At 37.1% G+C, this 66,453-nt stretch overlaps 2 protein-coding genes across 3 annotated transcripts; both read right to left on the bottom strand.

Moving 5' to 3' along the window:
• Positions 1–5,825: 5,825 nt before the first annotated feature.
• LOC125816810 (brefeldin A-inhibited guanine nucleotide-exchange protein 1) lies at positions 5,826–41,070 on the bottom strand. The gene is made up of 11 exons (XM_049496429.1): positions 39,826–41,070; positions 16,646–16,963; positions 12,683–13,007; positions 12,149–12,571; positions 10,945–11,234; positions 10,400–10,673; positions 9,576–10,078; positions 9,160–9,481; positions 8,341–8,701; positions 7,253–7,932; positions 5,826–6,472 (listed from the first exon to the last, which is right to left on the bottom strand). The coding sequence occupies exons 1-11, from the start codon at positions 40,878–40,880 to the stop codon at positions 5,861–5,863; spliced, it is 5,163 nt and encodes a 1,720-aa protein (XP_049352386.1). The 5' UTR covers positions 40,881–41,070; the 3' UTR covers positions 5,826–5,860.
• A 2,132-nt stretch (positions 41,071–43,202) lies between these two features.
• On the bottom strand, positions 43,203–57,581 carry LOC125815711 (AT-rich interactive domain-containing protein 6-like). Of its 2 annotated transcripts, none has more exons than XM_049495255.1 (12): positions 56,604–57,581; positions 56,474–56,513; positions 54,900–54,952; positions 49,335–49,380; positions 47,170–47,262; positions 45,683–45,814; positions 45,531–45,582; positions 45,372–45,444; positions 44,930–44,996; positions 44,781–44,831; positions 44,023–44,115; positions 43,203–43,429 (listed from the first exon to the last, which is right to left on the bottom strand). In XM_049495255.1, exons 1-12 carry the CDS (start codon positions 57,515–57,517, stop codon positions 43,325–43,327), a joined length of 1,719 nt encoding a protein of 572 aa, XP_049351212.1. In that variant the 5' UTR covers positions 57,518–57,581; the 3' UTR covers positions 43,203–43,324. The 2 variants fall into 2 exon arrangements, with proteins under 2 accessions (XP_049351212.1, XP_049351213.1); XM_049495256.1 differs by having other exon boundaries at positions 45,683–45,799.
• Between the last annotated feature and the right edge of the window lie 8,872 nt (positions 57,582–66,453).

Here is a 66,453-nt window from a genome sequence, read left to right as displayed (position 1 = left end):
TTCCTTTTTTTTCCGTCATATTTCTACACGTATAAGAATCAGTAGAAGGCATTTTTGGAAAAATCGGCTCGCGCAATCCGCCATTAGGCAGTTTGGTTGCGTATATCTCAAAAAAATACTCGGATTCAAAAAAAATTGCCTGAAACGGACACCCGAAGCGCGAGTTATGGCAGTTTGAAGTTTCATAAATTCAAAGCCACCTTCAACCTTTAAGATGCTGAATTTCAAACGATCGTAACTTTCGGCTCGAACGTCCGTTTGACGCAAAAAAAAATTTGATTCCTCGTATTTTTTCGAGATCTTTTTGTAAAACTCATCCCCTTTATTTGAATTTCCTTTTATTTTTTTCATCATATTTCTACTCGTGTAAGACTGAGTAAAAGACATTTTTGGGAAAATCGGCACGCGCAAACCGCCTTTAGGCAGTTTGGTTGCATAGATCTCAAAAAAATACGCGGATTCAAAATAAAAATCGCCAGAAACGGACAACCGAGGCCCGAGTTATGGCTGTTTGAAGTTTCATAAATTCAAAGCCACCTTCAACCTTTAAGATACTGAATTTCAAACGGTCGTAACTTTTGGCTCGAACGTCCGTTTGATGCAATTTTTTTGTTGAATCCTCGTATTTTTTCGAGTTCTTTTTGAAAAACCCATCCCCTTTATTTGAATTTCCTTTTATTTTTTTCATCATATTTCTACCCGTGTAAGAATCAGTAAAAGGTGTTTTTCGGAAAATTGGCACGTGCAAACCGCCTTTAGGCAGTTTAGTTGCGTAGATATCGAAAAAATACGCGGATTCAAAAAAAAAATCGTCTGAAACGGTGTCACGACCCGATTTCTCGAGTCATGATGGCACCTACTATACCCTACCAGTAGGTAAGCCAACCCGTAACCCAGAACATCAAGCAATGAGCAAAAGGGCAGAAACTAGCGAAAACAATAATCTAAACAAGGATAACAAAGCGGAAGCAACCCAAAATAAATATATACAGAAATCCCTCCCAGAACCTGGAAGTCACTAGTACAGAGCTATCTAATAAAAAGTACAAGTCCCAAAAGTGGACCACAACAGAGCGTGTCTCAAAGACAACAAGACTAGCTAAAACAAAAGAAGGAGACAGAACAAACCCCAAAACGCCAAGTGCTCGCCCTCGTCTCCGAATCACAACTGCAAAAGAAGGCTGGAACTAATCACCGCTGGTAACTGGTACTGGGACCTGCATCACGAAATAGATACAGAGCGTAGCATGAGTACCAACACAACAGGTACTCAGTAGGCATCATAGGCCGACTGAGCAAAAAGGGTAAAAACAATAAGAAAGGATAGAATCTAGACACGGAAAGGTCAAAGCGGATAAGAAAAGAAAGCACACGAGCATACCAGAAACAAACTAAGTACACTAAACTAAACCTAACTGGACCCCCATATGCCTAGAAGGTACACTCGCGCGCAAGCTCAAATGAAACCTGAACGGACCCCCCATAAGCCCGACAGGTGCACAGAAAAGTTAAGTCTACTGAGAAAGAAGAAAATCGGGCTCACAGCCCAAAGTAACTAAGATAATCCATCAGACTCCACCCAGCCAGCAATGCACTCCCAGCCCAGCTAGAAAGAGTGACCCTAGGGGGCACCCAACCAAACAGTCCACTCCCAGCCCAGCTAGAAAGAGGGACCCGTGAGTGAGGTAGATATCGCGAGTCGTCCTACCATGCAGTCAACTCCCAGCCCAGCTAGAAAGAGCGACCCGGGGACACCCAGCCAGCAGCACACTCCCAGCCTAGCTAGAAAGAGAGGCCCGGGGGCGATCGTCGATATCACCGAGTCTACCCAGCCAGCGATACGTTCCCAGCCCAGCTAGAAAGAACGACCCCGGGGGTGATGGTATCTCCAATAGGATCCAATCCCACAACAACCACCGTGGAACGCCGTCCACTCTAAGAAATCACAGAAAAGGCTCCAAGCCTATACTACCTCAATCCCACGCCTCTAGTGATGCACTAAACCTTCGAGAATGCGTCGGAACCGCAGAATAAGAGGGAGAAGATACAGAAGTGCAGCAAGCAGCGATAACGCCTAATCTAAGGCTCAAACTATCAGACTCAAGTCTGCTACTCCAGTCTACAAGGAGCTAAGTCATCCGAACGACGTCGGCAGAAAGTCAAGGCTATCCAGCCCACACGGGTCATAAGTCTAAGGCAATGCTAGCCTAACCTAGACTAAGGCATACAATACAAAGCATACAAGCATACAATAGCATTTAGCACATAGACATGCAACTCTACTAAACCGGATAACATGATACTATACCCGAAATATGGCCAATCGATCCTAACATGAGGTATCTAATCAAAGTAAGGTAGTAAACTGGTACCCACCCCTAATTCACTCCAATCAACGTGTTTTTACACAATTAAGCTCAATCTAAAAGAAGGAAAGCCGTAGCCTACCTTAAGGCCAACCGTGCGCTCTCCAATCACTTTACCGGAGCTTTCCCTTTCTGAACAGTCTCGAAACGCTGCCCCGCTATCAAAAATAGAGTCACAACGTTACTACGGTCATTTAGACACCAAAATCACAACAAACGGAGACGGGTCAATTTTGGAGTCAAAACGGGAATCGTGGGACCCACACCGAACTGTCCGAATTTGACTCCGTCAAGAGACCCTAAACAGCACTCCAAACTTGTGTTCCAAAATGGAACACAATCCGAGGCTCAAAACATAGCAAGAACCAACAAGCAAGAAACTACACTTTAAACAACTAATAGAAACCCTACTGCAGCAGTCCAAAAATCGAAATAAACGAAAATCAAAAGGTGCCCAGCACTCTTTGAACACTCTACGATGAATCCACGAAAATTCTCAACACGTGGGACTTCGAATCACCCAAAACCGAGCTAAAATGAGTGAGATATGACCAAAACAAAAATTCCAAAAACAAGGACTCGAAAAAGGTACAGCAGTCAGGTTTTTCGCGAAATTACCTCAAACGGGAACCCCAAACCACTATCCGAGCTCACCAACGCTTTGCCCTCGAAAAATCTCACAACTTTGCCTTTTGAATCGCCCAAATCGGATGAAAGATGAGAGAGTAAAGAGAGTTTGAAGTTTGGGAATATGTTGCTGATTTTCTGCATTTATTGCAGAAAATCTGCAACAATTTCCAAAACTTTAACTCCGACGGGGTGCTCCGATCTCGTTCGGAACCCCGTGCACGTTAACGAGATATGCAACCATACCAAATTCGATATTCCAGACTCAACGGCGCAGTCGAAATTTCCATCAGAGGTCATTTCGATAAAAAGTGGGTCCCACTTCCAAAGGTCATTTTAAGTCAAAACCCACAAAAGGGCTCGGAAAGATATCGAAAACCTTGGGACACAAAAGAAGGGTCAATCTAGACCAAACTCGACATTTCGGAGCTAACCGCACTGACGGAATTCTCATCCGAGCGCGTTTACTCAAAATGTTGACCAAAGTCAAACTTAAGCCAAAATTCAAAGGCTAAAACGCCTAATCACACCGACTCACACTGAAAACCTCGGGAGTCATGTCGACCGTGCTACTAGCCTAAAATGACCCTTCCGGAGCTGATGAAATCGTCAGAATTGGATTCCGATGTCATCTTCTTGAACTTTTGATCGAAAATGATCATTCAAGGTTCATAAGCTCCAAAACACAAAAACTCACACCAAGACCAAACGAACGACCAGGTGACCGAACTGTCAGTCCCAACAAGTCATAAAAGACTTGGGGTCGCTACAGGAACGCTCTAAACGACACACAGAAGACAAGACACAAAAATGACCAAGAGGGTCATTACAAACGGACACCCGAGGCCCAAGTTATGGTCGTTTGAAGTTTCATAAATTCAAAGCTACTTTCAATCTTTAAGATGCTGAATTTTTAAATGGTCGTAACTTTGGGCTCGAACGTCCTTTTGACGCAATTTTTTTTGAATCATCGTATTTTTTTGAGATCTATTTGAAAAACTCATCCCCTTTATTTGGATTTCCTTTTTTTTCTCGTCATATTTCTACACGTATAAGAATCAGTTAAAGGCGTTTTTGAAAAAATTCGCTAATGCAAACCGCCTTTAGGCAGTTTGGTTGCGTAGATATCAAAAAAATATGCGGATTCAAAAAAAAATCGCCTGAAACGGACACTCGAGCCCCGAGTTATGGCCGTTTGAAGTATCATAAATTCAAAGCCACCTTCAACTTTTAAGATGCTGAATTTCAAACGGTCGTAACTTTCGGCTCGAACGTCCGTTTGACGCAAAAAAAAATTTGAATCCTCGTATTTTTTCAAGATATTTTTGAAAAACCCATCCCCTTTATTTGAATTTTCTTTTATTTTTTTCATCATATTTCTACTCTTGTAAGAATCAGTAAAAGACGTTTTTGGGAAAATCGGCACGCGCAAACCGTCTTTTGGCAGTTTGGTTGCATAGATCTCGAAAAAATACTCGGATACAAAAAAAAATCGCCTGAAACGGACATCCGCCGAAACCCCTTGCCAGCGAAAGCAAGGGGTTTGCCTTCTGGGTCGAGCTCATCGCACCGGGCTTGCCTAGTGCGGATTACCTTCTATGTGGTTTGCGAGTTATTGCATAGGAACGTGAGTTTTACCTTGTGCGCACCCAAAGGGTAGCGGCTGGGGGTTTCCCTTGTCATCAAATTTTTTTTTTATCTATTTTTACATAGATATGAAGTTTCGCACTTATCAATTGAAGAAATTCATCATGCAAGTTCAAAAGTTATAATTGTTTTCATGTTCAAGTGTAATTTCTTTTTTGAATCTGCTAACAATTTTTTGAATTTTTTCCTGAGACATATATCACAATTGTATAATCTATGCAACTTAAATGTATTCTTTTTCTTACGAAATGCCTTTGTATAAATATTTTTATTTTCTTCTTTATTTTCCTTTTAATGTTGATTAAACAACCAATGATTATTTCCTAAACAATTCATTCATTAGAGGTTCTAGAGTAATGTGATAATGACAAATAATCAAATTCTGCTAGAGTATTGCAAATATTTTTTAAGAACCTATTTTTTCCATTATTTTTAATGTATGAATATTAGTAAAGAATTATTTGCAAGTTCAATGTAATTATTATTTATGACCGCGCGAAGGGCAGACAAATTACCTAGTATTCTATATAATTAAATCAATTTAATGCGATTACCAATTTCAACTAGTAATGGTTATATTATTTTTAAATGTATTTATAATAAATATTAAAGAGCCAGCACGTTTCAGCTTCATACTTTTTAACTCCAGCTCAAGTTCAAGCCTAGCTATAATTTGATTAGATACAAGAACTGAAAACCCAAAGAGGAAAACTAAAGCTGATACAAGCTTCAATGGCAAGTAGAAAGCAATTTTCCATTTGCTTCATGAAAAAACATATATAAGTAAAAACTTTAACATTAAATCAAAGGCTCTGAAATGCTACGTATAACATCTGAGAGGTCCACTTAATTTCATGTATCTACGAACCAGGTGAAGCACACTGTTTGGAGATCCACTTAGTATCTCAACTGGTGTGGACTCGAGAGATGATAAAAATAACAAAATAGCTAATAAAGAAAAGAGAAAAATGTGTTTGGAGGAACAGCAATTGGGCGAAGAGATTAATATGCACAAATACCAAAAACAGTACCTTGTACGCATTGATGAAGAAAATGCCCGCCGATCTATTAACCATTAGGTGAAAATGAGGTATCTAGTTATGTTAAAGTATGAAGGAGGTTCATGTAAGTAACCTTGAAAACAAAGCTTCCAAGTAGAAGGATCTATGCTTACCATATTTTAAATTCTGACCCAAAAACAGTTCACTAAATGGCATAGATCACAATTTCATAATAATGGGGCCGATACAGGATTGGAAAAAATGGCTTAGTTCAATCTGGACTTCTCCAGAGCTATGCTCACTCCGAACAAGATCTATCATTAATGGGAACAACTGAGAAATGTACTTCCTAAAAGAATCCGTTTGCCAACTGCACAGAATGCGTAGTACTGACAGAACCAAGGGAGTCCTTGCTACCAGTTCTTCCTTCTTGGCAGATCCCAAGGGAAGATTCCACTGGTATATTGCCTTATCATCTGGTTTCTTCTTGACAGAGTTCAACCCAGCACATTCCAAGTATACACGTAGAATTTCTTCACATACACCCACAAGTTCTGGTTCTATATTCTTCTCTTCGACGAATGATGGATTGCTCACAAGCAGCCCATGCAAGAAATTGAGGTAATTCTGGTAGGACTCATTTTCAAAAAATACCAGCGGAGGTTCTGGTATCTCAAGGATAGAACATGCTTTTTGCAGCTCCACTTGTACAACTTTCTCAGATTTCAATTGCTGAGCATGAGAAGTGATAGCTGAATAGATTCCAAGGAGGACATTGACAGTATCAGCTGATATCGATTGCCGACACATCTTGTAGAGATCAGATGAAACCTGTACATCGAAAATTAGCAGCATAATGAATAAGAAGCAAGGTGAATCATGTTGTTCTCTAATTTGATGATGCCAACAGTGTATTTAACATACTCTTCTGTAAACAGTTAGTTCATCCTACTTTAATTTGTTAACTGCTCTATTGTTCAAGAACTTATAGAAAGTACCAGAACATGGAAACTCTTAAAATACCTGTCCAAATAGTTCATAGATAAAGAAAGGAAGCTAAGAATTAGCCCAAGGTTAATGAACTATGTTTATTCCTATTTTATAACTTTCAATCATGACATTGTCACACTACTGGCTGGCAATGTAGAGGGAATGGATTGTGGTGTCCTTATATTGACTTTGGCAATTAAGGGTCAATGTCCATTTATTCACTTGGTATCAAAACACAGACCCATCGATCCCATTAGTGACTCAACCCCGAACTAGATTATCTTTTATACTCGTCTTCTCATCTTTCCATATTTAATAAGCGCATTAAGACTGGTAGTTCTCATTCTGCATGTTTTTGCTATGTAAGTCAAAGAGTTTCTGAAGAAACAAGGACAGGCTACCTAGAAACTGCAGAGCAGAGAATAAGAATTATCACAGCACAAAGAAACATGCCCATGTGCATCCATTTTTTCAACCCTTCAAAGGATCAACGTGCATCTTATCTTAATGAATAATATTCTATCCATAATAATTGACCATGGAAACAACACCAAATAAGGTGACAAACAAGTATACACAGAGCCACTATATGCAGTGAGTAGGGAAAGGTGCACGAAGAACCTGTATGATGCGCAACTGAGCTGCTATATGGTCCTTCATCCTTGAAACAACATATCCCGCAGTATGCAGGTTGTCATCCTCTGATTCATCATATACCAATCCAGCCCCAGAAGATGTTTCCATATCATTTTCGGACTGACCAGTAGATATCTCAATGTTGTCCATTGTTCTCAAAAGCTTCAGAAAATTGGGTAGAGTGGAATATGAAGCTTCTTTCAGAGCTAGAAAGATAACTTCCCATTCCTCTTCACAGAATTTGCCTCTCAAATCACCTGCCAACCGCATTACAGAAGCTACCCCAGTGGCTGCAGGATCCTTGCCAGAACCTTGTATGAATCCTACCATTATAGAGACTACACTAGGCAATTCAGACCTCACGATATCAAAGAAATTAACAAATAAATCCACCAAACATTGAGCTGCCACCACAGAAGTTTCAGAGTCCCATAAGCATCCATCTGGTGGTGGTAAGTATCTGGATTTAAATGACTGGTCATATTTCACTTCAGCTTCTGGGCTATCATTTACTGGACTGAATATTGGGTAGATTACAGACTTGAAGACATTAATCCAGAATAGGCGTGGGAAGAGATGGCCGTGGTCCTTCAAGATGTTGAACAAAACTTCCAATGCACTCTTTCTAATAGCTGATCGAGGATCTGAAGTCAGTCTTGATAACCCTGAAACAGTTTGGAACTCCCCAGTAAATATAAATGGGGATAATTACTATAACAGAAAACTGCCACTTCTGATATTCCAGTCAGAAGGTTATTATATCTAGACGTCCATATAACTTAGAATTTACATGTGCAGTCCACAATTTTTTAAACTCTGAAATTCATTTACAGTTCAGAATATTCTCATAATCAAATTTCCTTGGGTCCTCCAGTCTTAAAGGTGTGAGGATTATGCAGAAAGGAGGTGAACTAATTTGACTTAGAAAATTGCTCATTCCACAAAAGTGTAAGGACACCCTGCTGTATTAGCCACTTGTTACTGCATGATACAACTCGTCAGGATTCACTGATAAGAATGGTTTAATGTTTCCAGAAAGGTAGAAGTATGGAAAAAGAAAAGCAACAACATACCTGTGAGCAGAGGCTCCCAGAAAGACATATAGTCATCCTTATCTGTGAAGATTAGCCCATCTGAAGCTTCTTTTTCGGCCACTGGAATGGATGAATCATTATTTTTGTTTTTCTCGTTGCTAACAAGGCCCCCTTCTGCAAGTTTGACAGCACAGAAACGGAGAAAAGCAATAGCGTTGAGGCTGACATCACTGTTGAATCTGCTGTTTGTGAAGGTGATGAGGCATCTAACACAATCCGTAAAAGTCAATGCTTCAGTCTCGGTGATATAACGAAAATATTCCCGTACGATCTTTTCCATGGTTTCAAAGGCCAGCAACACAATATTCTTCCTTTCATCTGCAGCAGCAGCTGTAAAAACCTGCAAAGGTGCGTATAAAGGCCTATCACATCCCAGGTTCCGTTTCAGTACCAACCAAAAGACAACTATACGGTTAAATATTACTCCCTCTGTCCCAATTTATGTCGCACCCTTCCTTTTTGGTCTATCCCAAAAAGAATGTCACCTTTCCACAATTAGAAGCAAGTCAACTTAAAAAACCCCTTTTACCTTTAATGAAATGATATATAGCCACACAAATATCTAAGATTTATTTTAGACCACAAGCCTCTAAAGTCTCTTTTTCTTAGGATGAGAGTGGTGTGTGTGTGCAAACCTTACCCCTACCTTGGGAGGTAGAGAGGTGCTCAAGAAAAAACATTTTAAAGCAGTTTGAAAAGAAGAGGAAATTCTATTGGTACCAATACTCTAGTTATCAGCAGCTGCTAATGATAAAGAAAAAAGAGTGTAAGAACTTGAACTAAGGATGTGATAATTACCATAAAAACACTCTTCCACCCAGATTTTACATTATTGACACGACTCAGAACCATTTGAGAAATACAACGAACTATCAACTCCCTGATTTCAGCAGAATTACTTTTCTGCATAACAATAACAAATGGTCTCAAAAATTCGTTCTGAAAGTTGTAGTTCGCCAGTTCCTCTCGTTCTAAAAACTTCATAGCAAGTTGTCGTAATGAGTCCATAACAAAAATTGCAACTGAAAGATTTTCTGACAAACCAACAGCCACAAAGAACTCTGAAAGAACACTCCATATGTGGGACCACACTAATCTGATACGGTTCATGTTATAGTGCCTGCAAAATCAAGATCATACTTTCATCATATTCAAATTCTAAATTTTCCGTCTTTGTGAGGTATAATTTGATGAGTTCACAGACAGAATCTTACGCGACTTCAACAATTTTTGTAAGGCTAAATACACGGGGATCTGTTGGAGACTGTAGTTCTGACATTGAAACTTTGCAAAGGGCCTTGACAAAAGCTACTATTGCTTCACTGTTCAGCCTTTGGCTATGAGCAAATATGTGATTTAGTTCAAAGTTGCCGATCTGATCAAGTAAGTTTAAGTTTGAAATGAAGTTATTTATCTGTTCTGGAGTCACCAATGCTGGAGAGTTAGCTCCAACAGCTGCACTGTCATATGAACCCCCTCGAACAACAGCAGCAACAGTTGGATTCTGGAGTGTCCCTTTTTTCTTCAGAGATGGAAATCCAGCTGACTTCAATGTTTTTTCCTCAGATTCAGAGCCCGAGGTAGTAAAAAAGGAGGAATCAGATGGCGCTCCCTCCCCCAGCAACTGCAGATGCTCAAATCGAGATAGACATGTCAATATATGCTCCCACGCTTCATGAAGATGATTCCCATCTTCAATGGCAATCGACATTATTGTCTGCATGCAAATTAAAAGGATGTTATTCGGCATGGTTTCAGATTAGTAGAAAAGCTTTTGATTGAGTTGACCATGACTTTTATAGTTGAGGAATAGTTTCTTGTTTCTGGTTTCTTTGTAGTGCACCAAAGAGTCTCTCTACCTTTTGGAGTATGTTTGTACATGGGAGTTCTTCCCACATCAATAAAAAAAATTATTTATTAAAAAAAGGTAAAAGGTGTGCATTTATTTTCATGAAGACTTTTCATCTGCAGCAGGTTTATCACTGTCTGGGAATAAGATTGTAAATGACATGACAGAAATCAAGGAAATGGAAATTACTTTCATTGTATCAACATTTTTTTGTTTCATATCAGCCGCACAATGAAGATTAGTGAACTTTGCCATAGAGGTGACAAAAGCATCTCTCTGCGTCTGCATACCCATCACAGCTGTAATATGCACAGCATGCCTGAACCCTAGCAAACATTGAGAAGTGGCATTCTTATCATCACTCTGGTCTAGGGTGACACTGAAAGCAGCAAGCATGGGACCCCAGCAGACTTCTACCATAAATCTCAATATAGCTGGATCTGCAATGACATAATAGACAGACCTGCAACAGGATAAGATATAAGTTTATCTGTATTTATTCACCTAAAAGAGAAAATCCGTGATATGAACACACATGAGGCCAGCTTGACATTATGTATAACTAAACCCTATCTATGCACACAATTTTCACAGTTCTACACACTGCAGCAATTCATTGAAATGAAAAACTAATTTGTCAGCAGATGATAAAGAAAGAATCAGAATCCTATCATCATACAATCAGTACATATGAAAAGTAGATTCATAAGCCAATATGTAGAACTGAATCATACTCAGATTTTCCAGATTTTACTTTAAACTGCTCTTGAATATGCCTCACGAGAACTCCATTTGCACCCAGTGGTTTTTCCTCTCTCTGCTTCCATACTAGATTCAGTATACCATCCAAGCCCAACAGCTTATTAAGACTGTTCCCCTGCTTGTTTTGTGGCACGGAAGAATCTGCTTTCATCTTTATCTCATTTCTCACAATTTGGTCATAAAGAGCACCCAAATAATCTTCAGGTAAATCCTTCCCGTCGTCGATCCCCCGATTGTTCCGGATAAAATCAGCTTTTGTCATCTAAATGGAGAAGTACAATAGTTAAAAGTCAAAAACGAAGCAAATACCAATCCCACTATTTTACAAGTATCATCTACGTGCATAACAAAGTTAAGATGACTTGGTGCATAGACTTAATATGAACGCTAAGACAGACAAAAAATTACACTCTCCAACCAGTAATACTGGACAGGGTTGGTCATCTGTGTTTACACAGCAGAATCACTGACCAACTATGGAAGATTTTCATCAGTCTCAGGCATACACAGGACAATGCCTAGCAAAATTGTTGACACTCTTTCTAGCTGGGAGGAAGCTAGGATTGGGGCAAGGTATAGAAGCTACTCGAGGACCATTCCAGCTTGCATTTGGTGGACCTCTTAGAAACAATGGAACTCCAAATGTTTTGAAGACAGAAGTAGGACCTTACATAAGATTAAAACAGATTGTATTTTGCTTCTCTGTTCCTGGTGTTCAAAGAGTTCCCCTGTAGATGCAGAATCAATCCTAGAAGTTTTATACTTTTGTTAGGATTGTTCACTTTCTTAGCTGTCAGTTTTTACATTTTCTTCGTAAAGGGCATTTTCAGTACTACCGAAGCATTGGTCTATAATACAAAGTTGTTACCTATTAAAAAAAACATTTTATCATTTTATTTAAAAAGTAAAACACATTTTAAATTATACATTGTATAATATGTAACATATCAAACTAACATCTAACAAGAAATAATCCCTATATTACTGTTCCTGCATTGAGATCCATTCATTAATAATCCATGCATAACCTTCTAAACAAAAACACCCTTAAGGGTAAGAAATGAATGAACGTAGTAGTTTAAAAAAATAATAATTAGTTTTTAGAAACGAATGGTAGTAGACAACAATGGTAGAATTCAAGAATACATGCAGTGTTCAGAGAGATTCCCAGGATACCTTATCTTTCACCATGCTATTATGTGCATCTGTATTGAGCATTATCACAGAGTAAGCAAGCACATAAGCTGTATCTGCACTGGTAAAAGAGTTAGGATTGCATTTACAAAAGCGCTCCGCAAACTTCTCCATTATACGGTCAATCTTCTGAGCTTCACCAGGTAATCTGAACCCTCGAAGGAAATATCTGATTGATTCACCAAAGTCCATACCTTCAAAATTAAAAGAATCGACATATGCATGCATAACCTTCAGAGGAAACTCCTCTCTTTCACCCAGATAATCACCAATGATGGTTGGATTCAACCCAGTGGTATTTTTCAGAAAAGAAGCTACATCTTCTGGGGAATTCCCAATCTTTTTGGTGCTCATTAAGAAATCAATACCCTTTGAAGGCTTTCTGTTGAACAGTGAAACGCCTTTCTGCATTTGATCCATTTAGAGTTGTCAGTACTTAAACATACCTCAAGTAACACAAAGTGTATGAAAGCAGCAAATGAAGATAAGGGAATGTGCTAATGCAAGATGATAAACCTGTATTTCTAATTTATGAGCACGGCGTTGCTCCAAGGCAGCAGCACCAGAAAATTCAGAATTTGCTTCCGGATGCAGCTCATAGTCTATGTTACCCTCTTCACTGACGCTGATAGCCGCTTCTGAAACTTCATGATCAGACATCTTATCTTGATTAGGGTCCCCTACCTTCAGTTGTTGGTCCATCCACATCCCCATTGACTTAATAATTGTGACCAAGCATTTCACAGATTCAGAACGAAATGTAATATCTTGGACTGGGGACAGCGTAGTAGTGGAACCGGGAGGCGGACCAAGAGCAGTTTTAAGAAGACCATTAACAGTCCTGCAAATATCTGATGGAATTAAAGCTGTTTTAATTCAATTTAGGTGATATCAACATACAAAAGAGAAAAACCATGCATGTGTATTTCTGCAAAAGAGAAAAGGCATGCATGTACATTGATGCAAAAGAGAAAAGACATGCATGTGCATTGATGCAAAAGAGAAAACTGAAAAAGTATTGACTTGTAGCCAAGCAAGGGATAAGGAGGCAGGCTTCCAGTCTTATTCAAAGTGACTGCTTATAAAGTTGTGTTTGCAAGCTCTAGCCATACCAACAATACCACAGTAATTTGTTCAAAATTGCCAATGAGCTAAGGACACAATCTTACTCTTGAACTCACTGGTTTGAGTTCATATTCTTTATTGAACTATGTGAGAATAACATAATCATCCTATTTCTGATCTCTGACACAGAATTTTTTTATTTTTTTTTAAAATTGGCAACTTTCTCTGACACAGAAATATGAGAGGCGATGCATTGATGGTTTGATAAAGAAATGCCTATTATAGGTGTCAAACACAATACATATGATATTCCTTCCAAGTGGGACAATATCTAACTTATGAACTTATACACCTAATGTTCTAACCATCAACACTATATTTTATAATCGAGAAATCCCAGGGTCAGTGACGCTTCTGAAACTAGATGAATAATGGGTCTGCCCCTCAAACTTTCTTTATCCATTTGACTATTAGACTTCATCTGCAACAGGGTTCAACCTAATGGCATGCACACGACTCACACATTGCACGTCACTAGACCAAAGCCCTAGGGACAAATTAAAAGTGTGTTTTTTTAAAAAAATGTCCTAAACAGATATAATTCCTAGCCAAAGAATAATACAGAAATAAGTTAGAATGCCCTACCTGCACATGAGGCACTAATCCATACTTTTTATTTAAGATTTTTTTAATTATACCATCTTAGAGGCAGCATTAGGACACAAAAGCCTCTATTTTAAATAGAACCTTAGATTTCCCAATAGAAGGAGCAGTAGGAAAATTCATCAGAGATCATGAACTACTCAGATAAGAGAGAGGAAATACAAATGAAGTGTCTGACGATTCCAGATTGTAATTGTGAGTCTCAAAAGTTCGTAGTGTGATTGATAGAAGCTCGGAGATTGGGGAGATGTTTTCTCTAACACAATACAAACACAATACAAGATAAGGTCCAGTATTGACTATTGCCAAAGATATTAGGCTAACCGATGAAACAAACAAGGATGTCAACCAAAACTTTTAACTATGGAGAAGCACTCTAGAGAGTAGGGTTTTAGGACAAGTAGAAGTAAGACTGAATATATGCACCACAAGTTTAGCAATATAAGAAGAGTGAAGTTGAGGTGAGATTAGACAGGATTGTGGTAGTCAAAATGCAAACAATTCAATATCTAGGCTTGTAACGGGAGAACAGAGTGATACATTGAAATGATTTTTTTGATGAAGTAAGAAGAATGTCATTAACAAAGCATCAAGCAGATGCACAGGTTACAAAAGAAAGAAAATATCAGCTCCCAAAAAGGAAAAAAAGCTATCTAAACAGCTAACAACAGAGATCTATGGAACTGATAAATTCCAGGAAAGAATAGACACTAAGTACAGGAGAGAGATTAACCCAACCAAAAAGAGTAATCAAACATCTTGCTTTAAGGGTAGAGATGGGAGTTGGGATGCCATTAAAACAACCTTTGTTATAAGCACCACAAAATACTGGAACCAAAAATCAGATCTGCTTGATGAACTTCCCAACTTTCCAAGAACTCCAACACACAAAAGCCTCTCTCAATGATCTTGGCATGACCCAAGTGAGTCCAAAAACCGAGAAGAACATGTCCATAGTCCTGTTGCAACTGTGCAATGAAGGAACAGGTGATTAATAGATTATAAGTTGCATAAGCACATGTAGCATCTGTGACTATTTGGAATTTCCTCCTCATGAGATTATTCTGAATCAAGCAAGAGTCTTTTCGAGTAATCCAACTGAAACAAATAATTTTAGGTAGCAACTTAGTTCTCCAGATTAATTTCCAATGGCCATTGATCAATTAAGGTCTTTTTGGAGCTTTGTTGAAGGTAGCATGCTTTAACTGAGTAGGATCCATCCCTGCTATTTCTCCAGATAAGTTTGTCCCTACTTTGACGGTTGATTGCACTAGTCTGAATGGTGGCCATGAGACTAAAAACCTCTTTCCACTCCCAGTCATTAAGATTTCTCCTTAGGGAAGATTCCACACATTGTCTTCCCTGTACTGTGAGATGGTTGAGTCTGGATTAGATGCAATCTGGAAAATGCTTGGAAAAGCATTCATTAGAGGAATGTTCCCTAGCCAAATATCTTCCCAAAAGAGAATATGTTCCCCATTTCCCACCATAAGTGAGGCATCACTGAAGAATATTTCCCACAATTTCCTTTTATCTCTCCAGACCCCGTACCATAAGAGGTACTGACTTTATTAGAGCACCAATGACTATCACTTCCATACTTTGCTTGGAGCACTTCCTTCCACAAGTCAGCCGCCTCTTGATTGTCTCTCCAGTGCCATTTCAATAGCATATACTTGTTATGTAAAGCCAAGTCTTTGATCCCCAATCCTCCATATTGTTTTGGCAAAGTGACTTTGGCCCATTTAACAAGGTGAATTTTGTGGTCCTTGTTGCCTTCCCAGAGAAAATCTCTCCTGATTTTGTCCAGTCACTGTTTCACCCAGCTGGCATAAGGAGTAGAGACATAAAATAGGTGGGAATGTTGTCCAATACACTATTGATGAGTGTTCAATAGTGTTATGTCAAAGAAAATTTGTACCATAATGAAGGGTAAATGTTATAGAACTAACCAACGAGAGGATATCTACAGCTTCCCTTATAGAATGGAGTGACCAGCAATGTTTTTCTTCTAGATCACTCTCTTCCCTTATTTACTCTCTAATTCCTCAAACTCGGGGAAATTAGCTCCCTTATTTTACCCTTCACCCTCCCATAAACCGCTTTGTTTAGCCTTCAATTATTCCTTCTTAGGTGTAATCTTGCTAGACAATGTTCCTTTTGACAGCTACCTCAGCACTACACCACCCTACCCCGAAGTCCATCGCCCTTAGCGTATGATCTAAAGGTGTGTCCCATCCTCCTTCGCATACCATTACAGCAAAAACTATAGACATATGGTCTGAACTTAATATGGAAAGCGTGATTTTTCTATATCCAGCATGTAATACTAAATGAAGTTATCACTATTCATGTAATGAGAACAACAAGACTCGGAGAGTCAGAGAAGAACTTTGGAACTAAGTAAACCTTGGGAGCCAAATCGATAGACCGAGTAAAAAACTATTGAAGACTCGGAAATCAAGTTGTATCTTGAACTTGATATTCCAGTACATACCTGACAACAAAGAGAAACATTTTATTGTAACCAAAAACATAATATGACTCAAGGACCATGAGTTCGACTTTATGTGGTGAATATCAAAATCAACTAAGAAGCTTGAAAAATTAATGCAATGTCAAAATAAATGTTGATAACCAACTTAGAAGCTTGAAAAATGAATGCAACAGTAGTTATGACTGATGAACTAAATCAATACTCAATATGATCTAACTAAACAATTAGTTGAAATATAGAATTGACAGAAATACCTCTCAAATATGTTAGGAGCATCGACATCACAATCATAGTTGACAAATACATCAATGATAATCTGAGGATCCTTAGATATCTCCTCCAGCAATCCCAAAACAGTCATCTTCTGCAAGAAACTAGGCTGAAGCACATTCTCCAGCACACGCAAGATGAGCATGGGGAAGAAGATTCCAATTTCTGATTTCAACCCAGATCTATATTTTGATAATAAGTTCTTGAATATTGAACAAAGAAGTTGAAAGATCGTCATCACAGATAGTGCACTGTTCTTCAACAACGACAAGCACAAAAATTGCTTGATAACATTAAGAAACCTGTACTTAAAAAACAAAGTTAAACCATGAGTAAACCTGATATCTCAGCATTTTCTTTTTCTTTTTTTTGGGGAAGAAAAAAGATACGTTAACATATTTCAAAAAAAAAAAAAAAAGATACATCAACATATTATTATCGTCAGTTCTTTAGAACCCAGATTAGCCAAATGTCTTCTACACAAGAAAAGGGTAAAACCGCAACTCGGCATCTAGGATCGACAGATTTCTTTTTTCCTCTCAATGGGAGGAACAGTTTGTTAACATCAAACAAGAAATTATTCCAAAATTGGTCTCAGATCATAATCCAGTTCTGTTGACTTGTGGTGACATAAATTACAAGAGATCTTATTTTAAGTTTGAAAATTGGTGGATGGGGGTTGAGGGGTTCAAGGAGAAAGTGAAAATATGGTGGATCCCTTTCAAAGTCAGTGGCAGACCTGGCTACATTCTAGCTGAAAGTTAAAATGCTCAAAGGAAAATTGAAACAGTGGAGTAGAACTAACAAGGGCAACTGGAAACAGCAAAAGGAGGAGCTCCTACCAAATTGCCAATTTGGAGACTATCCAAGAACAAAGAAGTCCTACAGATGATGAATTGTTACAGAAAACCAATTTAGCTTTGGACTTTGAAGAGGTGGCTAAAAGAGAGTGAGAAATATAAGAGAAGAATATTATTGAATTGTTGTGTCTACATTATTACGAAAGACCCTATTTATCTAAGTTGCTCGGACTAGGGTGCAGGTGTCCGATACGGGTGCGGATTTAGAGGTCGGATCTTTTATGATTTACTTTTTGAGATTTGGGGATATGGATCCATGTATGGATATGGGTGCAGGGATTCACCTAAAAATAATTAAGAGGGAAGAAAGTTTGTGGAGACAAAAATCAAGAGCCTTGTGGCGCAAAGAAGGGGACAAGAACACCAAGTTTTTTCACAGAATAGCAAATGCATATAGAAGATATAATAACATAGATCAGCTCATGGTACAGAGAGAAATCACTCAAGAGCCACACAAAATTGAAGGGGAAATCATTGATTTCTATAAAAAATTGTACACTGAAACTGCTCAATGGAGGCCTACTCTTCAAGATGCCCAATGTCCAGTTATAACAGAGGAGGAAAAGGAAGCTTTACAAGCCAACTTTGAAGAGAGTGAAGTGTTGAGATGTCTGAAGATGTGTGCAGTGGATAACCTGGTCCTGATGGATTCACTATGGGATTCTTCATCAAGTGTTATGAAATTGTTAAAGAAGACATAATGGATACTTTTCAAAACTTGCATGAACAAGAAGCTTTTGAGAAAAGCTTTAATGCAACATTCATTGCACTCATACCAAAGAAGAAAGAAGCAAATGAGCTAAGGGACTTCAAACCTATAAGCCTGATAGGTAGCATGTATAAACAACTCTCCAAAGTACTGACTGAGAGAGGCTGAAAGGAGTGATTGGTAAATTGGTTGATTCCCCACAGATGGCATTTATTAAAGGTAGACAGATCATGGATGCTGTGTTGATTGCTAATGAAGCTATAGATTCCAGAATCAAACAGAAGAAGCCTGGTATACTATGCAAGTTGGACATAGAGAAAGCATATGATAATGTCAACTGGAGGTATTTACTGAAGATACTGGAAAGAATGGGCTTCGGATAGAAATGGTTGAGATGGATAAAGTATTGTATCTCAACTGTCAAGTTTTCCGTGCTTATTAATGGAGCCCCTACAGGATTTTTCAATACTCAGAAAGGTCTCAGGCAAGGTGACCCTTTATCACCTTTTTTTGTTTTTAATCACTATGAAGGGGTTGAATAGTATGATCAAAACAGCAAACAACCGAGCCTGGTTGAAAGGCTTTGATGTTGCCAGAGAAGGTGGTGACAGTTTGGAGGTAACACACCTACAGTATGCATGCAGATGATACCCTAATTTTTTGTGATGCTGAGGAACAACAACTGAAATATCTAAGGGTTATACTGATTCTATTTGAAGGGATGACTGGATTACATATCAACTGGAGGAAGAGCTTAATGTATCCAGTCAATGAAGTCACAAATATGAACTGCCTAGCAGCAATCCTTAGTGGGGAAATTGGTAATCTGCCAACAAATTACTTTGGCATGCCTCTAGGTGAAAACTCCAACTCTGTTGATGTATGGAATGATGTGCTGGAGAAGTGTGAAAAGAAATTGGCTAGATGGAAAACTCAATATCTGTCCTTAGGAGGTAGACTGACTCTCATCAATTCAGTCTTAGATTCCTTGCCAACTTACATGATAACCTTGTTCCCAATACCTGCAAGAGTCATCAAGAGATTGGACAGTATCAGGAGAAAATTCCTATGGCATGGCAACAAGGAAAGGAAAGGCTTCAATTTGGTGAAGAGGAAAGTAGTGACAACTGTCAAGAAGGTTGGGGGTATGGGGATAAAGAACTTGAAGGTACAGAAGTAAAGCTCTCAGAACGAAATGTTGTGGAAGTTTGCCAATGAAAATCAGATACTATGGAAAAGGGTAATAAGTGCAAAATATGAAGGTGAAGATATGTGGATGACCAAAGAAGTGACTACACCTTATGGAGTGAGTTTGTGGAGATCAATAAGAGACATGTGGGATGAAGTTAAGAGTAATGCAAGGATCAAAGTTGTAGATGGAAGCAAGACAGGATTCTGGAAAGATGAGTGGCATGAAAAGGGAAACCTGGAAGTACTTTTCCCTGACATATACAATATAGTTTTGGGACAGCACAATACTATAGCAGAGTTATGGACAAATCAGGGGTGGAGCTTCAATTTCAGAAGACAATTTAATGACTGGGAAATAGCAAGAGTGGCGGAATTTCTCAACACTGTGGAAGTTTTTAATGGGCTACAAACAGGGGAAGATGTTATGTGGTGGAAGGGAAATAGAAGAGAGGAATTCAAAATTAACTTAGCCTACAAGTTGATGGATCAGACAAACCAACAAACATACAATTGGCCATGGAAACAAATATGGAGAAGCAAAATACCTCATGAAATCTCATGCTTCATATGGTATTGGCCAAAGAAGCTGCTCTGACTCAAGATAACTTGAAGAAAAGAGGGATAACCTTATGCTCTAGTTGTTTTCTTTGTGGGAAGGCATTAGAGACAGTGAACAATTTGTTACACTACAAGTATACCCAACAACTATGGAGGATTTTTTTGAACCTCAAAGGCATCTACTGGACCATGCCCAGGAAGGACTCAGAGGCTTTGAAGAGTTGAGGCAGCAGGGTGAATGCAAAGGACAGAAACGGATGGAGAATTATCCCTGCTAGTATATGGTGGACTATTTGAAAAGAAAGGAATTCTAGGTGTTTTGAGAGCATAGAGAATGATGTCCAAACAGTCAAGTTAAATTGCATTTTATTGTTATGGTTTTGGTGTAATCAAGTATACTCCAATGACACTGTATCAGTAATTGATGTTTTAGACTCAATATAGACTGAAACAAGTGGAAAAGGAGACATTTGTTTATAATGGTTTCAGTACAACCCATGTATTGTTTTGTGATATAATACAAAGTTACCTATTTCAAAAAAAAAAAATAACCTTAGAAATTAGAAGAAAGAAGATTGCTAGAGATGAAATCAAGATGGAAGGTTAAAAGAATGAGTTATGAGATCTTATCAAGAAAAAAAGTGAGGGGAGTCAGAGGGGCAGCATGAGAAAAGGACTTGCACCAAGGGAGAAAAATGACAAAGAGGAAGTAAAATTAGAGTTAACCACAAGAATATCCAAAAAAAAATAGCTGGAAGTAGTGGTTGCAAATGGGCGGGTTAGGTAAAATTTGGGCGGGTTAAAAATGAGTCGACATAAAATGGGTACTAATTCAACCCGTCAATATTTCATATGGGTAAAATTGGGTTGGGTACAAGTTTACCCATATTTACATGAGTAAATAGTACTTTACTTTAGAATTAAACATGGATAAAATATTTTAATCTTCTTTTAGATGAAAATTATTGAAAATACTTTATTTAGTTTTTTTTTTTTTTTTGAAACGAGTAACTTCGTGTCTATTGATAGAAACAGATCAGTACATGGGCTGTACTAGGGCCATATTTACAAGTAAATCTAGATCATATGATCCCATGTCTATAATGAATCTAACACATCAATAAAAGATAGAGGATCATTAGACCGAATCTGATTACACCAAAAACATAGAATCAAGATACAATTCAATTTGATCTGTTCTATACTATTTTCTATGTTCTCAAAACACCTAGCATTTCTCTCCTTCCAGATTGTCCAATATATGTTGGCTAGTGTGATTCTCCACCTAATTTTGCTTCTTGCCAGAACCCCAGCTTCTTTTTTTTGGTGAAGTAATTAAATTGCTTAGAAAGGAATCAAGAAGATGCAATGGTTACAACTAAAAACAAAGTTGCTTCAAACATGAAAATAACATGAAGCTAACTGTGCAAAAACCTGTAAAGCAGCCGAACCCCAGCTTCTTCCCAACTATGAAGGGCCTCTGTAACCTTTCCTGGCATAGTCCAGGAGAAACCTTTAAGGTTTATGAATAGCCTCCAAAGTTGACATGTGGTCTTGCAGTGAAGGAACAAATGTCGAATAGTTTCTGCTTGTTCTCCGAAAAAACGCATCTCGAACATAAAATTATTCCCTTTTTCAGCAGATTGTCTTGTGTAAGGACTGCTTCCTTGGATAGGAGCCAAATAAAACATGATACCTGTAGGGTATATTCACTTTCCATATAGTTTTCCAGGGCCAGTTGACATTCTGTTGATTGTGACTATTCAACCATTTGTATGCTTTGCCTACCCCGAAGGTTCCTATGTCACTGCCCTGCCACCAAAGCTCATCTTCCCCTTCTTGTGTTCCTTTAAACTGGCCAATAGTGTTAAGAAAATCTACAACACTTGTGATTTCCCAGTCATTTACTTGTCTTCTGAAACTGATTTCCCACCCATCAGGTGTCCACATTCCTGCAATTGTTCTTTGCTGATTTAACATTAAGTTGTGGATATCTGGGTAGATATTCCTCAGAATCCCCATCTTATGCCAGTCATCTCCCCAGAAGCTCGTCTTTTCCCCATTTCTAACCTTAACCTTGGTTTTAATCTTGAAATCATCCCACAAGGCCCTTATAGATCTCCACAGATTCACTCCATATGGGGAAAATACTTCCTTTGTCATCCACCTATTTTCTTCTTCATACTTGGCTTTGATGACTTTTCTCTATAATGGATGTTTGTCGTTAGCATATTTCCACAACCATTTCATTCTGAGGGCCTTGCTATGATTCTGTAGATTTTTAATACCCAAACCCACATACCTTAATTCTATTATCAGATCATTCCACTTTACCAGATTGTAACCTTTCTTGTCCTTGTTTCCCTGCCACAGGAACTTCCTTTTGATTTTGTCCAATCAGTCGAAATGGGAAATAAAGACATCATGTAAGTAGGCAGAGCATCTAGGACTGAGTTAATTAGAGTAACTCTTCCTCCAAGAGACAAGTATTGCCCTTTCCATCTAGCCAGTTTCTTCTCACATTTTTCTATTACACTGCTCCAGATCTCTTTAGACATTGATTTAGCACCCAAAGGCATCCCAAGGTATGTAGTTGGGAGAGCCCCAACTTGTCCACCTAGGATTATGTTTAGTGCCTCCATGTTATGTACTTCATTAATGGGATAAAGAAAGCTTTCTCCAATTAATATGCAACCCAGAGATTCCTTCAAACAGGACCAATATTACTCTCAGATATCTGAGTTGTTCTTCTTCTGCCCCACAAAATATTTTTTCCTTGTTCTTACTTTATTTAGTTTAGGCGAAATGACCTGAAAGACTATTGTACTTGGCTCCGTTTGTCACATGGACCCTTCTACTCAAGACTTTGTCAACTGAACACTTAAAGTTATTAAAACACACTATTTTAAACCCCTTTGACCGTTGACTAAGCTTATGTGGTGTTTTTTTGTTGAATCAGATCAAGAGAGTGGTTACACACGTTTAAAAGCAAGTGAAGACAATTATTTTTAAAAAAAATTAAAAAAGAATTAAAAGAAAAATATAACAATTAAAAAAAAAAAATTAAAAAACTCATTCCCAAATGTTGTACGTTTCTTCTTCTTCCTCCACATAATTTCACCCAACCCCCACCTCACCACACACACATCTTCTTCAGTCTCTTCCAATACTCTTACACATAATTTTTCCTCTTTCTCTTCTCATATGATACCTATCATTTGAGAGTTCTATAATGATTGGGCAAAAGATATTTATTTAGATTTGGGCAAAAGAGTGGGGGAGAGGTTCTAAATTGTGAAATAGATGCGGATTTTATATGAGATTTTGAAAAACATATGTTTGAGATTCTTTCTAAATGTAAGGCAATTTTATTGAGAGCATTTTTGAAGAGTTTTCTATAATGACCCATTTTTGGTCTCCTTCTCTTCTCTCTCTCATCCTCCACTTTAGTCACTTTATTTCTCACCACCATTCAAATAGCAAAATTTATAATAAAAAACATAACAAAGCTTTGCTTATCTCTAATTCCTCTTCAATGAAAAAAATTCACTAGGAAAGAAAAAAAATGAATGATTAGTAGCAAAATAGATGAAAAATATGGGAAGAGAAGAAAAATGGAAAGAAGTCAAAAAAGAAAGGATTTTAGAGATTAGTTTGAGATTTCTTTTAAAAAAATATTATTTGTAATAAAAAAATGATGTGGCAATATATTTTTGATGTGGATAGTGAGGTGTTATCCACATCAGCGCGATTGGGAGACACACATGATTAGAGGAGTTTAAAATACAGTGTTTTAAAAACTTTAAGTGTTCAATTGGCAAAATTGTGAGTAGAAGGATCCAGGTGACAAACGGAGCCAAGTATAAGGGTCTCCCAAGTCATTCCACGTTAGTTTATTGTATCATCAAAGTCAAAAAAAAATCCTATAACTTTTCAATATAAAATAAATTTATGGAATAACAAGGAAAAAATATTTTTTTTTTTGAACTTGGTAACTTTGTATTATATCACAAAACATTACATGGGTCGTACTGTAACCTTATATACAAGTGTACTCCTGATTTCACTTCTCTACGTCTAAATTGAGTCTAACACATCAATAATAGAGACAGTGTCATTAGAGTATAATTGATTACACCAAAAGACTAAAAGTAAAATGCAGTTCAGTTTAACTTTCTGCACATTGTTCTCTATGCTCTCAAAACATCTTGAATTCCTTTCTTTCCAAACAGCCCACCAGATAGCCCTCGGGATAATTCTCCATCTACCTCTGTCCTTAGCATGTACACCTGCTTCCTCCCAGCATAGTAATGCCTCAGCCACCTTCGTAATGCCACAGCCACCTTCTTGGGCATTGTCCAGGAGATGCCTTTGAGGCTTAGGAATATTCTCCACAGATGATGGGTGTACTTGCAATGTAAAAATAGATGGTTAACAGTCTCAGATGTTTCACCACATAGGAAGCACCTGGAACACAAGGTTCTCCCCCTGCCATTGACCAGACAAAAATGGAGACTTTGTGAGGGATTCTGCTCTTCCATATTTGCTTCCAAGGCCAACTTGAGCACTGTTGATCTGTCTGATCCATCAACTTGTAGGATTTGTTGACTTTGAACACTCCCCTGTCATCTCCTGTCCACCACAATTTATCCTCACCTGGCTGTAGTCCAGTGAAAGTGTCCACAGTGTTTAAAAATTCAGCAACTCTCACTATTTCCCAATCATTAAGGTTTCTTCTGAAAATAAAATTCCATCTTTGTGGTGACCAAAGATCTACTATAGTGCTTTGTTGAAACATGATTAGGTTGTAGATGTCTGGAAAGAGATCTTCCATGTTGCCTTTCTCATGCCAAATGTCCTTCCAAAATCTGGTCTTATTCCCATCCATTACTTTTGCCTTTGAGTTACTTTTAACTTCATTCCACAAGTTTCTGATGGACCTCCAGAGGCTAACACCATAAGGACTGGCTACTTCTTTAGCTATCCAATTGTCCTCTTTTTCATATTTAACTCCAATTACTTCCCTCCATAGCATCTGGTTGTTGTTTGCATACTTCCATAACCACTTCATACTAAGAGCCTTGCTTTGCAACTTCAAATTCTTTATTCCTAGACCTCCATTTTCCTTGCTTGTCATGACTTCTTCCCATTTAACCAAATGAAAACTTTTCTTTTCTTTGTTGCCTTGCCACAAAAAATTCCTCCTGATACGATCCAACCTCTTAATGACCCCTGGTGGGATAGGAAACAGGGACATCATATAGGTTGGCAAAGCATCAAGTACTGAGTTAATAAGGGTCAGTCTACCCCCCTTTGATAAGTACTGAGACTTCCACTTGGCCAATTTCTTCTCACACTTCTCAATCACACTATTCCATATGTCTATGGACTTGGATTTGGCCCCCAAAGGCATTCCCAAGTATATAGTAGGCAGAACTCCTATTTCACCACCCAAAATTGATGCTAAACAACTCATGTTGTTTACTTGATTTATAGGATACATCATACTCTTCCTCCAATTGATATGCAGACCAGAAATACCTTCAAATAAGACCAAAATCACCCTTAGATACTTCAGTTGTTCTTCCTCAGCATCGCAGAAAATCAAGGTATCATCTGCATATTGCAAGTGTGTGACTTCTAGTCTCTCAGTACCTTCTCTGGCCACATCAAAACCCCTTATCCAGCCTCTCAAGTTAGCAGCTTTTATCATGTTGTTTAAACCCTCCATAGTGATCAGGAATAAAAAAAGTGACAAGGGATCCCTTATCTGAGACCCCTTTGGATTTGAAAGAAACCTGCAGGGTTACCATTGATGAGTACTGAGAATCTTACAGTTGATATGCAAAACTTTATCTAGTTCAACCATTTCTGCCCAAAACCTATCAGGTTCAACATCTTCATTAAGTATTTCCAGCTAACATGGTCATAAGCTTTCTCTATATCCAACTTACAAAGGACACCTGGCTTCTTTTGGTTATTTCTGGAGTCAACTGCTTCATTTGCAATCAAAACTACATCCATTATCTGTCTCCCTTTAACAAAAGCTATTTGTTGTGAGTCTACCAACTTGTCCACCACCCTTTTCAGCCTCTCAGTAAGAACTTTGGAGATAAGTTTGTAGATGCTACCAATTAGACTAATTGGCCTGAAGTCCCGCAACTCCTTGGCACCTTTCTTTTTGGGTATAAGAGCTATAAAAGTTGCATTGAAACTCTTCTCAAAAACTTCATGTTCATAGAAGTTTTGAAAGGTGTCCAATGATGTCTTGCTTTACCACATCCCAACATTTAATAAAAAACCCCATAATGAATATTTGCATTTTAGGAGTAAAACATACTTGAGGCAGTTTATGTAATATCAATAATAATACATGATTTGTGTACTTTACACTATTATTTGTTATCCAATATAAAATTAAACAAATAAAAAATATAATTATAATTAACAAAAGAAATGTACATGTAATATAGTATATATTTTTTTGGATGGTCAAAGACTTTTCCTTTTCAATTATAGAGAAGAATAATTAGAACATAGAAGAGAAATTACAACACTTTTGGTGATATGATGAATTTTGAGTGAATAAAAGTTGAAAGCTTAACCCATTTGACTAACCCATATTTTCCCATATTTTACCCATGAATACCCATATTTCTATGGGTTAATTTGGGTATAAACTCATATTTTACCCATCTAAAAAGTCATTCACCCAACCCATTAAAATATGGAAGGGTTACCAAAATAAGGGCTCATTTTGCCGGCACTAGCTGGAAGTATGCTAATTGGATATGTCTGTTGTCCAGTCTAAAACTGACTTAGTCTATTCTCAAGTAGTCCCTTGTCACTATTATGTTCATCATTTTACTCAATGCTTCTTCAAGGTTGTGCAGCAGCAATAACTAACCAAGTTTACTTTTGGGATCTTTATAGAAAGACAGTATTCTACAACCCAGTAATAGAAAGAATTAAAAAAAAGGTTAGCAGGTTGGTGCAAAAATCTTAACTGACCAAGGGTATAATACTATTAAATGATTACTTTGCCAATTAGATCATACAAAGCATTTTAGTGAGAAAGTGAATCTGCTGAGGAAATCCCACCTTTATGAATTGGATGATAACCACATCTCTTACAAAGATGAGAAACTTGAGGGCTTACCATGAGATTATGGTGGGGCATGTTTAGATGGCTTTGCACTCCTTAGGTGATGCCAAGAACTGTGAAAGATTAGATGCACAGTTGGAAGAGTGGGAGAAGGAGGAGAAGACGAAGGGCCTGAAATATGGTTCCGATTGCATTAATGTGGGTAGTTTGGAGAGAAAGAAATAGGAGAGTTATGCAGGTGTAAAATCGAGTTTCTTGCAGTTGAGGAGTAGTCTCCGATCTTTTATTTTGTTTTGGTGTAAACAGAAAGTTCCTTATTGTTTTGGAGTTTGTAGAGTATCATATTTTGTAAAGTCTTGATTTGTTGATACAACCTTTGTAGACGGCCATTTTGGTCATGTTTATGAATGAAAATACTTTACCCTCATAAAAAAAATGAAGATGAGGAACTTATGGGTAAAAGATGTGGTTTCTGTTAGGGAAATGGATTTGAAAACTTGACACCAACAACCAAGCACTTTGGAGAAGGATGTAGAAGAGAAATATAGGATTGGAAAAGGTAGAACCAACAACCAAGCATTTTGGAAAAAATTGAAGAAGAGAAATATAGGACCAGAAAAGGTAGATGATGAAGCAAACCCGATTTCACAATACAAATACTGATATATATTATTTATATAGTTATGTTTTTCTGATTAACGATAATTCACAACAAAGGAAATTACAGGAAACAACAACTTAGGGAAATAAACTTGAAATCTAAAACTGGAAGTCTAGAAGGGGTTGAGAAGATAGAAGAAGGAGATGGGATTATTCAGAATCACAAATAACTTCCTTATCCTTTCCTACCCATGTTCTCCTACTTTTATACTAATTCCATAACTAACTCTTGCCCTGCTCACGTGACTTTCTTCCAGCCCAAAGGTAATTGTCCAACCTTTTAGGTGGAATTACAATTCTAGTACTCCGACGCGGTTTGCTAATGCATAAATCATCACTCGCCGCATCCTCTTTATTATCCAAATTAACAGATGTATCAACTGATTTCACAACATTACTCCCCTCCTGAAAATCGACCTTGTCCTCAAGGTTGAAGTCATCTATCTCGGTCTGATCAGGGCAATCTTGGAGCTGCAATGGTGTTATTTGTTGAATAGGCTCGCCCAAGCAACGCTTAAGAACTGAAACGTGAAATACAGGATGTATCTTGGCCTCGACAGGCAACTCCAATTTATATGCCACCTCTCCAATGCGCTTGCTGACCTTGAAAGGACCAAAGTATCGTCTTCCAAGCTTGTGACCCCTTTTCAGCCGCACAGAAAGTTGTCGATATGGTTTCAACTTCACAAAAACCCAGTCGCCCACTGCAAACACTAGTTCAGTACGATGTTTATCTGCAAACTTCTTCATCCTTGTTTGATCTTTGATCAAATTCGCTTTCAACAACTCCAGAACTACATCACGATGAATTAAGTAATCTGCCACCAATTCACTAGCAGTGCTCCCCAATATATATCGAGTTACAGTGGGAGGTTCTCGCCCATACAGTGCTTGAAATGGTGTCATTCCCGCAGATGTTTGGTACGAAGTATTGTACCAGAACTCAGCCCAAGGTAGCATTGTGACCCACTTGCTTGGATCATCAGCAACATAGCAACGGAGATATTGTTCAAGACATTTATTTAGGGCCTCAGAAACGATCTACAACTGTAAGGATTGTAGTCTTCCCTTTGGAACTTGGAAGGCAAGTGATAAAATCCATTACAATATCTTCAAAGACTTGATCCAGTATAGGGAGAGGCTGCAATAACCCGGCTGGATGCAAGTTAGTGTCTTTCATTTGTTGACATATCTGGCAGGTCATAACAAATGATTTCACATCCTTGCGCATTTTGTTCCAATAAAAATTTGAGGCCAGTCTATGTTTTGTCCGTGCCACACCAGCATGCCCTCCAATGTTTGTGGCATGGAACTCAAACAGTAACTTATGGCGGAGTTGTGCATCTGATGGAATCACCAACCTACCTTTGAAAAATAACAATCCATCATTGAATTGGAAATTCCCGTGATTCTCAACATCTGTTTGTAAAGCTTGCTGAATAGCCAATAATTCTAGATGAGATTGATTCAATGATTTCAACTCTTGTTCGAGATTAAAGGTCCTGGCAGAAATAGCCATAAGAGATGCATCTGAATTGCGAGAGAGGGCATCAGCAGCTGAATTTTGTTTCCCATGTCTATATATGATACGAAAATCATAACCTACTAGTTTAGTAAGCCATTTTTGTTGCTCGGGAGTTTGGATGGTTTGATTAGTGAGGTTCTTCAAGGACTGTTGATCTGTTAGTATCGTAAATCTCCTGCCAAGAAGGTATTGCCTCCATTTACCCACAGCTTGTGTAATAGCAAACATCTCACGATGATAAGTTGAATGCGTTGCATCCTTGTACTCAATTTCTGACTAAAATATGCAATGGGGTGACCTTTTTGAGACAGAATAGCACCAATTCCTTTCCCTGAAGCATCAGTCTCTACTTGAAATTCCTGATTGAAATCTGGCAAGGCCAATACAGGGGTGGAACCCAATTTAGCCTTTAAAGTTTCAAAAGCTATTTGAGCTTCTGGTGTCCATCTGAAAGTCTCTTTCTTTAGCAAATCAGTGAGGGAACTTGCTATGGAAGCATAATGGTGGATAAACCGTCGGTAGTAACCTGCAAGGCCGAGAAAACTGCGCACTTCTTTCACTGTACGAGGTGGTGCCCATCGTTGGATGGATTCCACTTTTCCAGGGTCAACAGATAGGCCTTGAGACGAGATAATATGTCCCAGGTAATCAACCGATTCTTGTCCAAATAAGCATTTAGACTGTTTAGCCACCAACTGATGTTGACGCAATAATTGAAGAACCGAGACTAAATGTTCCAAGTGATCAGTCCAAGTAGGACTATATATCAAAATATCATCAAAGAAAACCAGGACATATCGACGCAAGTAAGGTCTGAATATCTCGTTCATAGTTGCCTGAAATGTAGATGGTGCATTAGTAAGGCCAAATGGCATGACGTAAATTCATAATGTCCATCATGAGTGCGGAATGCAGTTTTAGGAACATCCTCTGGACGAACCCTAATTTGATGATAACCTGACAACAAATCCAACTTGGAGAAATAACGTGCACCATTCAATTCATCAAAAAGCTCATTGGAAATCTATCACGAATTGTGATTGCATTTAATGCCCGATAGTCGACACAAAATCGCCAGGTGCCATCTTTTTTTCGAACCAACAATACGGGTGAAGAAAATGGACTATTACTAGCTCTTATTATCCCTTCTTTAAGCATTTCGGCCACTAATTGCTCCATAACATGCTTTTGAAAATAAGGGTACCAATACGGCTTCACATTAACTGGTCCTCCGCCTGGAACTAAATGAATTTTGTGATCCTGACTTCGTGGAGGAGGCAAACCCAAAGGTTTCTGAAATACATCTTAATATGTTTTGAGCATCACTTCTAACTCAGACGGAGTAGTACATGAAGATTCCAAATCAGATACCAATTCTAGATGAAAGTAGGAGGAAATTGCATCAGTGGCAGCCATTCTTCTCAAGCTATGTAATTGCACTGGTTGCACATCAGTAGGTGCATCCCCTTTCCACGAGACCTTGGCACCATTTAGAGTGAATTCAAATAGCCTCTTTGCATAATCAGTTAGGACAGGTCCCAAAGTTGCGAGCCATGAAACTCCGAGTACTATATCAGCACCATGAAGGGCTAAAATATATAGATCTTCCACTATATTGCTGCCTTGTATGGTTATTGGAATTTTTCTAGCCACGCCCTCACATCGTAGTCGTTGTCCACTTCCTACCACCACTAAAAAACTTGGTGTTGGCTCAGTTTTCAACTGAAGAAAGTTAACCATCCTCGCTTGAATAAAATTATGAGTACTAGCGTTGTCCACAAGCACTTGTACTGGAGACCCATTAACATGACCAGTAAACCGGAGAGTAGTGGAACAATTTCCTCCAGAGAGAGCATGATATGGAATAGCAAAGTGTTCTTGAACCTCCAAGCATTGTAATTCCTCGGCTAAGGCATCATCCGATACAACTTGATTTGATAAAGTTACTTCCGCCTCTGAGTCTTCAGATAACACTAGAAGTTGGGGAAAAGCATCAGCTTTAAGGTACAGAAAATTTTGAAAAAAAGGCTCCCAGACACGAAATCCAATGTAATCTTTAAATCATCTACCAACCCTTAAACCCACCGGCGATCCTTCTGATCACCGGAATCCTCCCTCCCTCTTTCTTTTCTGACAATTTCTTTCCACCAAGGCACCTACCAGCCACCCGCGACTCAACCCCAAAAAGACCCATCCACAGAAAGTCCCACACGCGCTCGCACGCGCCACCACTTCCTCCAAGACCTCGACCTCACGCGCGGCACGCGCCGGCGCGTGAGTCGACAAATCTCAGAATTTCAACCCTTTCGTGGTTCGATCCAGGCCACAAGGGTCTTCAACCCCCATTCCGTCTTCATTTAAAGATTTTTTCTTCTTATCATCAGTTTTTTGGAGAGAGATGGCTAACAAAATCTTTTTCAAATTAGGGGGGAAGTCTTATGACTTAACTGATACCAACCTAGCCTCAGATTCTAGGTTTGAATGGGTGGAGAGTGTTGGACGGTATGTGAGAAGAATGAAGTTGAGTAGAACAGCTCTACAGTGGCTATGCAGAAGATTTAATGAAGCTTCAGAAATCAAAGGAAAATCCTTCAAAACTTGGAGATGCAGAGATTTAACTACACTTATTTATTGCTCTTTAAAGTACAATAAATATGGTAGATTTGTGTCTGTTATTACGGTTAAAGGAGAGCTGAGATCTATTATTATTCTCCCTGAAACTTCATTCAATGCTGGCTGGTCTGATCTCTCTAAGAAAATTGAGGTCTTTATTATTCAGGCTGAAATTTCACAGAGAGAAACTCTAAATGCAAGGGAAATAACCAGGAATGGACAAAAAGGAAAAGGAAGTTATAAGGAAGCTCTTCAAAAAAGCAGATGGCTCCCTAATGAATTTCAGTCAGCACCAGAGAGCAGCACCAATGGAGATAAGGATCCTTTGAGGAGAAGTTTGGTTGGCAGCTTCCCAGATTGCGATGAGATACCTTCCCGTAACGATGTTAGGAAATGGGCGCAAAACACATGGAGAGGCATCCATAATATACAAGTTTTTGACTTGAATGGGATCCAGTTCCTTTTTGAATTTCAGTCGAGAAGGGATGCTGAGAATGTGCTTGCAGGGAGATGGAGTAGGAGCAACCATATACTGGAGCTGGAGTGGTGGTCCCCGACGACGGGAGCTATTCAAGCTCAACAACAATTTGATTGGTTTTGGGTTCGAATTTTGGGACTACCGTTACATCTATGGTCCGATAAAGTGATGAAGGAGATGGGGGATCAGTGTGGCGGATGGATTGAAGCGGAAGAAGAAACCCAACTCAAAAATCACTTGAGATGGGCCCGTATTCGAGTCAAAGGACCTCTGAAGGAAATTCCGGCATACGTAGAAGTGAGTGATGGAGAATTCAATTTTTCATTGCCGGTATGGTGTGAAGCTCCGGCAAGATTCAGACGGAAATCAGATCTAATGCAAGTCGAGCAATTAGAAGGCGCAACACATTTTGTATCTGGAAGGGAGCTCTCACAGCAAAACTCTTTGCTGACCTCTATTCCAAATGAGGTGGAACATACCTTTTTGGGTAATGATACGCAGTTAATTTGCAAAGAAAAAGGGGAAGAGGAACACGCGGGTCTGAATGAAAGACATGTGAGGGAAATAATTAAAAATTTGGGCCCAGGAATTGTATTAGAAGTGTTGGACCAAATCGGGATAAAAGGCATTGGGTCACATGAAGCCCAATTGCCTAAGAAAGGCCCCATTCTGTTAGAAAAAGAACCTTTTGTTGACGACCTCTTTTCAACAGAGAACTGTTTCTTTCCGAGCTCGAACATAACAGAGATGGAGATGGGGACTGGAGTGAGAACTGAAATATCTTCTGCTAAGGATGATGTGGCAATTTACTTTGGGTCGGAAGTTTTGGGGGGTGAAGATAACAACTTGCCCATGGTTATTTATGATATCGAAGGGGCAGGGATTAATTCAGCAGAAACTGATAAGATAGATCTTCAGCAGGGCTTTTGCTCTTCTGAGCAAATTACATTATTTGCAGAACCTCTTCCTCTTCAAATTAATGATAGTCTCTCAGAACAAGAAATTGAAGACAAAGCTTCACTTTGGGTACATTCAAATGTACTAAAACTCAGTCAACTTTTTGGGGTTGCTTTTGAAGGATGTGATAAGGCGGCTTTTGATCTATTTCTGAGAATTGATCAAAAGAGAGGGGATTTGAGGCAGAAGAAGGTGGAGACAACACCAATCAAAGCAAAGAACACAATCCCAAAGGAGATAAGAAATTTGGAGTTTCAGGTTAAGTTTAAAGAAGGGGAATCAAGAAACAAGGGGAGAATTTCAAACACAAATTTCCGATGAAAGTCAAAATCCTTTCTTGGAATGTAAGGGGGTAAATGGAGAAGAAAAAAAGGGGTTAGTTAGGAGATTATTTCAACATTGGGGGGCTGATATTTATGTTCTGGTTGAGACAAAATTGGGAGGATCAGAGGTGAATGTATTCAAACAATTATGGCAAAATAGATGGATGGGGGAATTTCATTTGGATGCTATAGGCAGAAGTGGTGGCATAGTAGTGATGTGGGATAAAAGGGTGTGGAGAGGAGAGCTGGTAATAGCAGCAAACCAAATGGTGACCTGCAAGTTTGAAGGCATTAATCAGGCACTCACATGGTTCCTTTCAGCTGTGTATGCCTCATGCGATCCAATAACTAGAAGAGAACTTTGGCAAGAATTCATCAACATCAAAGAACTGTGTAATGGGCCTTGGGTAGCTTGTGGAGATTTTAATGCTACAAGATATCCAAACGAAAGATCAGAAGGGCACGGAATTACTACACCAATGACTGAATTCTCCGATTGGATAAATGAGATGGAGTTCATCGACCCTCCTTTATTTGGGGGATCTTTCACATGGAGAAGGGGGGACAATCACATGTCTGCTTCCAGAATTGATAGGTTTTTATTCTCTTCTCAGTGGGATGGGACCTTTACAGGGATAAAACAGAGCATACTTCCCAGAATAGGTTCTGACCACAGTCCAATTTTGCTTGAATGTGGAGACTTAAATTTGAAGAAGTCTTACTTCAAGTTTGAACAATGGTGGTTAAGGGTGGAGGGTTTCTCAGACAAAGTAAAAGATTGGTGGGAATCCTTCAATATCACTGGTACGGGCTCTTATGTCCTAGCCTCCAAGTTGAGGATGCTAAAGGGGAAGCTAAAGGAATGGAAACGGGAAAATAGGAACAATTGGAATCAGAGAAAAGAGGAAATCTTAAATCAGCTGTCAATTTTAGAAAAGACTCAGGAGTTGAGATTGCTATCAGAGGATGAGTTACTTCAGAAAGTACATCTTTCAATGGAGTTTGAAGATGTTGCAAAAAACGAGGAAATAGCTTGGAGGCAGAGGTCTAGAGTACATTGGCTTAAACACGGAGACAAAAATACCAAGTTTTTTCACAGGATGGCTACAGCACATAAAAGATTCAACACCATTGACATGTTGATGGTTGAAGGGGTTACAGTAACAGATTCTGAAGAAATTAAAGGAACCATAATTAATTTCTATCAAAATCTTTACAGAGAATCTGAAAAATGGAGGCCAGATTTTAATGTACAGGGAGCTGAAAGCATTACGCAAGAGGAAAATGTATGGTTGCAAAGGCAATTTGAGGAAGATGAAGTTTTTAATTGCATAAAATCATGTGCTAGTGATAAGGCCCCCGGTCCAGATGGCTTTCCGATGAGTTTTTTCCAAACCTTCTGGGAGATACTGAAGACAGACTTCATGAATGCAGTGAGACAATTTCATGAAAGACATGAGATAGAGAAGAGCCTCAACGCCACCTATGTGGCTTTAATTCCAAAGAAGATAGGAGCTATAGACCTTAAGGATTTTAGACCCATCAGTCTCATTAGTGGTGTGTACAAGATCTTTGGTAAGTTGTTGGCAGAGAGATTAAAGAAAGTGATAAGCAAATTAGTGAACAATCATCAAATGGCCTTCATTCAAGGAAGACAAATTATGGATGCCGCATTAATAGCAAGTGAGTGTGTAGATTCAAGGATTAAAGGAGAGATCCCAGGAATTATGTGCAAGCTTGATATAGAAAAGGCATATGATCATGTCAATTGGGAGTTTCTACTTAATATTCTGAGGCAGATGGGGTTTGGAGACAAATGGCTTAAATGGATAGGTTTTTGCATCAAAACTGTTAGGTTCTCCATACTTGTTAATGGAGAACCTGCTGGTTTTTTTCCTTCTGAGAGAGGACTAAGACAAGGAGATCCTCTCTCCCCTTTCCTATTTATTTTAGCTATGGAGGGTCTGAACAGCATGATTAGAGTGGCCAGTCAGAACAACTGGATAAAGGGCTTCAACATTGGTAATCAGTCAGGGGTCAACTTGGAAATATGTCACCTTTTGTATGCAGATGATACACTTATATTTTGCGATGCAAAGGTAGAACAAGTTAGTTACATTAGAGTTGTTTTGGTGATTTTTGAGGCCATATCCGGACTGGCAGTGAACTGGGGGAAAAGCAGCATCTTCCAAATCAAGGAAGTGGCAAATATTCAGTTGTTGGCAAGCATCTTGCAATGCAAGATAGAGCACTTACCAACTACTTATCTGGGAATGCCTTTAGGGAATAATCACAAGGAGCTTGAGATTTGGGATGGAATCATTGAGAAGACAGAGAAGAGGTTGGCTAAGTGGAAGGCAAACTATCTATCTCTGGGAGGAAGAATCACTCTAATCAATTCAGTTCTGGATGCGTTGCCTACATATGTTATGTCACTTTTCCCTTTACCAGCAAAGGTAGAAGAAAGGTTGGATAAATTGAGGCGTGATTTTCTATGGTCGGGGAACAAAGAAGGGAAAAAAATACATTTAGTTAAATGGCAGACAGCCTTACTAAGCAAGAAGACAGGAGGTCTTGGCATAAAAAATCTGAGGGTCCAGAACAAAAGTTTACTTTCTAAATGGCTTTGGAGATTTGTGGTTGAAGATCAGGCATTATGGAGAAAAGCAATTCTCAACAAGTATGGGCAGACCGAGGAGTGGGTGTCTAATGTAGTAGATAGCACGTATGGGGTTTCAGTTTGGAGATCAATCAGAAATTTATGGGATAGTCTAATGGAGAATTTGGTGGTCAAGGTGGGAGAGGGTAACAAAATATTCTTTTGGAAGGACAAGTGGATTGGACAAGAGTGTTTAAACTCGGTCTTCCCCGATCTTTTTTCTTTTTGTACCAATCCTGAGGCGAAAATTGCTGAAATTTGGTCCCCTCAGGGATGGAACCTCACTTTCAGGAGAAATCTAAATGATTGGGAAGTGGATAGAATTGCTGAATTGCTACTCAAATTGGGTGAATTCACAGACCCTACTACAGAAGCAGATGGTATTAGATGGAAACATAACTCTGATGGTAAGCTCTCTGTGAGTAGACTGTATAAGAGAGAGATAATGGCTCACTCTGGGGGAATTCTTGGACCATGGAAACAAATATGGAAGGGCAACATCCCAACCAAGGTGAAATGCTTCACCTGGTTGGTCATCAGAAGGGCATGTCTCACTCAGGAAAAACTCAAGAAAAGAGGCTTCCAGATTGTCTCCAGGTGTTTTTTTTGTCATAAGAAGGAAGAAACTAACAGCCACTTATTCCTACACTGTAGGGTTACTGTACAGGTGTGGCGCATGGTTCACAGCATCTCTCAAGAGCCCTGGGTGATGCCAGAACATACTGCTGATCTTTTGAGCTGCTGGATGAGGAGAGGGGGGAGCAAGACCCAAAAAAGATGGTGGTCTATAGTACCTACTTGTGTCTGGTGGGCTATTTGGAGAGAAAGAAACCTTAGGTGTCATGAGAATATTACTAACTCTATTCAGAAAGTTAAAGAAAATTGCATTAACATGTTGTTTTTTTGGTGTAAAGAAGATGGTATAGAAGAAGTAGAACAGCTGGTAGATTTCCTAGGATCTATGTAATTATGGTTTCAACTTGTAACTTTTTGGAGGTAGCCAGCATACCCTTAATGCTGAAGAATACAACTTTAACTTTTATCAACAAAAAAAAACACTAGAAGTTGGGGAAGAGACTTACACTTGTGACCTGGAGAGTATTTTTCATCACAAGAATAGCAGAGACCACGTTCGCGACGACTTTGTAACTCTGCAGGAGTAAGGCGTTTCATGGGAGGACGATTTGATGCAGTTTGGGTAATTGGAACTATTTGGTTCATAGTTGACTGCCTTGAGACTGCATACTGATGAGTGGGAGTTGGCAGAAGTGGTGGAGTTTTACTGAAAGCAGGTTTAAAAGAACCACGCTCAAGTTGAATCTATAAATGGGCTAAACGTATAGCTTCGTTTAATTTCGTGGGTTCACGAATCAAAACAGCAGTTTTAATATCAGGCCTCAGTCCAGAAGTAAAAAAATGGGTTAATACCTGATCTGGAAAATGCATCGTCTCATTAGACACTGCTTCGAAGCGACTCTGGTATTCAGCAACTGTAGTGGTCTGCCGAAGTTTAGCAAGTCGACCTTCTGGTGCCTCCAGATCTCATTTTCGAAATCTGACCAACAGTTTCTCAGCAAAATGCTCCCAATTAACTAACTGTTTGTTGCGAAAAAAGCCATCGGTACCATTCCAAGGCATCGCCTTCCAAGTAGAACGAGGCTAGTGTTAACTTATGATCCTCAGTGATTCCATAAAATTCAAAGTAACGCTCTGCTTGGAAAACCCATGATTCAGGATTCACTCCATGGAATCGCCCTAATTCAACCGAAGCCGGTTTGTGGCGTAAAATAGGAGGTGTTGATACCTGACTGCCATAAACTTCAGTAGTTTGACGTTGTCGAGGTGTTGCCGCTACAGAAGTACCATTCTGGGAACCTAGTGCCATGACGTGACCTACCACTTCTTTCAACATAGATCGCATCTCAGAGATTTCACTCGAGAATGACTCTTTCACCCCCTGTATGGAGTCTGCGAGGGACTTGAGTTTTGGGTCCTCTTCCATTAGAGAACTCTCAATGAAAGCACCAATGAAGCAAACCCGATTTCACAATACAAATACTGATATATATATATTTATTTTATTTTTTTTGATTTGCACCGGGTGTCCGAGTCTCTTTGAGCCCCGACTAATCCCGGGGGTGCACAGGCCCTCGGCAAGGAGTTTCCCGCAAGTGCACCACGGTTAATTCAGGTTTTACCCAGTCCGATGGCCCTCAGAAATTGTTTGCACCTAGTGGGTTTCGAACTTGAGACCTTGAAAGGGAGCAAACCCCAAGGCTCAAGTCAATTGCCAGCAGGCCAACCCCTGAGGGTTGATATATATATATTATTTATATAGATATGTTTTGCTGATTAACGATAATTCACAACAAAGGAAATTACAGGAAACAGCAACTTAGGGAAATAAACTTGAAATCTAAAACTAGAAGTCTAGAAGGGGTTGAGAAGATAGAAGAAGGAGATGGGATTATTCAGAATCACAAATAACTTCCTTATCCTTTCCTACCCACGTTCTCCTACTTTTATACTAATTCCATAACTAACTCTTGCCCTGCTCACGTGACTTTCTTCCAGCCCAAAGGTAACTGTCCAACCTTTTAGGTGGAATTACAATTCTAGTACTCCGACGCGGTTTGCTAATGCATAAATCATCACTCGCCGCATCCTCTTTATTATCCAAATTAACAGATGTATCAACTGATTTCACAACAGATGACCTGATCATATCATTTTGTCATTTGCCTTATGGGGGAGGCCTATAGAATAGTACATCAAAACCTCTCTAATTAATACTCAATAAATTAATAAACTCTTTAAGAAAATATTTCTCCGGTGGAAACAATATCGATTTTGATAAAATAATAAGATAACCCTGGTAAAGACAAGAGTTGCATAATGGTCAATTAAGTGGAGACTAGAGTTTATATCCTGGTAAAGACAAGAAATACTAGGTAATTTCTTCCAATCTGTCAACGTCTTTGTGAGAAGAGTTACAAGAAAGTTGTGTTGGAGGAAGGTAATAGGTACCGGTGGACAAGTTGAGGTGCGTGCAAGCCAATCTAGACACCAAAGTCTTCAATAACAAGATACCCAATGTAATCCCATAAGTCAGGTCTGGTCAAATTTTACAAATGTAAGGTTTAAATGGCAAACTAGTACAAATATAATCCATTCTAGGACAAGTTTAACTTCGTGAGCTATACCACTCAGTTCTTATGGAACTTCTTTCGACCTTCATCCTTCATGTAAGAACAAAAATACATTCTACGCCATTAGAGATTTTCTTTAATGGGAGGCAAACTATCATATCAATTCACTAGATTTTCATTGCTAACAAAAAACTATAGAATTTTCAATTATCAAGGAATTGGAAAAAATTATTGTCAAACTGGTGACAATGGTTAACTTCTCGACTCACAAAACTAGTTTCCCTGTCCGTGTGATCAGCAGTTCAATAGGCAGACCACTGTGTAACCAAAAAAAAATGACAAGCAATCAGCAAATGTAGTAATAGAAATGAAATAACCTCTCATTTGAGCGCCAAATAGGACCAGCATTATCCATGATAACCTTTAGGAGCTCCAATGATAGTACTTTCCCCCTTAACAAAATATTATCATCCCCGTGCTCTTGTGATGAAAACTTCATAGACAACTTGCACAAATTCTTGAAGAGCATGAACCCATCCTCTCTAATCTTACTGTAACCACTCAGATCAGCTCCTTCACCTGGCTCTCCATCAATGGGCTCACCCTTCTTTTCACTGTTGTCATACTCCAACTGCAAACACAACTTTGATTCAGCGATGCCTTCTTTGGACTTGACATCCACAATCTCATTGAGGAAATTCTGGGCGATCTGTATGGAGCTTCCCTCGTTCAAATTTCTATCCGTGAACTCCAAGAGTTCAGCTACAGAGACAGTCTTGAAGTCCACCATCATGGAATTCTCCTCCACTCTGGTGAAAACAATTATCATCATCTGAGCAAGAACGGACTTGGCACAGATCTGATTGGTGCCATTCATTCCCCCGAGATAGACATTGTAACAAGACCTAACAATATGGACAAGGCAATCACCTCTGACAAGCACGTAGGGAGATCGAATGGCAGAGAGTAAAACCCTGAGAACAGCCAGCTCGATGGCTTCGTCCCCAAGAGCCCCGCACTTACAGACGGAATCTATTAGGCGGAAAATGTGGGAGTGGGAACTTGGGTTAGGGCTGGGGCTGGGGGTAGGGGTGGGGGTGTCGATCTCGCAGCGGATCAAGCCCAAGGAAAACAACCTGAAGGAGCAATCGAGTGCAGGTTCAACAACTTTAGGAGAGGCAGAATCAAGAGCCATGATGAGGGGTTGCAAGACGAAATCGGTATCAGAAGTAGAGAGACCATAGAGAGGGGTGCAGGAAGCTGGATCGACAGGGTCGTCAACTACGGAATCAAGCTTGTCGAGAGCGGACTTGCAGGCGGCGACGAGCTGCGAGTGTTTCCTCCAGGCGACGTTCTTGATGATCTTATCAAGAGACGGACCTAGTACCCAGCCACAGCGGGAAGGACCGCCTAGCGCTTGAGAAGCTGACATGTTGCCTCACCTCTTCATCAATATATGTGAACTTTGCTATCCAGCACCGGCAACTATTCGTGGTGGGATATCTCAAAGGAAGAATGGCGTTCTGCGGACGAGGGAGTACTGCTCCTACGACTTTGACGCCTGGAACCGACACATGCCCGGATCTGAATGCACTTGTGTTCGAAAAATGAAAAAGAGAAGAAGATCACACTTTGTTTCAGGCCGATATGTGTAAATGTGTAGACCTTTTTTTTTCACCCTAAATGTGTAGACTATTTAACCGAAAATTGTCCTTAAACGATATCCATAATTAAAGTGTCATCATTAAAGTATTCTCGTGAAAACAAATAATCTCAAAGTTAACTAATATAAAATGAACATGTTTAATCCAGGGAAAATTACTTGAAAAGTATAATTGAGCTAAGTATATTGTCAAAATGGACCAAAATTTTAAATTTTATCAAATTTGACCGATAACTTATGGAGATCTATTTTCTTTCAATTCCTTGAATATTCAAGACACACATTTTCTTCCTCGCACGTTTAATTTATATTCATCTTTGAAATTCTCATAATGTGATTTTATTACTATTAGAATTCACTGATAGCTTAGTCATTGGTGCTTTCTCCGATGAAAGGGGCAATTGTAGTAGTGGTGATCGTATTATATATATAGGTGAGTGATTGGTGATGACCCCTGTTTTTAGAGAAATTTACATATTAAGTCATTGTTTTATCTCCATTATAAGAGTTACTATGAAGTACTATTGACATTTCATTGAAGCCATTGACAACTAACATTTTAAAGATCGAAGCTTCAAAATTTGAAAATTAGATTTCTACAAATAAGTTATGTTTCAAATGGGTATTAGCAAAAGATCGCCTATATATTGTGGAGTAATATGAATTTTCAGGGGATTTGCTGTAGTTTTCTTTAGGTGTTTTAGGATGAATTTAATGTTTGGATTCAACGAATAAATCGAAGTCTGTTTTTTGTATAGTATTGTATATTATTGTATATAGTGTATAATTTCAAATAATATTGAGGGTATAATAGCATATATCAAGTTTTAAAACATTTTTTATGAATTTTTTTATATTATTGTATACCGAATGTATAATATTGTATACCAGATTGTATTTTCACCTAAAAAATTGTAATGTAAGTTTTGGGCTATAGTTTTGTAATGTAAGTTAGGTAATTAATTATAAATGGAAAACTTTCAAAAACAACAAATATTAGGCCTTAAATAGAACGACTCCATAGCCACAGTTTCATTAATTACAATTTGCAGCTACACTTTTGGTTTGCTACGCATTGGTATTCTTGTATTTTTCACGAATTTTTGAAGGAAAAAAACAAATAAAAACTAATTTGTATAAAAAATGAATACATATAAGAAGGAGAGATGCAAGCAAGATCAAGAGAGGAAAGAGAGAGGCAAACGAGATTGAGAGAGGGAGGAGAGAAGATCGTGTTTTGTATTTATTTTATCTATTGTAGAGTTGAAAGACAAAAAGTTCAATCAATATTTTTAATGACCTTCATCATTTTGCATGATTTGATATAATTAAAAATATATATTATATTTAAACGAACCATATAAGTAACCATCCAAACAAGTTGTTGATTAAAATTGATTGACTATTTGAATTTTAAGCTTATTAGTCAATGATGATTCACATCTTGCAATCCCTCCTCTGTAAATGATTTTTTTTTTTAAAAAAAAGGTTAAAATTAGAGAAGAAAAGCCGTTTGTATATTCTCCTCTTCAGATTCTTTCGTGTTCTTGACTGGATCATCACACTTTCACATGTTGCCAAAGCTGAATGATTCAACTTGAATCCTTTGTTTGTTCATTCATTAGCTATACCGCTGATGATACTTGTTTCTACATTGTTTGATGGATCAGGAGTTGGAAGTTGGGGAAATTTTGTTAGCCGCTAGGCTGTTACTAATGCACTTTCTAACAAATAAAACAATATTGGGTTCATAGACGGATCTCTGTTCAAAGCTTGAAAGGAACACCTATGCTGTTGCATCACCATTGCAATGACATTGAGATTTTCTCGATAATTAATTCTCTGAACAACAAATAGCCGATAGCATTTTGAATTTTAAGAACTGTGCAATGTAGGAGTTGGAACGGCACCTATCATTTAACAAATGAGGGCAGATGGTTTGAGGTTCAGAAAGAGCTCTCATACTCGAGGTGCTGGCGATGTGGCAAGATTTTGTACAAAAATTAACTGATTGTGGGGACTGAAACAGCACAAGAGACAGAACATCACTGTCTTGAGCACACTATGAAACCTACCATTTACCCAACACTGTAAAAAAGCACTTGCACTATCAAGCCAAATTCAATATCACAGGTGAATTCAACACCTTCATGTCCCAAAACAACTCACCCCAGGGTGCCATATGATAATGTAAGAGGCCCGCTCACCTCAGCCTACATATTTGACTGTTCAAATGGTACACGCACAAAGAGCTGCCCATGCAGGGTAACCACAGCAGAGGTCTGGTGAGGATCAATTCTTGAAGGTAAGCTGACTACCTGGAAAAACAAAGTCCTAGTTTTAATACATTGGAATAGCAATTCGAAACCAATAAATGTTAAAGACAAACATAACTTTTCCAAAGTGGATTCAGAATAGGTCCCATTATCACTGCAATTAGGAGATCCAAAGTCAATGGGAATAGCAATTATTGTAGACAAGGATATATTATACAGTATAATACTAATTACACAAGGGCTGGGACGCAGTTCTCACGCATTCTCAAATTTCTAGTTTTTCTGTCCTATTCTCTTCAATTCACTGAATGAGATGAGAATTATAATTTTTGATAACAAGTTGGCATCATAAATAAAGAAACTTTGGTACCAACATATTCAAGCAGTTTCTTTTGTTTCACTTTCTTTATTGGATAAATAGGTGAGAAGAATGGCATTAAAAGTTTGTTTGATCGTGTAATCAAAGTTTCTTTCTTCCCTCAACATAAGGAATATTTTAACTAGAAGTGCACGCACGTTATCATCAGAAAGCAACACTAAATAGCAGTGGTAAATTTATTATGTAATTCACAGATGATATTGTTTCTTATGGTTCATCAGATAACAACAATGGTTCAAAAGTGTTGAGAATAAACCTTCTTGAATGGAGCAACACCCCAAGGATTGTCCAGCTGTTCAGGTTGGCCAGAAATAACCAAGCGTCCAGCAGGATCAGACTGCACACGAACCTGACAAAATTTTAAATACACCCAGAGGTGTTATAACTCATAACAAGGAAATAAAAGACTATTTGGTATTATGCTGTGAATGACAGCTGCAGATAATCAGAACACAACCAGAAAAAATATTTTTCCTGCTACTGCAGATGGTAGAATTGCAACTGTCTACTTTTGCATCGGCAATGATAAGAATAACCATTACAAAATAGTAGATTAGTCAATCAATCAACTGACCAGCACAAAAATATTTTGGAAGGAAAGAAAAGACTATTTGGTATTATGCTGTGAATGACAGGTGCTGATAATCAGGAACACAACCAGAAAAAATATTTTTTCCTGCTACTGCAGATGGTAGAATTGCAACTGTCTACTTTTGCATCGGCAATGATAAGAATAACCATTACAAATAGTAGATTAGTCAATCAATCAACTGACCAGCACAAAAATATTTTGGAGATAGTCCAGTTCAGTGTTGACACAAAGAACACAGGATGCATAACAATCCTAATTGGGCACCACTGAAAGTAAGATACAATTCATTCATATATGGTATGTGTAGATTAAAATAATCAAAGTTTATGGCCTAACCTTAGATATATTATGTTAAAATTATATCCAACAGTTATCATGTACAGCCTCCCAAGCACAGGAGAAACAACAATGTCAGGATTTACCTCTTCACGCAAAAGGCCAGGAACTAAAGCATAGACTTCATAGCAATCCTTCTGCACAGATAATTTAACATTGCAAGTTGATCCCCGTGGAGAAAATTTAACACATTGCATTTAAAATCGAGTCATGCCAGTGGAGAAAGAGAACGTACAGTTTTCTGCACATTGATCTTCACCCAGTCAGCAGGAGGCCCAATATCCACCACCATTGTCTCCAAACTGCAAATTCGGGGATGTAAAGGGGTTTATTAGTCTTCCAGAACATAGAGATGCTTTCATAACAAGCAGCAGCAGCAGGATGAAATTATTTACATGGAAATCAAAATAAATTCCAGGACAGAAGCATAAAGTGCATGCCAATTAGAAACAAATCTGTACTCAGCAAAATATCAACAAATCAAGAAAACGAGGATAATTCCACACCTTAATGTGATTATTCCGCGTCTTTCACAGAAAGAACCAAGAAGTGTTCACAAGATTATTAAAATGAGCATGCAAACTAGTAATCTGCATTTCCTTTACGAAAATGACCTGGATTTCACGTGTAAGCAACTAGTCCATTAAGAATCTAGAAAAAAAAAACAGAATCTTAACTGCGGTTTTGATACTTTCACACCAGTAACTTTGACAGCATGCTCCATTGGAGATGGCTTTTTCCGCTTCAAACCTTAATTGAGAAAGAGAGGTCAGTGGAAGAAACCAAAGACCCCAGCTAAGATTGTTTCTGTAAAAGGATTAGGTAACAAATGATACCAATGCTTTTAAGTTGCTTTTCACGCTTTGGCAAAGACACTGAGTTCTTCTCCTGCCAAAAGGAAAGGAAAAAGCAAGAGATTAAAACACCATTTGGAGATGAACCGTTTGCTATTATCTAGGGGAATAAACTAGTAACCATCGTCACAAACCTTAATGATAGGATCTCCAACCTCACCATTACCAAGAAGACGTTGAGAATGCCAACCCTGCATAGCTCGAGCTGCAGCATCTCTTCTTGCTCTACCTGATCCAGAGGCTTGATTTCCCTGCAAGAACAAGTTCTAAATTCTAATAGTACATGATGCATGAAGAGATCATGTCCCATAGTTTATATTGTTGTGCTTCTAAATGCTATTTCTTTTTTATCGCATTCCACTTTAGAGTAGTAATTAATCCAAATATAGGAGTAGGAATTATGACAACTTAGAAGTTCCACTACAATTAGTTTCCTGTTCAAGGAAGGCCTTAGCTCCATTATGGCAGTGATCCAGCAACTACGACTAATGCACCTACATCTTATGACCAAGTTCTAAGCTTTCTTGCTTCTAGAAAGTATCAAACCTATAGGTCCTATTGAGTTTTAGAGAGGATGGTAAAAGTATCAAACCTAGGTATGGCAATGGGGCGGGGTGGGTCGGGTTTAAGCCTATGCGGGGCGGGTTGCGGGTTTATGTGATTTTATGTGGGTTTAAACTTAATTTTAATTTTTTACATGTTATAGAGCATTATTTATTAAGATAATTCCTTTAAAGCTACTAAAATATTCAAGATCGTAATGAAAATGGTTCAATAAAAAATAATTAAATTTCTTACATGTTTCTCGATTGACCTCTAAAAAATAAAATTTTAAGTCACTATCCTATTAATTTAATACAACTTAATGAAAAAATGAATTTATTTATATGAATTTTATTTTTAGTATCAAACTTAACTAGAAAAAGAAAATATCAAAAAAATTGTGCGGGGTGGGTTCAAGCGGAGCGGGTCTATGCGGGGCGGGGTAGGGCGGGTTGAAAATGAAAAAAAATGTTATGTGGGACGGAGCGGACTAAAAATTTTGCGGGTTAAGCTCAACCCGCCCCGCACCGCACCGCCCCATTGCCATCCCTAATCAAACCTCTAGATTCCATTGAGTTATTATAAAATGTGGGCTTTAATGAAAAAAGCGCAAAGGGGGAAGAAAAATTCAAAGATATATGTTTAGTCCAAGACTAATAATTACAAGCTTGAATAACAAATATATGAACAAATCAAAAGGATCTTATTCAATTCAATAGAAACTTATTTTCTACCCCACCTTTTTTCTTTTCAGGCTAAATTGGAATTTTTTTACGACAAAGCGAAATATCAATTGTTTAGTGTTACCTCTTTAGAAAGGCATATTGGCAAGGAAAAATATGCCTTAGAACCTGATAACGACACTGGAGCGCACATTAAGCAACCGAAGCGGTTAACACATTTTGAGCCTTGCTTCAGGGCTTAAGTGCGACCTTGAAACACTGGTATTATTCAAATGTTTTTCTTTCACTAAAGAAACCCCCACCCACACCCACACACACAAAACTCCAAGTAAAAAGAAAAGAAAAATGTACTCATGGCTTAATAACATCTTCCAAAGATGGTACACAGGAAATACCTGGATTCCAGCACTAGTAGGCTCTGCAAAAGCAGCATCAGTGAAAGGAAGCTCACCATTACGCATTTTGTGCTTTTCATATTCCAGTAGGGCCTGCAAAAGGTGACAGCTCATCAGCCTAAATGCAGTAAGGTAAAATAAAATATATAGCTACAAAGAAGTTTTGACCAACTCTTGAAACACTTCTTCAATACCGATACAATGGGACCAATTAACGGGACTATTACAGTTGAGAAACATGATTAAATATGGCATCTTTTTTTATCAGGATCCTCATGTATCCATCACAAACCATTGGACATAATAGAGATAGAGGCGCAGGTGGAAGAAAGAATGCTCCAGATTTTGCTGAAAAAGTGAAAAGTAGTATTTGACTCCAGAAATTATTTTTTCAACATAAAAGGTTTGAAAAGGACCATGCCTAAATCAACAGGAGAGTTTCTAGATTGTTGGGACAACGGACAAACAGAAGAAATGGTGGAGGGCTGTCCCAGCTTGTGTTTGGTGGACGACATGGAGGGATAGAAACTCAAGATTCTTAGAAGATAGGCAGTAATACCCAGAAGATTGAGATGAATTGTCTGTTTTTATTTCATATTTGGTGTAAAAAGGAATTGCTAGAAGAAGTTGAATCATTGATTTTTCTTTTATCAGGTAAACATATTTAATTCATCAACGAGGCCAAAAAACTGGCTGTATACAAGGTAAACCAAGAGGTGAGGAATTTTCCAAAAGACAGTTCTCTACAAACTCCACCCCAACCATCTATACAACAAGGAACTTTATTGGTGCACCAAAAGAAAATGAGCGACCGGAGACTACTCATCAAATGAGAAAAACTCAACACCACCCCCTCAAAAGCTCACTTATTTCTCTCTCCAAACAACCCACATTATTGCGAGAGGAACCACATTCCATGCCCTATGTCTTCTCCTCCTCCTCCCGCTCCTCCAACAGACATCAGATATTTCATAGTTTTTGGCAGTGCCCAAGAAATTCCAAACCACCTAAACATATCCCACCATAACCTCATGGTAGTTGAATCACTGTTATACATCATAGGGTCCTAGATGAACTAGAGAGCATTTTTTTGCTCTTTTTAGGAACTGTAAATATGGCTTTTAACACTCTGTGCTAATGATATATAGCATTGTTACCTTTCTCAAAAAAGAGTATTTGACAGGAAACAAAGAACAAAAGATATTTTGACGGAGCTTACGGAAAGCTGACAAAGCCATCAAGAATATCTGGAAGATGATTCCCAGCTGTATTTATTGGTGTTTATGGATAGAAAAGAACAAAAGATATTTTGATGGAATTTCAACGTCTAGCAACCTTTTGAAGGGTGGATGCCTATTTAGTTGGTGTAAGTTGACCGCCGTAAATAATCGAGAGCACTTCCTGGATTTTTGTTAGTTCTTTAGTTTAGAAAGAAGTTGCAAGCCCCTTTTTTGTGACCCTAAAAGAATTATCCTTGTAATATTTTGCACCTTCTTGATGCCATTTTAATGAATCCACTTCATCAAAAAAAAGAGGACCATTGTAAAGTAGATTTCCAGTGACTTCTTTATGCTGCTTTAAATAATACTTGCCTTTCAAAAATATGGAGAGAGAAGTGATGAAGGTGCAACATAGATTAAACCACAAACAAAAAGTACGAGTCTTCATCTTCTTACTCTCCTTCTCCCCCGTTCTTGGGTTAAGGATATTATCGAGTATCCCAAGTCAACTTGTTCTTTTAAGACCGAAAATTCACCTTGTTTCCATCCTAACATACCTATAGATGTGCTCAACAACCCCCAAAATAACAATTGAACACACCTGAATACTGGAGATCTGCAATGCTAAGCCCAAAGACTACAAATATCTCAATCAGAATTTAAGGACTGTACATGTGGTTCTTCCCTTTGAACCTTCATGAGAAAGACAACTAAGCCTTCCATAGTAATAATCCATTACCATTAGAATTAGATTCCATGGATACTAGAATCATAGTACAACTAAATATTAGCCTAACTCCCTTTATGTCATGTTTAAACAAAGGATTGAGCTTGTACAAATCTCAAACACTGCAAAGCAACAAACACACTATAAAAAACAAAAAGAAATCCAGCAATTAAATTTCAAGAGAAATAAAATTTCTAAGGAAACAATTTTAGGTTGACCTTCTCGTAAAAACATCGGAATGTCCAAGAGACAGTAGTACAAGTCCTGCACAAGTTTGAACACAATAAATGATCAAGTCTATTCCATTTATAAGAAACACCAACTACTAAAGAAACTTCTAATATCATGCAGGAGAGAACTAGATAGGAAACTAGAATCAGAAAGAAACAAATGCTAACGGAGTGAACATGAATCATTTCATCACCAACTTATTTTGAAGTTGTAATTCAAAATAAGTTACATTAAGTACTAATGCACCAAACATAAATCATAATGTTATAAGCTCACCCTTAGAAATAAAATTCAATAGAGTAAGCTGAACAACTCATTTATTTTATTTGGTTATACTAGCCCAGCTTATAACAAGCTAGGAACATTATAAGAGCTCATTGGGCTCAAATACAATGTTTTAAGTAAATATTTTATTTGATTTAATGGAAAAATTCTGCCTATAAGATTTATACCAAAATTCATTTACTTGATCAAAAAAGGGTATCAAATGTAAAAGATTCATCAAAAAACGAGATTTTCTATAGAGAGACTGATGAGTAGTGTTTTTCTTCTGAGAAGGTAAATAATTTTATTAACAATTGGGGGAAACAAACCCATATACAAGCCATATACTACAAGACACTAAAAGAGAGAACCTACATCAACACATGATTCTCAAAAAAGGAGACCCAATCTTCTATACAAACCAGGTCAAAACAGAAGAAACCAGGCATCCTATGCAAGCTAGATATTGAAAAGGCTTATGATCATGTTAATCGGAATTTCTTGCTAAAAATTCTGAAAGACATGGGTTTTGGAGAGAAATGGATTGGTTGGATACAGTATTGCATCTCAAATGTAAGATTCTCACTCATTATAAATGGCAAGCCTGAAGGATTTTTTCAATCGCATAGAGGTCTTAGACAAGGAGATCCTATGTCACCTTTTTTTTTCCTACTAACTATGGAGGGTCTGAACCACATGTTCAGAACAGCAAAGGTAAATGGCTGGATAAAAGGGTTCAGTGCTCAAATAGGGAGAGGTGATGATCTGGAAATCACACATCTTTTCTATGCAGATGATGCCCTGGTTTTTGTTAAGCAGAAGTGGCACAAATCAATCACTTGAGAGCAATCCTTACAATATTTGAGGGCATTTCAGGGCTTCATGTTAACTGGTCGAAAAGTTTCCTCTTCCCAATTAATCAGGTAGACAATCTATAAAGTCTAGCTGAGAATTTGGGATGTTAGATAGCCTCTCTGCCCACGAAGTACCTGGTTTTGCCTTTGGGGGCCAAAAACAAGGGTTGGAAGTATGGAACGAGGTGCTGGAGAGATGTGAGAAAAGACTCTCAAGATGGAAAAGTCAATACCTATCACTAGGGGGTAGGTTGGCTCTCATCAAGTCAGTTTTAGATGGGTTACCTACCTACATGATGAGTCTATTTCCAATACCAAGAGCATTGTGAAGAAAATCAACAGAATGAGAAGATCCTTCATTTGGCAAGGGAACAAAGAAAAGAAAGGCTACAACCTGGTGAAATGGGAGACACTCACTTTGAGCAAAAAACAAGGTGGCCTTGGCATGAGAAATCTTAGCATCCAGAATAATTGCTTACTACAAAAATGGCTATGGAGATTTTGTACTGAAGATGAAGCCCTATGGAGAAGATTCATAGCAGGAAAATATGGCTTGTTTAGCCAATGGACTACTGAGGAAGTGATGGGGTCGTTTAGATGTTGTGTGTGGAAGACCATCAGAAAGTTGTGGCCACAGCTCAATAACAATATTTATATTAGTGTGGGCAATGGTCTGAAAACAGATTTCTGGAATGAAATCTGGAAAGGGGATGATAGCCTGAGGAACTTATTCCCAAACCTCTACACCTTGAGCTTACAAGTATGGAGCCAACAAGGGTGGAACTTACTGTTCAGGAGGGCTTTGAATGACTGGGAAATTGAGGATGTGGCCAGGCTACTAGAGGTGCTAAACACCCCTCCAGCCATATCTCAAAGAAAGGATAACCCGATTTGGAAGTTACATAGCAAAGGAATGTTCACAGTCAAATCCTGCTACTGGAGGATAAATGTCAATCAGTCAGTGACTAAAAAATGGCCTTGGAAGCTAGTGTGGAAGACAAGAAGCCCATTAAAAGTAGCATGTTTTGTCTGGTTGGTCATAAGAAAAGCTTGCCTTACACGAGGCATTACAAAAAAGGGGGATGCAATTTTGCTCAAGATGCTTTATGTGTGAGCAGAAAGCAGAAGTAAATAATCATTTGTTCATTCACTGTAAAGCAGTTTCAAAATTGTGGAATATGTTTTTGTGTATACTAGGGGTTAGCTGGGTGATGCCAAAGACAACTATGGAGCTCCTTAATAGCTGGACAAGAATTGGCAATAGAGGGAAAAGTGAAGATTGGTGGAAGATTATTCCAGCCTGTATATGGTGGACTCTATGGAAAGAAAGGAATGCTAGGTGTTTTGAAGGACAAAATGATAGTTTTCAGAAGATAGAAATGAAATGCTTAAGTCTTTTATTTTTTAGGTGTAAGCAAGAGTTGGTAGGGGAAAGCATAGAGATGGTCGATTTTAAAGGAAACTTGCAATTTTGTATGGCTTTTTGAGGGTGTGCTCACCACCCTGTGGGATGTAAGTTTCCAATTCATCATCCCTTGGATGATGAATTTTTTGTGAATACAAAGTTACCCTTATCTAAAAAAAAAAGTTATCATGGGAACACCAGAACAAACTAGAAACAAAATACTATTTTGCAACTTTACAATGTCTTGTTCAACCCCTTCAAACGCTCTCCCATTTTTCTTGCTCCAAATAACCCACAAGAGTACTAGCGGGGCAACCTTCCAAGCTCTACGACTCCTTTTCTCCCTACAGTAACCCCAGCTATGCAATGCCTCCTTCACTCCTTCCTTGACTGTTCTTGGCATCACCCACCGCACCCCAAACCAATTAAGAACCACTCTCCACAGTCGGTTAGCCATATGACAAGTTGTTCCAAATGCACTAGAAAACCATTAAATTTCCTACTCTTTTTTATGTAAGTAGAGAAATTCATATTGTTTCATCCGCTCTCTTATTCCTCCCTAGTCCCTCCTATGTTGTCTATATGAGTGTCAGGCAAACTACTTCCCTCATTGTTTTTCATTTCCTCCCTCTTCATCTCCTTCTTAATTTCCATCATAGTAACATCTCTTCAATAGTTTGACATCATCCAAGCAATTCCTAACATGTTTCACTATACATCATAGTCTGGTAGGTGATTCAAATCCTTTTCCACTCTCCAATCTCCACAACCAACTTTACACTTGATGTTTCAACAGAAGTCACTCCTACTCTTTCAGAATACTCCTCCCAGAGCTACACCATACATGAAGTGATGTCACCAGCTCGCCAATTCCAAATTGAACTCCATATTTTTCAATAAGGACTCATGCCTACAACACTTCATCAGTTCATCTTTGTCCCAAGCACATCCTTTTCTCCCATAAAGCTTTTAGTAACACCTCTAGGTTTCTGATTCTTTGTTTGTCATTGTCACCTGCATAGGAGATGTGATTACCTCATGCTTGAGCAAATGATATTCCCGTCGCCCCGGCTCGAGTCCCACAGAAAATTCCTACAGTGTCTCTGACCTTTTCCGTGGACTACTCGATCTCTTCAGCCATCAACTTAATTTTTAATAACCCACAGTGACTGAAATCCATAGAGAACTATTATTGAGAGTCACACTGGTAGAAGGAACCGAATTTACAAATAAGAACCTCCTGCAATTGTTGAATATTGTACACTTCACTCGCTGAGATGATCTCACACTTTATCATATATATTTTCGACTAAGAAACAGATTAAAACCGAAGGTTGTGTGTCTTAGGTTATAGAGTTGAGCGTCCTTTACATAACATAGTACAATTGTACTATATATAATTGTAAATTTGACACTTAACACTGTCTTTCTTTTTATTAGCCAATAATTTCAACAAAGAAAAAACCAAATAGGTGGAAGAACTAAAAAATAAGGGCACGTTAAAATTGTGTTGCCTTCACATTGTCAGTTTTTTTGGAAGCTGGTAACATGTATTCACCAGCAGAAGACTATTGCAGAGCATTGGACACCTCAAGGATGGAGTTTTATCTTCGGAAGACAATTAAATAATTGTGAGATCCAAAGAGTGGCAGACTTTTTTAGCATCATAGATCAGTTCAATGGTTTGGAGGTAGGACAAGATACTTTACGGTGGAAAGGTAGCAAGAAGGGCCTTTTCAAGGTGAATAATGCTTACAACAGGACGAATCACTCCACTTAAGAGTGTAAACAACTGACCATGGAGAAGTATCAAGAAAACCACAATGCCATGCAAAGTGGCCTATTTTGTCTGGTTGATAGCTAAGGAAGCAGTACTAACTCAAGATAATTGATGAGGAGAAGGATACAATTATGTCCTAGATGTTTCCTTTGTTATGAGACTGCTGAGAAGTTAACCATCTATTTCTTCACTGCAAACTCAGGACAGTTGTGGAGGATGTTCCTAAATCTCAAAGGCATATCTTGGACAATGCTTGGCAAGACTACTGGAGCAATCCAGAGCTGGGAGGAAGAAGGTATGCAGGCAAAAAATAGAGATAGATGGAGAATTGTCCCTGCTAGCATTTGTTGGACAATTTGGAAGGAGAGGAACTCTAGATGTTTTGAAAGTAAAGAGAACAGTATGCAGAAGATCAAGCTATCTTGTCGTTTGAGACAATGTTTTTGGTGTAATCAGTTATACTCAAATAATACCATCTCTATATTGATGCTCTAGACTCAATTTAGGAAAAATATAGTAGGATTTGAAGTAAATTTTGTAAATATAGTTTTAGTACAACCTCCGTACTGTTTTGCTTAGAATGAAATATATTCACAGTTACCAGATTAAAAAAAAAAGGGTATTGATATAGGTTTTGTCAACTACAACGATCAATTACCGAATATGCTTACAAAATCACTCCATTGCTCCAAAATTGGTTATATTTGGGCAGGTTAGGAGCATACAACACGTATTCTCCACCTTGCGGAAAATGTCAAAAGTTCGAATACACGGCAAGATGAAAATATGGCAAAAATTCAAACCTCATAATTTTTTAATATGAAAATGTATGATTTATATACCCTATGCACTCTAACTCAAGTGAGAGTGTCAAATATATTTTTTAGAGAAATAGTGTGTTAAAAATGTTAATAATCCAAAGATATGGCAAGCATTTGTACCGTGAATATACAAAAAGGTTTAGACTCCTTGTAATTGTGTAATTAGGAATAGGAATTACATAATGCTTTTTTCACATTACTTGTAAGCACTATTTAAATGCCAGCATGTTTTAGGGAATAATCAAGTAATTGTACTCCCAAAACCTCTTTTTTTTTAGGCAAGGGTAACTTTGTATTCACACCAAAAAACCCTCTTTTTTTTTCTCTTTTAATTACAATAAGTGACACTCACAAACAATGTTGCTTAGCAAAATAAATCTACAACAAATGAAGTTTGAGGCAAACCACAAATATGAGTTTGTCCTTACTTGGGGGGTTTGAACGATTCTCCTACTTGTCGCCATAGCTTGCATGATGTTACCTATAAGACCAATAGGAAATAACCAATGAGTATAGGATTGTACACTCCATTACAAAGCTAACAATGAATTTTTTGTTAAGCTGTGAAAGAAACAGAATAGATAGACAAATAGACAACCTAACTATAACCGCTCTAAAGATAGTAAGTTTTATGCAGAACAAAGATAAAGTCCTTGTAGTCTCTCCTTCTAACTCTAAGACGTTTCTAGGATTATAGTAAGTAAAACTTATATGGTAGACATGAGCAAGAAAGTAAGTAAAACTTATATGGTAGACATGAGCAAGAAAGTAAGGCTCTTTTATAAGAAAAGAAAGTAGTATTAAAAGCCATGTAGAAAGTATTAATACATCAAAAAACAGGAGTTTCCTGTGGTCCCCACTAGTCCACTTAACAAAAGTCAAGTGCATATCCTGAAAGGGGCTTAAATCCTTACAGCACAGAGGTAAAGGAAACCACACTCAATCATACATGATTTAGTAAAAGAAAACCATGAAATGTTAAAGCATACTCCAACTAATTACACCGCATCACAACTAGTGAGCTGTGCTCCGTAGCATCTCACTATTCTTGCTACAACCAAAATACCAATATAAAATGACTACAAACAAACCAAGTTAAAGTCTTGATGTTTCTTTAATATCTGCCAAACTGTTACTATAGGAGTCAAGGTTTCCATAGAATCTCCTAATTTATAGGAAACGGTCAAAATGCCCTTCAACCATGGTAAATAGAGCAAAACTGCCCTTATTTTATCACTAGGACCAAAGTTTAAATAAGGGCAACTTTGCTCTATTTCCCATAGTTGAAGGGGAACTTTGGCCCTTCTCCCATAATAACAAGTTTCACATTTCTCATAGCTAATGTCAACACATCTGTCCATCAACAAGATCAATACAACTCTGTCTATTTATCACCACAGGAAGTAAAGGTGGAAAGGGAACTAATTGATGATGAAGCAACAAAAGATTTTGTTCATAAAAGGAGCAATAGAAGATTCTTAAGATAATCCAAATAATAACTGGTTCAAGTCTCCAAATAAAATGTAGAGAAGCAAGAATGAATATCATTGCTAACTTTTATACAATGCAAGTGACTTGGATTAATGTAGACAGCTTCTCCCTCATTGCTCAATAATAAGCCAGCTCTACCCTTCTCCATTAAAATACCAAGCTTTTGTTGGTAGCAGGGTTAGAACCCCTAATGTGCACCTAACGCACACATCAAAAGGGGCACTCTTACCACTAGACCGAAGGCCTGGGGACAAGAGACCACTAGAACTTATTCTTTTGCTTTTCTTCTTTCTCCGGTTTCTCGTAACCGTTTCCTTATTTCTAAGAAAGAGTAGTGCAGTTAATGTTTTCCAGACCCTAACCTAACTTTAGCCATTAGTCATAGTAGACCTTTTCCAATCCAAAGCACTTCTTTTCACCCCAAATTTGCACCACTTTGACTCTTAACAGTTACACAAGTTTGTTGATAAAATGGTAACACTACATCAGCGTATTTAAACACTATACAGACCTGCTCGTAACCACCAAGTCTGATCACTGCTCTCCACAACCTAACAAACATGAACAAAAATAGTTGGGCCAAGTTCAATAAAATCAAGCAAAGTAAACCAGTGAAATCAAGAAAAACATGTATGACTAACTTGAGACAATTTAATGGCTCTCCATAGAACCGTGGGGCCTTGAACTCCAAGCACCTTTCTTTGTGGAAAGTTTCTAGCTCTTTCATAAATGCAGCTTGCTCTTCTTCTGTTCCAGACTCATCTTCCCCCATAGGATTTGTATCCAGTAGAAAGGTCTTGACTGGTGTTTTCAATTCAATATCATGTTCCACATCCAACTCGGGCTTTAGCAATTCATCCTTAGTCTTATTGGCTGATAGCATCGCTGTCTCTGTCAGCACATCATCCAATCCCTCCTTCGTTTCATTTTCCATTAATGCCTGCTTCAGAATTGCTCCTCGTTTCAGGTTCTCCTCCCTTGCTTTATTGCTTAAGAATGAGCCACACCTCTTCACTCCCATTTTTAGTTCCTCTGTTCCAGTAACATGTACCATACATGATTCCAGTTGAGTTGCCCCATGGACTCCACACAACTCCCCCACAGTCACCCCATCATTTCGTTTTATAGGTTCTTCATCATCAGGTCTTACTTTCACAGGACTCTCATTCAGGACTATGGAGTCCAGTTGTTCAGTAGAATCAAGACTAGAACTATCCCTACATCCACCGGGGCCTTGAGATTCACTAGCATTCACATCACCTTCAGCTTTGGAGGAAATGGTGGGAGATTTGAAGAAAACCTTTTCGTCTGCTGAGCGGTCTTCTTCATTCTGCACCTGAAGACTATTAGCATCAAGTATGCTTGAGCCTGGGGACTCACTCTTAGTGCAACTACGGACGTCTTTAGCCAGCTCCTTTCCAGGAGTCAGCAAGTTCTCTTTTACTGCAAGTATGTCCTTTTTTGATTCAGTTTCATTTGTGCCGTCCCTATCAGAAATGGCATCCCCCATTTCTGGCAGGGTTTCTTTGTTATCGTTTATGTTACAATCAACCATGTCTGGCGCGAAATGCTTGAACAATTCCCTTCGCTTGATTACAGTGGTCAATTCCCCTCGCTTGATTACACCCAGCAAATTCTGCACAACCCCTTTTTCCAATCCAGAACAGAACCAATAGGAAGAAAAAATAAGGTTTTTTTTTTTTTTTGCTTAAACCTGGCTTTTAAATAACCTCAACTCCCGTTTCACTTGTGAAAAGGTAAACACGATTAAGAGGTTTCTGGTTTCCGCCAGAAGGGATGGCAACGGGGCGTAAACTAGGTAATTTGTCCGCGTCATAAATAATAGGCAAAAGGGTTTGATGGACCCTTGTACTTGTATCAATTTATATTTTGAACCATTTTATTTAATTATTTGTCATCTGAACCCTTAAACTTAACTAAAATGAGATTTTTAAACCCCTTTGACAGGTTACCAGGCTTATGTGGCATTTGTTTTGCTGAGTAAGATCTGGCGCGTGTTGTCACACATATAAAAGCAAGTGGAAGCAATGAATTTGCTTTTAAAATATTAAATAATAAAAAGAAAAAGAAAACGTCCCAAACCCCACCCTTTTCTTGAAGGCAAAGAATTAGATGCAAATTTTTAGAGGATTTGCATATAATCATAAACCTCATCAGCTTGCCAAGATCAAATTTAGGGGTCTTGATTCTTGAGGATTTTACCTTTCAAATATAATCGTTTTTTAGGGGAAAGGTGCTGAAGTTGTTTTCTTAATTTTCCTGCAAATTGATTCATGGATGAATTTTACAACCATCTTTATGTGGATCTAACAATGGTTGCCATATCTTGTTTGATTTGCCTTCAAGTCACAGAAACTTGCTTGATTTCTCATGATCACAATCATCTTTCTGCAGATCTGACCATACGTTGAGATTTGTTTTTGACTATGCATACTTTTGTTTTTCTGTTTTCTTCTACGAAGACCCCAAAAATGGCCCAATCTATTTTCACAAAGTTGTTCTATTTATGTTTAATTTCTTCAAATAAAGTGATGTCTCTTTTTGGTATGAAAAAAAAATGAAGAAGAAAAGAACAGGGGATATGGAAATGGTGTTGACAGTGATTGTGGGTTAGGGGAGGTGGAGGAATGGTGAGAGAAACAATAAACTTTATTTTATTTGGTAAAATAGAAAATTAATTGATTTTGTTGTTTGTTTAATATTTTTTATTAATAATTAAAAAATAGTTATGAAGATAGTTATGACATGTCAATAATATATGACATGGATATGACATGTCATATATACAAGGGAGAGTGAGTTACACACATAGCTAGAGGGATTTAAAAGTCTCATTTTAAATGAGTTTAAGAGTTCATATGACAAAAGGGTAAGTAAAAAGGTTCACAATACAAACTGATACAAGTATAAGGGTCCACTAGACCCTTTTGCCTAAATAATAATTACATTCAAGTTGCAAAATAATTCTTTACTAATATTCATATATTAAAAATAATTTTAAAAAATAGGTTTTTAAAAAAATATTAGAAATATTTCAGCATGAAATTGATTATTTGTTATTATCACATAACTCAAGAACCTCTAATGAATGAATTATTCAGGAAATATAAATCATTGATTCTTTAATCAAACATTAAAAAGAAAATAAAGAAGAAAATAAGAATATATATACAAAAGTATTTCGTAAGAAAAAGAACACATTTAAGTTGCATAAATTATACAATTGTAATATATGTCTCAGGAAACAATTCAAAAAAGTTGTTAACAGATTAAAAAAAAATTACGTTTGAACATGAAAGCAATTATAACTTTTGAACGACGGGAGGGAGTTGCTCAGATGGTAAGTACCCCTCACTTCCAACTCAAAGGTTGCGAGTTCGAATCACCAATGGAGCAAAAGCGGTGGGAGCTCCTAGGGAGGGTAAAAAAAAGAAATTTTTTTTATCTTTTGAACTTGCATAATGAATTTCTTCGATTGATAAGTGAGAAACTTCATATCTATGTAAAAATAGATAATATGTAAGATTATATATATTACTTTTATGTTATAGAATTTATCTAGAATATCAAAACATGAATTCTTGGAACTGAGTACAATAATTATTTTCTGCACAATGAATATACCTACCTTATGTGTATATGTTCAATATAATCGGAGACAATAATTTTGTAGAAACATAAACAACAACAGAGTTTAAAACATGTATTCAAAAACAACAATTAATATCAAAAGAATAAATTAATGACTATAAAAAAAACATACCAGGATATGCAAAAATAGAATGAAACAGAAAGGAAAAAATCGAGTTCACTAAATGCACAATGTTCCATAAAGAAAACTATTTCCCTCTAATATATGAGATTTAAAGAATTAGATCCTCTCAGGATGAAACAATTTTATTCACCAACGTATTGATACAAAAACAATGGTGTGAGTAAGTCACTCAACAGGAGCAAAATACACGAATATTTAATTGTGCAGAAGAAGTAAGCTCAGAATTTTCGTTGTTTTAAAATGAGAGGAAATCCCTCTATTTATAGACAACAAAGGGTAGTGTGAACAAATGATTATTGTGTCTTATCGTAAATGTCACAACTCTTTGGAAAAGCACAACCCTTCGAAAAGGTCACAACCTTCATAACGTCACAACCTTTCGTAAAAGTCGCAACTTTTCGTAAGAGTTACAACTTTTCATGAAAGGAGAAGGCTAGTTTTGAAAATAAATAAATTAAAAGAGAATCCTAATTTGTGGTGGCGCCACGTAGGTGGACCTATATATATAATTTGGGTGGGTGAGTTTAAGTTAATAATTGGACCAAGATATAATTCAAGGAAAACTATATAAATGGATCATAAAATTTAAAATGATTACAAGTTCATGCCTAAATCCAAAATAATTACTGAAATATTCATTCTTTCATAAATAATTACAATCCATACCCTCATTCATTAAGGTTGATAATTTTCGTTTAACTGATACTAAATCAGTATCATATATTGTATCGGTATCATTAAGGCTGATAATTTTCGATTAACTAATACTAAAAATCATTATCATATACAATATTGGTATCATTAAGGGTGATAATTTTGCTTTACTTGATACTAAATCAGTATATATCTATATATGGTATCATTATGGTATCATGTTCATAAATTACTCATTAGTCGTTGACTAATGAGTAATTTATGAATAAGAAACTTTAATGATACCAATACTGTATATATACTGATTTAGTATCAATCAAGTGAAATTATCAGCCTTAATAATACTAATTTAGTATCAATTAAGTTAAATTAGTTGAGGATATATAGTATAATTATTAGTTGGGGTATGAATGTAAATGATATATGTTTGTAATTATTTTGCTTTTATGTGGTATTTGCTTAGTTTTCCCATGATTCAATTCAAATTTATTTGGGTTAGAAACTTAGATGGATTAGGATGTGAGTTATATAATGGGTTAATATTTAATTCAATTAGTTTTTTATTAATCTTAATTTTTTTTGTTTTCTGAAACTATTTTAGTATCTAATAAAATTATTTTTTTAATTATGACTATACATATATAACATATAAAATTGTTTTTTTATATATAATTTGAATAAGATTCCTCACGAGTCAATGCAGATTAAATATCAACCCAATTTTTAATGAGTTGAAATGGTTGAGCTAATGAATGGGTGGGTCACTAAACTTGTTCAAACTTAAATCGGTTGAGTTTGATTTTGTCACCAAGAAAATACATTTAGGATTGTTTGATACAAAAATTAATAATGTAGGGATTATTACACAGAGATTAGTAATCCGAATTTATTTTTTATCAAGTATCCTCTTACTCATTCAATCCACCACTTCTTACCCCTTGATCATTCCAACCTTTGCCATCCTCAGATGCATTTTTCATTTCATCTCGCTTTACATAGTATTTGTTAGATAACATATAAATGTTATTGGGATAATATTTTCTTGTTTACTTATTAGAGGGTAATGAACCCAATAAATAGACAAGCATTCAAACTCAAACAACCAATAGATATATTTCACTAACTCGTAATTGAAATTACAATGGAATTAAAAACTAAAAGAGAAATTGAAGAACACAAGTAGAAGAAAGGGGATGAGAATAAGAACTTAGAGAAAGAGGATAAGAGGACTAGACATTTTTCTCTACGATTTGCATAAGTCCAATTTGCTCTCACAAGTCGTATTTATCATCCAGGATCTCAAACATAATCTCTTAATTTGGTGTTGGACTGCTTTGCCCATATTGCTTCTGGCCCGTTCATAACAATATTCTCCTCCTGAATACGACCTTGTCCTAAAGTTTCAAGTAAATCAATGACAACGGTGCAAGATTATCACGCTTGTAAAGTGAAACATGCTTCTTTGTCTCAATTCCAAAAAAGAGAGACGCGATTACACTTCCGCAACTAAGATGCAACACATGAGACACTCCCTTTGCATTCCAATTCAGAGCATTGGTTGATGATCATCAATAAATGGTTGGTCCAACTCCTTAACAGAACTCATTACAACAATTGATTTGTGCAATTCAGATCATATAACAAATTGTTAAAGCAGTTGAAAAATCTAGAATAACAAATAGTGTATCCTCAGGGATTGTTACGACCCAATTTCGAAAACTAAGGTTTCGAAACCAATTTTCGCAACTTTGGCAATTTTGTAAAGTTTAAAAAAAATTACAATTTGGAAGTCGCCACTCAATTTTTTAGGAAAAATTAAGAAAACCATTTAAAAGGAATATTTGAAAAAAAAAACATAATGAATAAAACCAGAGTCAAGTAAGGGTTCAAATAATTCTCTAAGGAAGGGTTTAGGCATCTTAGAGAATCCGCTAACACGCGGTTGACCGACAGATTTAAAAGTTTGGCTAATTTTATAAAATAAAAGAATTACTTATAAAAAATCTTGTTTGAAACTTAGATAAAAAATCTTTTGATGCTTGTTAAAATTTCAAAAATAATCCTAACTTGAAACTTTTATCCATAGTCAAGTTTTGAATCACATGATTAATTCTAATTCACCAACATGGATCAAGGGACCTTATTTAACAACTATGACCTATATAGAAAATCTTTAAGTTATTCATACAAAGCCTTAAGTTATTTTAAAAGATAACTAATTTAGTTTAAGAAAACTTAACAACTCTATCCTAGTCAAAATTTGAACTAAATAGTTAATTCAAACTCATAAACATGGATTCAAAGCTAATTACTAACTATGAAAGAATATGGATAATTCTCAAGTTAGTCTAAGAGCTTAAGTTGCCTAACTTGAAAGAGTTTTGAAAATTTAAATACTTAAAATAAACAACTAACGAAATAGAAGAGTTACTTAAAAAACTTCCAAGGATTCATCTAAGTTAGATAAAATAAATGTTAGAAGTTAAAAACAAGTATCACAAAATCACGATATAAGGGAAACAAAAGTGCAAATAGGATTTGGACAACTTTAAGTCCACTTGCTGCTTCTCATTTGCTGCTGCCCAGATTGGACATTTTAAGTCCGAAAAGAGTCCAATTTTCAGCCCTTTGGGGCTGCTGTCATCATGCCGGTTGGTCAAGGTTTTAACCCAATTTTGTTCCTCGTTTTTCTGCCTTTTAGATGTTGTTGCTGCTGCTGTTTTTAGTGGGACTTTACAGTCCAAAAAAAACTTGAATTTCAGTCCTTTAAGCTGCTGTCAACCCTGTTACTGCTGCTGCTATTAGTTTGGGTTTTGTCCCACTAATATTAGCTTCTCTTTCACGTCTCGGATGAGGTTGACTCAAAAAAGAGGAGTATGCAAGAAGGGAGAGTCCATTGGACTCAAATGGATGTCACATATGCAAGGAAAGAAAGGAAAGGGATTAATGTTCTAATCAACATACAAAATATTTAAGGAAAATGCTTCAAGAGCTCGTAGTGATTAAACCAACGTAAGAAATTAAAAAAAAAAGAAGAGGAGCACAGAAACTGAAATTTTACATTTGGGGGAAAGGAAATCATGCAACATTTTTTAGCAATGGACAAAATCTAATATAGAATGACATAAAACAAAATAAAACAGTGACACTATCACACACATGAATGTGAACACATAGAAAGCTAATCTTTCTCTTGATCAAGGTTTAGAAACACATTGGTAGGTGTAAACTAATGCACGAGGAAGAGAGAAAATAAATGAACAAACTCATATGCAAGCTGATTTATCCAACACACAGGGGAATAGCTATGAGTCGGATATAAACTACTTTAGTTCTTAAAATATGAACAGTAGCCGTTTTTTCTTTTTCTGGAAAATTACTACAAGGCTTGACTTCGTCTTAGAAGTGATAAAATAATCAAAATAAGACAATATTGATCATTGAATCTGTAGACACGTATTTTTGACCGAGCTTAAAATTTTATACCATTTTTAGAGCTAAAATATTTTTATAAATATAAATTAAATATTTTGACTGTTATCTTATTTTATTAAGCTTATTTTTAAAAGATTTGCAAACAACAAAATAGAATCACTTTTTAAGGTAAGTTTTATTGTCAATTGTTTAAAAAGAAATGAAAGATTATAAAAAAAAAACTATATTTGAAATTAAGTTTTTATAAATAAGCTAGTATTATTTAATTGATCTTATCTTATAGCTAGTTGACTTTTTCTTAGATTTTTATTAATTTTAAATAATTAGTTGATATGCTATTCTTTTAAGATTAAAATAAAACTAAAACTAAAACTAAAAAGTGAATAAAAAATAACCTAATTAATCTAACAAACCTACCCCACTCCTATACCTACCCAAAAACATACTACACGTAAGGAAAAGAAGAGCAAAAACAGTTTGCTGCTTTTTAAAATAAATAAATAAATAAACAACAACAATACCATACACTCCCACTTTCCCACAATTCTCTACACTCCCACTTCACATGACTAAAGGAAGAAAAAGTCAATAACAAAAAGGAGACCCACACACACACGTACCAAGAAAAATCTGCAAAAAAAGCAAAAAAACCTATCCTATATATATAGAACACAAACGTACAAAAAAGAGAGATAGAGATCACCATCATCAGTTATATGGAATAGAGTGCACACAAAAAAAGCATATACACTTTAAGTCAGATAGATTTTTGTTCGTGGATTCAAGTTCGTGGCTCCTTAAAGTTAATTATAATTAACTTTGGAAATCAGTAAATTGTAGCGGTTTCTTTTGTTGGAATTAAGTTTTACGAAAAGGTAATTCTAATCCCTTATATAGTTCAATGAAATAATTGTTCTGAATTCGATTATAATGTTATGAAGTCCTTAAAATTACATGTATTGTTATATGCCACTATTTTATGACGCATATCATATTGTTGATTGCATGAATTGTTACTGTTTAAATTTGCTCATCGAATTATTTTTACACCTGACGTTAATTTAATCAACTAATTTGATTCAAAGATGGTTGTTGTTTACTCCTAGTTTTATTTCAACATGTTTATGTACATTTATTTGATGGTACAAATTGACAACTTCGTTTATGACTTTAATTTAATTACGTGTAAATTGGTTAGAGATTCTGTATTAGTTATCATTTAGAGTTTCTGGAGTTTAATAAATAAATAATATTGCCATACTTATGGAGACAATTAATTATTAGAATAATTTTTATCGTATCCGAAATATTAAAAATGGAGGAGATGAACATTAGTTCATTTAAGTGAGTCATTAATTCATCAACGTGAGATAGTTCTTTTATTAGTAATTTCACACTATCATCATTTGGTGAAGAAAAATTATTATATCACTACGTGTATTATTTTTCTCTCAATTAGTTTAAAGGAAAAAATTAATTAAAAAATAATATACAAAAAATAAAAAAAGAAAATGTGAGCAGAGAAAAGTATAATAATAAAACAAAATAGTGCAGAATGGAAAGATGAAGATAATAAAAAAAGAAGAGGAATAGATCATTAAAAAGAAAGTAAGAATAAAATAAATAAACATTTAAAACAAAAACAGAAGAAACAAAAGATGAAAAGTTATAAAGAGCAAAAAATAAAGAAAAGGTAAAAATAAAAAAGGGGAAAACAAAACTTAGCCAAAAAATTATTTAAATAAAAAAGAAGAAAAACATTTTTGTTAGATAAAAACAACAAATAAAAATAAAAGTAAGAAGAAGAAGAAACAGAATGTAAAGAAAAAAAAAAAAAAAAAAAAAAGAAGTAAAAACTACAAAAAAAATAATAACGTGCAAAAAATAAATAGAAGAAAATTAGAAAAAGAAATATTTTGTTAGACAAAAATCAAATAAAAATAAAATAAAAGTAAGAAGAAACAGAATGTTAAAAATAAATAAAAAATGAATGAAAGTAAAAACTACAAAAAGTAACGTGCAAAAAAAAAAATAGAAGAAAAATAAGAAAAAAGAAAAATTTCAAGAAATTGGTTTCAACCTCTTTAACATTTTCTTTTTCTAAAATTAATCCTAAATCCCGTAGAAGTTTACCTTCTATTATAATTCAAATATCGACTCCCACTAAAACGACAATACTAAAATTCTCCGGACTCTAAAAAATCTAAACAAGATAGTTGTAATAAATCAAAGAAGGTGGGACATAAGTAAATGTATAGCTGATAAGTATACTATATCCAAAAACTAAGTCAAGCCAAGATATAAGTCAATGAAGCAACTGTGCTAGAAACACGGGACTCGAGGGGTGCCTTACACCTTCCCCTTGGTCAATAGAATTTCTTATCCATATTTCTAGTTCGCAGACCATTAAAAATTAGAGTCAACTTCTTTTTGATTAGGGGTAAAAATAAGGTGACTTGGAACACCAAAACTCGATTCCAAGTGGCGACTCTGAAATAAAAATAATCCCTTTTCAAAATGTCACTTTAATTGGAGAAACTCTATTTTTCAAACCCTTCGTTTGGGGAAAAATAGGGGTGTGACAGATGGCGACTCCCGCTGGGGAT

The sequence above is a fragment of the Solanum verrucosum genome, unplaced genomic scaffold, assembly GCF_900185275.1.
Source record: "Solanum verrucosum unplaced genomic scaffold, falcon-dt-bn FXZP01000261.1, whole genome shotgun sequence".
NCBI classification, from domain to species: Eukaryota; Viridiplantae; Streptophyta; class Magnoliopsida; order Solanales; family Solanaceae; genus Solanum; species Solanum verrucosum.
Note: the sequence above shows the minus strand (reverse complement) of the source record. Positions and strands in the feature narration are given on the sequence as shown.

Coding starts and splice junctions, on each gene's coding strand:
- LOC125816810 (XM_049496429.1), bottom strand. CDS start 40,880: ATGTCAGCTTCTCAAGCGCTAGGCGGTCCTTCCCGCTGTGGCTGGGTA. Junction 10,674..10,944: donor GTAAAATCTGGAAAATCTGA/GTATGATTCAGT, acceptor ATCCTGTTGCAG/GTCTGTCTATTATGTCATTG. Junction 7,933..8,340: donor CTGGGAGCCTCTGCTCACAG/GTATGTTGTTGC, acceptor AAACTGTTTCAG/GGTTATCAAGACTGACTTCA.
- LOC125815711 (XM_049495255.1), bottom strand. CDS start 57,517: ATGGTTGATTGTAACATAAACGATAACAAAGAAACCCTGCCAGAAATG. Junction 56,514..56,603: donor GAGCCATTAAATTGTCTCAA/GTTAGTCATACA, acceptor CATGTTTGTTAG/GTTGTGGAGAGCAGTGATCA. Junction 45,815..47,169: donor CTACTAGTGCTGGAATCCAG/GTATTTCCTGTG, acceptor ATTAGAATTTAG/AACTTGTTCTTGCAGGGAAA.